Genomic DNA, 72089 nt, shown 5'->3' on the forward strand with positions numbered 1-72089 from the left:
GTAAATTTAATATGAGACAGCATAAGGGGGAAAAAGTAATGTTAACATACCTGTAAAAGTAAAACTAGACCAACAGGTTATAATAGTCATGAACACATACTTTGCCTAACTTTATAACCTCACTACATGTCAATCAACAACTGAAGAAATATGAATACAAATAGAAAAATCAAATGTCATATGTGGTTACATAATTGGATAAATATCTTTCTATAATTTAAAATATAGTTGTCTAAATTTGTTAGATCAAAAAGATAAAAATAAAAATTTGAATAGCATGATTAATAATCTGTGACTACTAATGTGACTGCTCGTTATCTTCAAGCGAGCAAGATACACTCATAAAAAGGAAGTTTTAAGATACCGAAAAGAAAAGCATTCTTTTCTATAAGATAAAATATACCCAAGTTTGTCCTGTATAGTTTCAATCTTTGCTATCTTGACATAATTATTAACGGTACTCTTGTTTCATTTATAACGAGTGTCCTAAGTTTGACAATAAACTGTATGATAACCTACCATGGGTGGTGAACATGATGTAATCTATGCAGAAATAGAAGTATAATGATGTACACCTGAAATTTATACAATGTTATGAACCAATGTTACTGCAATAAACAAAAAATTAAGAAAAAAAAAGAATAATGCAATAAGATTGTAAGGAACAAGGAAACAAAAACGGCTAAAAATCTTCAACTGTTGGAAACTTGAAAATGAAATTCCTCAATGCTAAAACGTTTTCTTGGGTTAAAGTAGAAGCAATAATAGCATTTCCAAAATGCTTAGAAGTAATAGTAATTTAAAAATAAACTTCATCTAAAAATTTGTGGTACAAAGCTAAAACATCTCTTAGAAAGAATTTTATAACTCAAAGTAAGGAAGTATTCATTAAAACAGAGTGACATTAATTTATAGAAAATCATAGAGAGCCCAGAAATAGATTCTCCTATTTATGGGCACATTGCATATGACACAAGACACGTTTAGAAATCAAGGGGAAAGCAAAAAAGATGGACTGTTCAATAAACACTGCTGGACTGTATGGCTATTCATATGGAAAAGTTTAAAATAGACTTCTACCTCCTATCTTGCACAAAATAATATCCATGCTGATGAAAGAACTAAATGTGAGACCTGAACTTAAAATGTTCAGAAGAAGAAAATATTAGGAGTGTATATTTACTACTTAAGGGCTGAGAAAGATTTCTTTAACAAGACGCAACAAGTACTACACAGGAATGAACTTGAATTGAAATTAACTTTGACCAAGATGACCCACTGCTCCAGAATCCCATTCCTTTCCAGAAGTTGTCACTATAGAAAATATCAACTGACTGTAGAAACTGGGGGCTTCCAAATGCTCCCTGACCATCTTAGAAACTTACAATGAAGTATAACATGACCTCAGAAATTCTAAGGATGGATAGACTTGAGAAAATGTGAAGTCCAGGGAAAAGCGTGGCACTGTGTAGTATTGGATTATCCATTAGAACTGACAGCTCTGGACGTTTCATCACAAGGCTGCTCCAAGGCAGGGTGGCAACTTGTGGTTTCATATTTTCTCCTTTTGGCTTCCTTTCTCTCTTCATGCAAGATGGCATTATTCAGTATCTGCTTGCCAATGTAACCATGAAAGAGAGGGATAGTTCTATGGCTATGCTGGCATAGCTGGGTAGCCAACGTTTAGCCTTGCTTAACTTTATTTCCAGGAAAGTATATTGACGGACAGCTAATATTCTCTGTATATCAACATATAAAAACAATGAGATTCTATAAAGAATCCCATATTTCCCTTTTAGCTTGACAAACTGCAAGATCTGGCAACACTGGGCCCACTTTATACACAAAACACAAGGCTAGGGAGGAAGAGTGGCCTTCTGTCTGGGCAGGGCTCTTTTCTTTCCAGATTCACGACAGTGCCTACCATTTATTTAAATTTTCTGTTTGACCTCTGCAGACAATTGAGTCTGAGATATCAAGTAGGCTCATTTCCTCTGATCTGGTTCTCCTGGCACAAAGGAAAAAGTGATGGGCATGCATTAAGAGTTTGCTACTGAGGGGCCGGCCCCGGCCCCGTGGCTTAGCAGGTAAGTGCGTGCGCTCTGCTACTGGCGGCCCGGGTTCGGATCCCGGGCGCACACCGTCCCACCGCTTCTCCGGCCATGCTGAGGTGGCGTCGCACATACAGCAACTAGAAGGATGTGCAACTATGACGTACAACTATCTACTGGGGCTTTGGGAGAAAAAAGGAGGAGGATTGGCAATAGATGTTAGCTCAGAGCCGGTCTTCCTCAGCAAAAAGAGGAGGATTAGCATGGATGTTAGCTCAGGGCTGATCTTCCTCACAAAAAAAATAAAAAAAAGAGTTTGCTATTGAGAGGCAGTGTAGAGTGTAGAGTGAGGATTAAGACCCCACCTCTGGAGCAATACTAAGTAAGGTGAAAACCAGACTCTACCTCTTACAAGCTGTTTAACCCAGTGTCAATGTCTTAACTACTCTGTGCCTTAGTTCACTCATCTGTAAAAGGCATGGACAGTAGTACCTTCTTTATTTAGTTGTTAGCAGGATTAAAATAATCAATACATGAATAGCGATTAGAACAGTACTTGACATCTAGTAACACTTAATAACTATTACTTCTCTCTCAAAATATATACGCTAATCTATTTTAATTTTCTTTATTTGACAGTTTAGTATTTTGTTTGTTCTCTGCCTATGTTATTACCCACTATTGAAAAAAACCTTCAAAGCATATTTTTCCCTAACGTACTGAGTGTATTTCTTTTACATTTATTTAGAATTCATTTTATAATTACCTGTGTGTAGTCTTTCTCCCCCACAGCATTTTGACATTCTTGAGGGTGCATACTCCTCTCATTTTTGTGCCTCTAGTGACCAGACCAGTGATTGATGTATTAGATGTTTGCCAAATGAAGGGGTTTGAGTCAGGGGAAGAGGTCAAGAGACTCAAAGCATGTAACAGCTAGGAAATACCTTGAATCGGAATAATGACAACCAAAAGTGTGTCTCTCTTCTGACATTTCCAAATGCCCTCAGTGCATTCTTTATGGCCCCTGGTTGAGCAGCCACTGCCTTAGATGGAGGTCCTTCAATCCAGAACATCTAAACTACAGCTTTTCACTACTTGTAAAGCCATCAATAAACACTTGTGAATTACACTTAATTGAAATTATTTGTATTTTCTCACAATCAACTACATCATGATATTCCTTTCCTCTTTATTGATACTGATTTTTTCCCCAGATGCTCTCCTAATATGTGAAAGTCGGAAGTCTTATGCAGTTAGGTTTTTGTTAGTTTTCTTGATTTGAAATCTTAACATGAAGGAATTAATATCTACACAGGGAACAGGAATTTCTGTTCGAACATTCAAGAAATGTTGATTGAGCACCCACTATGTCCCAGGTACTGAGGACAGAGCACCGAACTGAAAAATGTCGCTACTCTGATGAAGTAGAATCCTTAGAATTATTAGAATACAGACGTCATGCAAATACTCTCTCCAAAAATCAAATATGTCGTTAGTCGAAGGTGCAAATATATAATGTATTGCTAAAATATACAAATGTGGAAAATATAAAACATTGAAGATTATGTTTACAAACACTAAGCAAATTGTTTGACTGGTTATAGATAGGTCTGTCCAAATCTAACAAAAAGATGGAATAATTTGCAATGTGTTTGTAATTTGTAAAGTAACCAGAAGGAGATTAGCTTAACTGACTGCCTCATATAATTACTTAAACATATATTAGGCATTGAATATTGTAGACTAGTGAAATCATCTACTGTATATTTTTTTACTTTAAATTATACTTTATCTTTATTCAGTACTTTTTGGTGTTCACTCTGTATGTCTGTGTGTGCGTGTGTGTGTGTGTTTATTCTCATTTGCTCCCCATAAAGACAACAGCCTAGGTAGTAAGCCAAATAATGTTTATTTTATTCTGTGTAAGAGCAAGAGGGACCAGAGAAGTTTATTATTTCTAATTTACAGAGTTATATAGAAGATAAAGCATTAGCATTTAGGTCTTTTGCTACAGAGGAGGAAGGGAGGGAGGGAGGATGGAAGGAAGGAAGAAAAAAATATGTATAAATTAGAAAAGATGATACAAATCTTTCCTTATTTATAATTGATTTTTTATTTTCATAATAGAAACCAAAAGAGTATCTGCAGATAAACTGCTAGAAATGATAACAGATTTTTTAACAAATGTGTTGGGTACAACATTATAACACAAATATCAATTCATTGACATATAGAACTAAGAACAGAAATTTCAATTTTTAAAATAAAATGTACTGTAACAACAAAAACGTAAAGTATCTTGGAAAAAACTCACTCAATATCTTCTTAAGCTATATTAATAAAACTCAATAAGGAATTTAATGTCATAGATGAAAATACCTCATGATTCATCAACACAAAACTTTTAAATATAATTGATATTGCTCTTATATTGAAAATTAAATGATGCATTTTTATAAGAAAATACAAATAATTTTGATGTATATACACATATAAATATAAATACTTATATTTATGTATATGTATATATACAGAGAGACAGACACAGAGGCAGAGAATGAGGGAGGCAGTGGAAAAATTAAAACAAATTTCTAGGAAGTGATTATGTCTGGGAAGGGAAGGGGTCAGGGAAAACAGAAGAGGCGTAGTGTTTCAGGGATATCCTATTCTTAAGCTACTTATATTGGCTAATTTTCATAATTTATCAACAACATGCATCTTCTATTTACTTATTTAATGTATTTAAAGAAAATGATTTATTAAGCAAGAAATGTAAAATAACGATCTTGTAACCAAAAGATTCATTTTTTAGGCTCTAGCTTATAAAATCCCTTGGTGGGCTATTGAGAAATCAAATTAGTAAGCTCTTGCACTAAGTAAAGACATTTGGTTATCTAATGAATTAACAAGGATTCCAAGTCAGCCAAGCTCAACTCTGCTTCTTACCTGACATAAGTGCCAGATTTCCTTACATGTTTTTCGTTTAAGAAGAGAGTTGAGAAACCTAACCAGAAGAATTGCTTTATGAAAAAAGTATATCTATACCCATTAATTACCCAAAACTTTATTCAAAATTTATATTTTATAAAATTATAAAAAAGTCATAAAAATGGGTGTTATGTGATTTTCTGTTATCAGAAGATAATGATATGTCAAAATGTTTATTATTATTAATTTAGGAGTAACAACTCATAATTATAGTTCTATAGATTTGTTAATTGTTGCCTATTGGTCCTTCTCTTGGTTGTTTATTCAACAAAAAACAATAAAAACAAACTATAAAAAGGAAAACAAAAATCAGAAGATTTTAGCTTTGAGATCAATTTACTATCTCACTCTTGCAGGAACTTTTTTACAAACTTGAATCAAACAAATCTTTTAACCTTTTAAATCTAAATATCAAATGGATCTTTGTTTATAGTAGAAAAATGTTTTCATTTTAAATTTTTTCTTGCAACAATTTTGGCATTTTATAATTTCCAAAGATTTAATAATTTCATAGATTTTTAAATATGCTAATATATGGTGATTGATGTTTTAGTATTATTTTAAACTAATGTTGTATCTATAAATATTTCCTTTTTAACATGCAGTATTTGCTTATTTGCATCCTTTTGATATGTTTTGTTTCTTGATCAGTCTTAATAGAGACTTATCATTCTTAATATTTTCAAACACCCAGATTTATTTTGTTGGATTTATTCTTGTTATTAATGTTGTTGTCTTTCAATTTGTCTCTTGTTTTATTATTTGTTCTTTTTCAGGTCTTTGCATTTAATCCATCACTTCCTCCCACCTCAATACCTTGTCTATTTTTCTAAGATGACAACGTTATTGTCATAGAGTTGTTAATAATAATAATCCCATATTGCCTTTTACTGTGCAAAGGGACTATAGCCTTTAAACTTTATATTTATTCAGGTAAATAAATTCATTTCCTTCCTGCTCTTGGCAATTTGTTACCTCTCTCTCTTTCAGTCTTAAAGGAGTTTATCCATTCTACTAATCTTTTCTTAATGAAGCATTTTTGGTATTGTTGACTTACTCTACGGTTTGGTTTTTATTCCATTGATTTCTGCTCTTATCTTTACTTCCTTCCTTTAATTCATTTGGGATTAATTGCTCTTCTTGTTCTAATTTCTAAAGTTGGAAGCTTCAATCACTGATATCAAGCCTGGACAGTGCGTTCAGGAGAAAAAGCAGATCAACACAGATCTTAATCAGAGTAGTTTCTGTCTTTGAAGGATGAATCCTCTTCCTTTCCCACTGGCTTTTGGTTGCTCTCCAGCACATTCGAACTGTTGCTTATGTCTGTACTGAGTTTACAAGTATGATCAGCATAAGGTTTAGTCTTGTTTGGGCTACTAAGATATTATCCAGTATTATATTTTTCAATTTTTTGCAACCTGATAAACACAGCCTATAATTTTAGTTTTGTATGTTGTATATCTTTTGTATAAAATTATACTTCTTCATAAAATTAATTTTGAATTTTACTCCCTCCCTAGGTCTCTGGAATAGTTATCTTACTAGGATAGGGATTGTTTGTCAGGAAGGCTTATGAAATTTACTCTAAAATCATTTTGGTCTAGTGTGGGGTGAATGAATTTGCGAGTGAATACTTTTGACAAAGGACCATAATTTTTGAATGAAGATGATCCTTTTCAATAATCCACACAGGATATCTGTTACCACTTGCAACTTAGGATATGGACATTGCTGTCTAAATGCCACAAAACTCCACAGTATTCGGGTATTGAGAAAAACCCCATCACCAAGATTCCAAATGTTAAGTAGTATTACACTCAAGAAGTTTAGGGCTGGCCCGGTGGCATAGCGGGTAACTTCCTGCATTCTGCTTTGGTGTCCTGGGGTTTGCAGGTTTGGATCCTAGGCGCAGACCAACTCACTGCTCAACGAGCCACGCCGAGGCAACATCCCACATAGAAGAACTAGAAGGATCTACAACTAGGATATACAACTATGCGCTAGGGCTTTGGGGAGAAAAAAGAAAAAGAGGAAGATTGACAACAGATGTTAGCACAGGGCCAATCTTCCTCAAAAAAAAAAAGAAGAAGTTTAAAGAATATATTAGTCTTTAATTAATAGAACTGAGGGTCTATGAAAAGGCATTTCTTAATGCTTTCTGAGCCTAGTGCAGTCAGTTCTGATGTGTGGTCTCTTACCAGTAATTAACCTATGACCCTCATAGGCCAATTAAATATTCCTTGGCATAATGTCAGAGCTGAGAGAATCTAAATTCTCATTCAAATACAACCATTAGCCTTCATTGGTTAGTGAAGATAAAAGAATAGCACTGAATGCCATCTACAAATAGTTACAGAACCTCTCTGAATAACAAAATAGATTGTTCATTAGATCGAGTTTTCAAAGGAGATTTTACATGACATTATTTTAAATATGTTATGATATATTAAGAATATTTGGTGTATCCTTGTCAGGAAAGGTATTGACATAATGGAGGAAAAAAGATGAGATATAGTAGGAGCAGTTGAAGAAACTCTCCTTTTTTAGATCCTCCACACAGAGACACCTAAAAATCCTATAATGACTCCCTCAGTTTTTCTGTTTTTTCTTAATATGTGAATTTTCAGTAAATAGCTGATTGGGTTGGCCCTTGTATAATGCTGTGTGCCTAGATCAGAGCCCATAAAACTATAAATGTTTTAAAATTTAAAACAGAAATTAAATAGTATCCATGGAAGCTATCTTTCATAATAAATAAGAATCATATATTGAGATAAGGTGATCAAAGTGCGAAAAAGACTGGAAATCCATCAAAGGCATGGAAGTGGCGGATGGGCATACTTTCTGGCGAACCATGCTCAATGCCATATGTGCTGAGATTCATGGGCCTAAAGATAGATCAGTCTCTATTAAATTCCACCTAGGGATTTTCTGAGGTGTACCAATTATTCTCTGCTTTTAAGAATGGAGGCCAAGCAATAGGGGTGCTTTTCTGAAAGCACTTTGCTTCATGCCTACACGAACAAGCATTATCATTTTCTCCTTCTTTCTCGTCTCTCTCTCCACACAGTGACTCTAGTAGGATGTGCAATATAAGAGTGAGCTACTGTCAGTACTTCCACTAGCTTTTCAACGTATGACTAGAACTTAGCTTTCTGAACCCTTATTTCATGAAGTTTTTCCAACAAAGTGTAATTGTGATAATTGTGTTTATAATGCCGATTATTGGAGCTATTCAATATTTATTCATTTTTTCAAGTATTTGATAATTTGATTTTGTTTTCATGATGCTATCATTTGATGATGCACTGTTACACATCACATAATCTAAAAAATAAAGATTATTTATAAATGCCTTACAGGGACTTTGCAAAGTATCAGTAAAATTATCAGGAAACAAAAGAGTTAATAAACAATTCTTTTGAACAAGAGTTCATTGAACATGCTGCCATGTTCTGTGTTGTCTCTTCTCATTCACCTTCACACTTGCTAAAATTTCCTTTCCTACTTCTATCTTCTGCCCTCCTGTTCCCTGCCCTCCAGAACACTCATAAATTTCTGTTTATATTTCATCTTTCAAACTCCAGCACAGATCATGTCTTTTATCTTCTGTTCATAAATGATATTAAAAAAAAAAAAACTTTTCCCCACTATTACTTCTTTATGACTTTCTGCTTTCTTCACTATCACTAACTCTTGCTGAATATCAGAGAGACATTTTTCTTGTTGTTGAGAAAGATTGGCCCTAAGCTAACATCTGTTGCCAATCTTACTCTTTTCATTTGAGGATGACTGGCCTTGAGGTAACATCTGTGTCAATCTTCCTCTATTTTGTATGTGGGATGCCACCACAATATGGCTTGATGAGCAGTGTATAAGTCCACGCCCAGGATCTGAACTTCAAACCCCAGGCTGCTGAAGCAGAGTGCACAAACTTAACCACTATGTCACCGGGCTGGCCCCTAGATAGACATTTTTACATGAGTCTAAAATGATTACTACTACTGTCTATTTCTAGTGAACATTCTAATTTCAAATATGAAATGTCCAATGTCATTGGAAGAAAATGAGTGATTCCAATAATATCCCTTAGAAATATGCTTGTTCACTGTTAATGAAGAGTACAGGTAAGTTGAAATGAGCTTTCTGAAGGATTTATTATAAATAAGCCCATTATGACAGAGAATAATTTTTTAGTGCCATCAGGTTGATTCCAACTTATAGTGACCCTGTGTACAGCAGAGCAGAACCCTGCCTGGACTTTTTGAGCCATCCTCACACCATCTGGCACTCTATCAGACAATGCTCTGCTGTTATTCATAGGGTTTTCATGGCCAATTTTTCAGAAGTGGGTGGCCAGGTCCTTCTTAGTCAGGAAGCTGCACTGCAACCTGTCCACCGTGGGTGACGCTGCTGATATTTGGAATACTGATGGCACAGCTTTCTGCATCACAGCCACATGCAGATGCCACAGTGTGACAACTGACTGAGAAACGGACTTGGACTGTGGCAGTGAAAGCGCTGAATCTTAACCACTAGATCACCAGGGCTGGTGACAGAGGATTAGTTTGTGCTTTATTTCTTCTCCCTCTAATATTAAGATGATGTCATGTCACGAAATCTCCAGTCTTAAACCATTCCATATAACTATAGCTTTAATTGAACTGTTTCATCAGGCAAGGTAAATCTATGGTTTTTGTTAATTAGTGTTTGAAGGATATATGGGGGAGTGAACCATAGATTGAAATTACTTTATTGCTCAATCACTATTTTCTTTTTAACTACAGTACCTTGTTCTTATCTCCTAATTTATTGCCAACTCTCTAAAACAATATATAGATTAACTCTTAATGAGCATCCTGAAGGTCAGTGCAGAGATAGAAATTGGACTCCAATTTTTTTTTTGAAGTAAGGCTATTAGAGGATCATACGGGAAACCTCTCACCTGAATGTCAAAGACTGGGGCTCTGTCTCAACCAAGGGATGACATAACTCAATTCTTCAGGGCCCCTCTATAGGACAGTTGTGGTCCAAGGTCAAGCTGAAAGAAATATGTGACAGACTGCATATGACTTTGGAGGTTGCAGTGTATTCTTTGTATAACAACCTTCACCACTCACTCCTAGCACGGCCCTGGTGTCTCGCTAGCCGTCCTTATCTTCTCTAGCCCTTGGCTACAGCAGTGCACCCTCTTTCTCACCCAGCTAATGCCTTGTCCTGTGCAATCATAGCTGCTTTCATTCTAAGTTTCCCTAATATTTTGAATATCAATTTTGTACTAGTAAAGAAAATAGGAGCTTTAAATATATATTGTTGTGAAGACATTATAACACCCAATTTTATATAAATTAGTGTAAGTGAATTAACTTGCCCAGTATCAAATACTTGATAAAACTGTTTTTTTGACCCCAAGTCTGGTGCTGTTTCCACAAAAATAGTTACTCTGTGCAAGGTTTTAATCTCATGAAGAGTAACAGATAAAAATGATTGGATAAGCTGGAGCATTTGCATTTTAAACGAGGGGCCTCTGGGAAATTGAGGTTACCTCTCAGATAATGCTTTTATCAAAGATAAAGGTATATTTTTTAGGTAAATATATGATAACTTTGGATCAATAAAACTACAGTTTATATTCATCCAATTATTCTACTCATTCAAGCAATCATATGGCTGAGAGCTTGTAGTTGGAATCCCAACCTTACATATAGTCTTTGGTTTTCATTTTTTCTGGGTTTCCAACACCCATCTGGCTCTATACCTAAGCTTATGAAGCCCACATCAGTTTCCCTTTGCCGACTATCATTATTTCTTAATTTCACCTCGGCACTCCCTAGCATACCCTCCCCTCAACACACATTAATGACTCAGATCTCCACAACCCCTCCATGTACCCTGAGTCATGGCCTGCCCCATGAAGGCATGTACCTAGGGGAGAAGAGTTGAGCATAGCAGGGAGTCATTTATCCTCTTGTTCTTTATGAAAACAGTCTGAACCTCTCAAGAACATCCTTTGCGAGTTTCTGTTCATGCAAGGGAGTAATAAATGCTTTGAAAAAATATTATTCACAAGCCATAAAATCAATTAGAAGCTTGGAGGGAGGAGTGGGAGGCACAGACCAATCTCTGCATGCTTATTGATCAGCCTCCTTCTGCCCAGGACATGCCTTCTTTTCCTCTTCTACAATAAAGACTTAGTATCCAAAAGGATGTAGTTCACTCTTCGGACACTTGCCATAAACCACCTCCTAAAATGTAATCCTAGAAACAGAAATCCTTTTTTAAAAAAAATTATCAAACTAAACAGCTACACTTCCTATAGAGGAAAGAGAGGCTCTGCCAAAGTCACCTACCTGGCATGTAGCTGAGCTGCCAGACTCATGGAGAATCTCTACCCAGAATGACAGACAGAGTTAGTTTGACTTTGTCTCTATTCTGTTGCTTAATGACCTTGGAAATCAGGGAGAACTTTCCTAGGAATTTGCAGCTAAAGAAAAGATCAACGCTTGTCATAAAAAAATAGTTTATTTCATCCATCTCCTGTTTGATTTCTGTCCTTCCATCTGACTATTACACTCACATTTTCAAAGGTCAGAGAGTTTTGCTGCATTTGATCTTCAGTAGGTGGGAGGCATCACTTTTAAAAAGTACCATTTTCAGGACAGGCACAAAACGGTGAATCTAATAAAGTTCTAGAAAGGATGATTACAAAGTCAGACCTCAAAGATGTGATTTACTTGCTAAAGAGCAAAGAGATAATAGTTGTGGAACAGGAACAAAAACAATCACAGAATGAGAATGGCAGGCTTGTTTTAAGTGCCTAATAATTATCATATTTTTGAGACTTAATAGAAGTCAGCATGCAATCCTGATGATTTATATGGCTCTCTCCTACTGCGATGTATTTCCACTCTCCACATCAGTATTCTTCAATTCTTAACCTCCCTGTTTTTGTTTTTATTATTTCTTCCTTTTTGTGGAGAAAATCAAGAATGTGTTGGCCTTAAATTTAATAAACAAATAAGAAATATTTAATCATTTGAGAAAAAATCCTTTGTTAATCATGCACTTTGTGAATAAGACTCTTGAATAGTAAGTAGTAACACAATGGCCCAAGAATCAATTTCTTATCCTCTTAATTCTGAGCCACTTGAGCTTATTTCCATAGAATAAAGGTGCACATAAAAGAACTGGAAAAGATGGGGTAAATGGGGACAACTTCTCTAGGATCATAAAACAATTATATGGTCAGGTACTCAGGTACCTTGAAGAAGTAGATACGATTATTATGTTTTTCAATTTTGAAGGCTATTATATCCATATTCATTATTTCAAATACTTATTGTATCCCAAAGCTGTGCCACTCAGCCTCTCACTACCATATTGTGACTCACTATTCTACTAACCAGAATTATAGTATAACAGCTAACATCTATTTAATTTTCATGATGTGTCAGATACCCTGCTAAGGTCCTAATTAGTACAAAAGTTTATTAGGTACTGTTGTGATTTGTTAAATTAACATTTGTTAAGTAGAGTCCTGGAGTGTCAGATGGTAAGCCTTGGTTCAGGAAAAGACCACAAGGGAATGAAACAAAGAAGTTTATTACTCATGAGTCCCCGAGAAAGTACATGGCATGCCTTGAGGGGCCACACAGGGAGGTCAAGGCAGGGTGTAAGAGAGAGCAGCAGGACCTGGGGCACATGCCTTTATTAGGGTCCATGGGTGGAGAGCTTTGGAATTCCCAGGCTAAGTCCAGATTGGTCAATTCAAACCAAAAAGAGGAGGTTTTAGTAAGCTCCACTAGAGTCCTATGTAAGAGGTGAACAAGGGAAGGTTCTGGGAGGTAGGGGAGACTGTTTGTCACAAGGACTGTTGGGAAGTCATATCAGGAACTTGCATTTGCTAGTATCTCTGTGGGTTGCTATCTAGCACATGCACTAGCATGAGGGGCTATGTCATTTTAAGGCCCTAGAAGGCCACTTGGCCAAACCAGCAATACCATGGAATAGCTTAGCTAAACTCTCAACTAGTAGGTTCTATTATTGTTTCTATTTATAATGGGAGAAATGAGGACCATAGAAATTTTGCAACTTGTCCAGGATCAGACAGTTAACGTGAGGTTGAATAGTTGAATTCAGGCACACATTTATTTTATCTGTTTCTGGATCCCAAACATAACTTTCAATGCCATATCCACAATTTAAAAAAAAAAAGAAAAATTCGTTCTCAAAGAATTCAGAGTCTAATCCAGAGGAGGTGATTTCTAAAGATAATCATCCTTATTCTCAAAGGAAGAGGGATATTTAGAGGTCTTATTGATGGTGTGCATTATATAAGACACACTGGGAAAAGTGTGAAAAATGAATTAGAGAGAATAAGGCTGTAGGTAAGGAGGTCAGGAGTTGGGGTCTATCCAAGAAGTGTGAGAGAAATGATGGTCTGGGCCAGCTTACTGGTAGTAAAATGGAAGAAAAAGGAATGAGTTCGTGAAATCTTTAAAAGAAAATGCTGAAGAAAAGTTGACTGAATGAACTTGAGCATATGAAGAGGCAAAAATCAAGAAAGCATAAGTCACTGTTAATAAGACGTTTATTTAAATTCCTTTCCCAGTATTGGAACTAAGTTTTTGGTGATATATTGATCAAAAATTCTGAGATGAGATTAAAACATATAGTAAAAAATTTTAGATGAAATTGGGCAATTATCAAAACTTTTCTATGCTCATAAGAAACAAAAACTTTAACATCTACTACATGTGTTTGCTATAAGGACTAAATAACATAATGTTTGTAAAGCATCCAATAGACAATGCTGCACAGAAAATGAATTTGCAAAGTTTGTCCCCTTTCCTTTCACATTCAGTGGCCAAAATTAGTCCCTATGTTAGAGTGGGGATTTCAATAAATTGGTGCCTCCCTTTTCATTTTCATCCGATAAATATATTTTGAGTACTAGATATTGTTCCAAACTCTGAAAATATAGAAATGAATGAGATTCAGCTCCCTTCCTTAGCACATGTAAATAAAGAAAAATTAGCTGAGACAGCCCAAAAATCTATGAGTGCTTATTGTCTCAGGTATTTTGTGTAGGGTGGTTCATATTATTCAGGGCTGAGTTTTCCTGATGATTAAAAGAGAAAATCTTACTCTCGCTATTTTGTTAATTGTTTTCTGTCTATCTACCTTGTAGCTCTTTTTTCGCTCTTTTTCTCTCTTGCTGTCTTCCTTTGTGTTTTGTTGATTTTTTGCAGTGGCATGCTTTGTTGCCTTTCTCATTTCCTTTTGTGTATTTCTTTTATAGTTATCAAGGGCCTCATATAAAACATAGTTATGACAATTTATTTTAAGCTGATAACAACTTAACTTCAATAACATGAAAAAACTACACTTTTGCTTCTCTTTCCCACACACACTTTTATGTTATTGATGTCACAAATGACATCTTTTTACATTGTGTATCTATCAACATATTTTATTGTTATTTTTGTACTTTTGTCTTTTTAACTTCTATACCAGAATGAAAATTGATTTATGCACCCCCATTTCAGTATTAGAGTATTCTATATTTGTCTATATATTTATCTTTGACAGCAAGATTTATACTTTCGTATGCTTTCATGTTGCTGGTTAGCATTTTTTCATTTCAACTTGAAGGACTTTTTTGGCATTTCTTGTAAGGCAGGTCTAGTGGTGAAGCACTGCCTCAGCTATTGCTTATCTCAGAAGGTCTTTATCTCTCTTTCATTTTGGAAGGAGAGTTTTTCCAGATATAGTATTCTTGTGTAACTTTTTATCTTTAAGCACTTTGAATATATCATCCAACTCCCTTCCAGCATGCGAGGTTTCTGCTGAGAAATCTGCTGATTGTCTTTATAAGGATTCCTTTTATGTGACTTAGTCATTTTTTTCTTACTGCTTTGAGAATTATTTGTCTTTGATTTTAGAAAATTTGATTCAAACTTCAAAACTTCTTTGTGTGTAATTCTTTGATTCACCTTATTTGGAATCAATTGGGCTTCTTAAATTTAGAAGTGAATTTCCTTCACCAGATTTGGAAAGTTTTCAGTCATTATTTCTTTAAAAAACCTTTCTATCCAGTTCTCTGTCTCTTCTTCTGGGACTCTCATAACGCATATAGTGGTCCTCTTAATGGTATCCTATAAGTCCCTTAGGAATTCTTCACTCTTTTTCATTCTTTTTTCATTTTCCTCCACTACCTGTAAACTTTCAAATTACCTGTACTTAAGTTTGATAATTCTTTATCCTGCTTTATCAAATCTGATATTAAAACTATTTGGTGAATTTTTCACTTCCGTTATTTCATTCTTCAGCTCCAACATTTCTGTTTGGTTCTTTTTTATATTTTCCATCTCTTTGTTGAAATTCTCACTTCATGGTATGCTGCTTTTCTGAGCTTATTCAGCATCTTTATGACTGTTATTTTGAATATTTTATGAGATAATTCATATACCTCCCCTTTTTAGGGTTAGTGTCTGGAGATTTATTTTATTCCTTTGATTGGGCCATTTTTCCCAGTTTCTTCATGTTCCTCATAACTTTGTGTTGTTATCCGCACATTTGAAAAAGTAGCCACCTCTGTCAGTCTTTATGGATTGGCTTTGTCTAGGGAACAACCTTCACTAATCAGCCATGCTAGAGATCCTGGACGCCTCTCAAATACTTTGTGCAGATGTGTCTTCTCTGGATTTGTGCATGTAGATTCCTAATTAGAGGGATTTTCTAGCATCTCTTTCTCAGAAGCTCATCTGCTCTTGGTCTCACTAGCGTCTGTCTGTGCTACCATGGGTCCTCTGAAGGAGCAGCATACCACTCAGCTTTTTTTCTTTCTTCAATAACTTGCAGGGATCTAGATTATTCCAGGCCTTTCATCTCTCTAACAGGTGAGACAGACACTTGTATCTCGGGCATCCCTCTGTAATGCTAGAAGACTGGACATATGTGCTACTCTTCTCTTTCCTCGTGAGGGAGAGGCTGCCCAGTTGTGTTGGCCTCTGTCTTCTGTCCCGCGGGTCCTCTGGAGCGGCAGCATGCTGCTCAGCTCTGCTTTGCTCTCAGGGGCACCCGGGCCTCTAGAGGTCCATACCAGGACCTCTTAACTGGTTTCTGAATTCCCCACACAATGAGTTGGTTTGTGTATTGTTGTTAAATTAGTGTTTCTGATCAAAGAAGGAGGGTCTAAGGCTTCCTATTCTGCTGTATTGCAGACATCATTCCCCCCACAGACACAGCCAGGGCTGTCTTCCTGAATGAGGAGGTAACTTGATCAACAACACAGGATAGTAGAGCACAGTTTCAGGTACATTCTCTGTGACCCTAAAGACTTTGTTCTTTCAATCACATCATGTCTCATGGATTTCCAAAAGGTGAATAACTTAATGGATTTTCCTTGAGAAGATGGTCAAATTATGGGTGTCTTCCCTGCCTCTCTGTTCAGTTCCTTAAGTGAAGCCCAGGCATTTATCCTCCCTAGGCCTTCTAGAGACCAGAAAGCGCTGAATAGGAGGAGTCTGCTTGTCACTGTCTTACTCTGAAGATCAATTCTTATTCAGCCAGCTTTCTTTCTGCCCAGTGATGGTTCCACTCCAAAGCTCAATTTTACCAAGAGGCAACATCAACTAGTCACTAACCACATATTCTGTTTCCTAATAAACCCTCTTTCACCCCTTGCAGTATCCCAGATTGGTGTCTGAAATACTTAGCACTTGGATGATTTTCCTATAGCCTTTATATTTTAGCAGAGAAACAATAACAAATGATCTAAAAAAAAAAGTGAAGTAGTAACTAACCTCTAAAGAGGACACTAAAAATCTAATTATTTGGCTAATACTCAGTTCCTTTGGATATGGGACTTGTCTCAAATGTGACAGATGCTAACAGTGGAGGGTTGCAGAGTGAGGATGGGTATAAAAGAATTTTAACTGTGTCGTTTTATTCAATGTTATTTCATTTACCCCTGTTTTGGTGACAATTAAAACAAGAGTCTTAGGTTACATAACTTGTCCAGTATCACACAACTAGTTATGTGGCTGAGCTAAGATTTGAACACAAGGATTGCAGCTCCACTCTGTGTTAAATAATGTTCTGATAATGTGAATGCCATGAAGAGTACCAGGCAAACTAAAAGGCAGTGAGAGAGAAAGACACACCTTTCAACGAAAGAGAAAGGAATAGAACAGGAAATCAAAATTATTAATCATCTACTATGAATCAAGTGCTCTGCTAGGTACTTTATTTTATTAATCCTAATGTAACTTCTTGAAGTAGGCATTACAGTATTTTTATAAATGAGCAAACTGAAGTTTAAGGTGTAATCAAACTTGCCAAATATGAGATGAGGAACCAGAGGAACCACAAAGGCCAAAGACACGTTCTGAATCTTCTCTACAATTTTCTTCCTTACCTGACATTAACGCATTGCACAAGGGTTATTAATGTTTTACCTTTCCCCTAAAATAGTAGTAATCAGAGATATAGTTTGTTGTAAGATTTAAATAGCCTAAAAAAATGTTTAAATGCAACATCAAAACAGGTTATTATCTTTATTATTGTTAATAATAAGTATTACTTATAGTCTTTTTTAGCTTCCTGGTCCAAAAGGACCATAAAAACTCATGCTGCAGAAGAATTCAACAGTTCATTGCAAGCAATACTTGCCCCTCATCAGGTTATCTCTCTCTCTTCGCCCAGTGGAGTCCACAGGGTTGTATCAATTGATTGCATTCTTATTTCCTGGTCATGATCAAGGTGCTGACCAGCCTATCTGACTTGAATTAATCCTGTTGGATTTCTGCGAAAGTTTGAAGTTCCTTGAATTTCCTCTTGAGCCTCTAGCTTAAAATAATCAGGAAATTATGGGGACTAGTGATGTTCATGCTGCTTGAAATGCAGTTATGACCTTCATTTGTCCAATGTATTCTTGGTGGAAATTAGGAAAACTTACAATATTGCCACATTTACTCCTTTGTCCAAACTTTTCGTTTTAAGAAAATTGGTTTATCTTTTCTATTAATAAAAATTAGTAACATTCTATTCAATCAATAGACAAGTTAACTAATTAATGATTTTTAGCTAATCAACCACTAAAATTTGCTCAAACTAACTAGAATTTTTATCGACTTCAATCTTTAAAACCAGTCAACACTAGATTTGTCAACCTTGATTTTCCTTGTTTTTGAACAGAATTGAACAGTTGTTTTGGCTGTATAAAGATGAAGCCTGAAGAAGTGTGCAGGGAAGAGCAAATACATAAACGCATAACAGAGATGGTTCAGATCAGGATAGAGAGTATTCTGACACACAGTGGGATGGGAGTGGGAATTTAACAGGACTTTTTTTATATTGCTTTAAATGTAGAGCCTTTTTAAAATTTCTTTTATCTTTGGGATTAAATCTAAAAAGGAAACTGCCTCTCTAATTTTAAGATGGATCTGGACTTTGCTGGATAAAACATGATTTATATCCTAAAATGACCCCACTGCTTTATGGAAATAATTGCACTTCAGATACTCCCAACATCAAATTTTGCTGGAAAAGAATGGAAACTAATCCTTTCTGCTGATACAGTTGAGAAATTTTAGGATTTTAAGCTCTAAATCAACTATAGTCTAGTTTCTAAACAGGGAACGTGACAAGTTGGTATGGACAGGGATGTAGCTTTAAAAAGCAGCCTATTAAACAGTCTCATTATTTAGACTGTCCCTAAATATTGTTTATCATTTATTTCAAACAAAATATCCAAAAAATAATGAACCCTTATTTAACACCCATTTATATGCAAGATACATATCTCATTTCACCTTCATTCAGTAGTAACAGGTAGATATTACTATATTCTTTAATTTAAACAATAAAATTTTATCTGCTTTATCTTATGAGGAAACCAAAACATAGAAATTAATCAAATTACCTTGGTTTGCCTGACACCAAAATCATATTATTTTCACTCAATCACTCTGCCACCATAAACTTCTATTTGTGGAAACAAGAGAATTCATATTTATGCATTAACCTTTAACTACTAATTGGTTCCAAGCTTTTCAGAGTAGATTATTTATTAATCTTATAATTTTGTATATCGTTTTAAAAATTCAAAACCCTAGACTTCACCCCAAAAGATGCTGTGTAGGATGGAGTACCCAAATCTGCATTTTCACAATCTCTCCATGTTACACTGTTCAGGATGTCTCGGCATATTTTACTACACAAGAATTTCAAAAGAATTTACCTTGACTATATGACTGATTTTTTTGTGTGTGTGTGAGGAAGATCAGCCCTGAGCTAACATCCATGCCAACCCTCCTCTTTTTGCTGAGGAGGACCGGCCCTGAGCTAACATCTATTGCCAATCCCCCTCCTTTTTCTCCCCAAAGCCCCAGTAGATAGCTCTGTGTCATAGTTGCACATCCTTCTAGTTGCTGTTTGTGGGATGCCACCCCAGCATGGAAGGACAAGCAGTGCGTCGGTGCGGGCCCGAGTCTGAACCCGGGCCACCAGTAGCAGAGTGCACGCACTCAACTGCTAAGCCACAGGGTCGGCCCCTGTATTACTGATATTTACTGAACACTTTCCATGTTCTGGGCATTGTCCTAAGAACTTCATATATCTCTTCCCTGTACTCAATCCCACACCCAAAATCTTCCTTCATAAATTCTCCTTTGCTTGAAAATTATTTCCTTCCCCTTTAATTAACTAATTATTCTTTTCTTATGCTTTAAGCTCTGTTTCACTTCTCACCTCCTCTGGAAAGACTTCTCTGGCCATGCCAGGCTACATCTTTCTTTGTTCTACTACACCAACAGCACATGTAGCTTACTTACACGTTTTATTATTTTAACACACAAACACTATCGTACTTTGAATAATTTACTCTGTGTGTGTGTGTGTGTGTGTGTGTGTGTGTGTGTGAAGAAAGTTAGCTTGAAAAGGATCAGGATTTGGCTCCCCATCACAGGACTCACTCAGAACTGGAACATATTGAGAGGACATAGATCAGAGGAACTTTAGTGAACAGATTCTGTTGAAATTAGCATGCTATTTGTCCTATTGCCTATGGGAATCAGAGACAGGAGGCTGGGGAGCGAGATTAATTTGTGTATCCTTGAAGAGTATTGAAGGTGTCACCCCTTGCAGATCCAACTGAGTCTGTCTACATTAGCATGCTCACCTTGGGATAGTTCACACATTATATAATGCTGCAGGTTTAGATCTTTTCTAAAACAGAAATTGATTCTTATGAATTCCCTTCAAGATGGAACCCAAACTCCTAATCATGACCTGGTCTCTGCCTCCCTTTTGAATTCTTTTATAAACTTATTCTCTTCTCAAGCCACATTAAAATATTTACGTTTTCTGGAAATTGTTATGGTTGTTAAATATCCATGCCTTGAGATTTGTTGTTTACTGTGTTTGTCATATTTTCTTCTTCAAATATTGGGTAAATTTCATCATGAAAGACTTCCTTTTACTCTTCCTATAGGGAACAAAGTGCCATTATTCCTTTTGGGAACACAGCCATGGAAATTTATTTAATTATTTATAATTTAAAAACATAGCTGAGGAACTCTCATTCGTGTCTGGTGGGAATACAAACTGACACAGGGACTTTGAAAGACAGTTAGGTGGTTTCTTATAAAACTAAACATATTGTTACCATACAATCCAACAATCATGTGCTTTGGTATTTACTCACAGGAGTTGAAAACTTATGTCCACACAAAAACCTTCACATAGACTTTTATAGCAGCTTTATTTATAATTACCAATACTTGGAAGCAAATAAGATGTCTCTCAGTAAGTGAATGTATAAATAAACTGGTACATGCAGAAAATGGCACATTATTCAGTGCTAAAAAGTAATGAGCTAACAAGCCATGAAAAGACATGAAGGAATGTTAAATGCATGTTATGAAGTGGAAGAAGTCAAACTGAAAATAGTACATGCTATATGATTCTAGATACATGACATTCTGGAAAAGGCAAAACTATGGAGACAGTAACAAGATCAGTGGTTCTAGAGGTTGCAGGAAGGAAAGGATAAAATAGTCTGAGTACAGAGGATTTTTAGGGCAGTGAATATACTTTGTATGATACTATAACAATATGTACAAGTCATTATACATTTGTCCAAACACATAGAATGTACAACACAAGAGTGGACCCTAGCGTAAAATATGGACTTTGGGTGATCATGGTATGTCAATATAGGTTCATTAATTGCAAAAAATGTACCACTTTCCTGGGGAATGTTGGTAATGGGAGAAGCTGAGCATGTACAGGACAGGGGACATATGAGAAATATCTGTGTCTTTCTCTTAATTTTCCTGTGAACCTAACACTGTTCTGAAGAAATAGTCTTAAAAATAAAACAAAACAAAACCTGGCTGACTTCAACTTCTGGGATGAGAGTGTGAGGAGCTCTGCGGACTTACTCCACAGCAAGCCCAGCTGGTGAAAACTATTAAATAAAACAACCATTTAAAGTCTCTGGAAATTGTCCTAAGTGTATACAGAAAATGAATAAACTTTTATTCACGAAATCTATTAAAACTTGGCAAGAACAGCAAGACTCTTGTATTTGAACCATAACATTCGTTCTCTCTTCCCTCCACCTGCCCATCTCAGCTCAACAGGAGCTCCAGTCCAGACAGGTAGAGCCACGAAGACAGGGTTCCCTTTCCCTTCAGCTCCCAATCAAGGATCACAGTCTGAATACAATCAATTCAGAGCTAGGAGGGGCAGGACACCTACACTTCTCATCCCCTCCAATTCTAAGTTGAAGAGACTAAATTTCTGGTGAGTGTGGCCAAAAGTTCAGGGGCTTTCTTCCTCCACCCAGCCTGAACCCATAGAAAGAAGCCTTTATCCCAAGTGCAGTAGCCTGAGAATATTGGGATACTGACCCCACTTCCTCCCCAGCTCACTCATAGGTCAGAGATTCCACATTGAGAAAGGCAGGCGGAGAAGTTCAGAGGCTACTGGCACGTCTAGATTAATGGCTAAAAGAGTCTTTGAAACAAAGACTTTCCAGGGTCAACAAAATCTAGAACTCATTGTGAGCAAGACCTGCCTTACAAGGAATACTAAAGGAAATGCTATAGTCTGAAAGCAAATAAGCCCAGATGGAAATCTGAATATACACAGAAAAACAAAGAGCATCGGTAAAAGTAATTTAAAGTAATTTTGTAATTATAAGAGATAGTATGACCAGCCCTGGTAGTCTAGTGGTTAAGATTCCTGGTTTCTCGTTCAGGAAACCTCACCACCTGTTTGTCAGTTGTCATACACTGTTGGTTGTGTGTTGTTGTGATGCTAAAATCTACTCCACTGGTATTTCAAATGCCAGCAGGTGTTTCAAATGCTACCCATGCTGGACAGGTTTCAGCAAATCTTCCAGACTAGACAGACTAGGAAAAAGGACCTGGCTACCCACTCCAAAAAGGTTGTTCCTGAAAACCCTATGAATAACAGAAGAGCATTGTCTGATATAGCACCAGAAGGTGAGAAGATGGCGCAAAAAATAATGGGCAGGATTTCACTCTGCTCTACACAGGGTCTCTAGGAGTTAGAATCAACTTGAGGGTACTAACAACAAAAAAGACAGTATAAATGCATTATTTTTCTGCATCAAATAAAGAAAAGTAATTGTATAATCCCCTCATATGTAGTCAAATAATTTGCCACCAGGGTATTGAGGCCATTTAATAGGGAATGGATAGCTTTTCAACAAATGGTGCTGGGAAAACTGGATATTCACATTAAAAATATTAGATTATTATCTTTACACCATATACAAAAATTAACTCAAAATAGATCAAAGACCTAAATGTAACACCTAAACCTATAAAACCGTTAGGAGAAAAGCTTCATAACATTGATTTTGGCAATGATTCATTGGATATAACACCAAAGCACAGAAAATAAAAAGACAATAGATTAATTGGACTACGTCAAAATTAAAAACTTCTGCACATCAAATGATACAATCAACAAAGTGAAAGAGCAACCTATGGAAAGGGAGAGAATATTTTTAAATCATATTTCTGATAAGGGGTTAATCTCCAGAATATTTAAGGAACTCCTACAACTCAACAATAGAATACCCAACAGCCTACTACAAAAAGAACAAATGACTAGAATACACATTTCTCCATAAAAGATATACAAATGGCCAACAAACATATGAAAAGATGCTTAAAATCCCTAATCATTAGGGAAATGCAAATCAAAACTACCATGAGCTACCACTTCATACTGATTAGAATGGCTACTATCCAAAACAAACAAAGGACCCATAAAATAACAAGTGTTGACAAGGATATAAAAAAGTGGAACTTTATGCACTCTTAATGGTAATGTAAAATGAAGCAGCTACTATGGAAAACAGTGTGGAGGTTCCTCAAAAAATTAAAAATAGAGTTATTATATGACCCAGCAATTCTGCTTCTGGGTATATACCCAAAACAATTGAAAGCAGGGTCTTGAAGAAATACTTGTACATTCATGTTCATAGCAGCATCATTCACAATAGCAAAAGGTGGAATCAACCCAAGTGCTCATCAACTGATGAATGGATAAACAAAATGGGGTATATAAATACAATGGGATATTTTTCCGCCTTAAAATCAAAGGAAATTCTGATGCATACAATATGGATGAACCATGAGGTCATCATACTAAGTGAAATAAGCCAATCACAAAAAGAGAACACTATATGATTCCCATTATGCAAAGGTCAAATAGTAGTCAAATTCATAGAGACATAAAATAGAATGGTGGTTGCCAGGTGCTTGAGGGCAAGGGGAATGGAGAGTTGTTGTTTAATGGTATAGACTTTCAATTTTGAAAGATAAAAAGGGTTCTGGAGATTGGTTGCACAATAATGTGAAAATACTTAATACTACTAAACTGCACACTTAAAAATGTTTGAAATACAACCTTTTAAATTGTGTATATTTTACCACAATTAAAAATTAAAGAAATTTTATAAACCAAGATGTACTTAATTGTATCATCAGGTCTATAACTTATATATTTGACAATAATAGCACAAAGGAGATAGATTGGAGCAAAGTTGTATTGGAGTAAGGAAATCATACCATTTCACCACAGAAACAGATAAAGAAATTCAGAAATGATACATAAAAACTAAGTATAATGAACTACATAAATATATACTTACTCTCATTCCTTTGCTCATTTTTAATAGATATAAAATTATATAGCATAATAATTAAATAATGTATTGTTGGGTTTGTCAGACATATAGGTATAATATGTAGAGTGATATTAACAAAAAAAGGGGGGATATAGAGTTACATGCCTTTATCTCATTGTAATTAATTTAATCTAAATGTGAACTTGATGGTGGTAAATTAAGACACATAGGGTAAGACCTGGAACAACTTCTAACAAAATAATTATTAAAAAGTGAAAAAATTATTAAATGAATTAAAATGTTAGACTAAAAAATATTCACTTAATGCAAAAGAAGGCAGTAAAGGAGGAATAGAAAAAAATGTGTGATATAAAGAAAACTTGAAGAAAAATGGAAAATGTAAATCCAACTATATCAATATTAACTTAAATGTGACTGTATTAAACTATTCAATCAAAAGTCAGATATTGTCAGATCGGATTTAAAAAAATACATGCTGTCAACAGGATACACCCTTCGGATCAAAAGAAACCAAAAGGATGATGGTAAACGGATGGAAAGAAATATATATTGCAAACAACAACCATAAGAAAGCTGTAGTGGTTATACAAATATCAGGCAACATAACTGAAGCAAAAAAGAAAAAACCAGTAGTAGTTATAAAGACATATTTTTTAATGATATAAGTGTCAATCAAAGTTGAAAGTTTCAACAAAACTATACCCAACAGACATATAAAGTATACTCCACCTAACAACAACAGACTACACTTTGTTCTTGAGCTCACATGGAACATTCTCAAGCTTAGACCATACACTAGGCCATAAAACAAGCCTTAACACATTTAAAAAGACTGAAATCATACAAAGTATGTTTTCTGATCAAAATAGTGTGAATATTAACAACAACATTAATAATAAGAAAATTTTGGAAATTCACAAATACAGATCTTCCTCAACTTATGATGGAGCTATGTCCTGATAAACCCATTGTAAGTTGAAAATATTGTTAAATTGACAATGCATCTAATACACCTAACCTACCAAACATCATAGCTTAGCTTAGTCTACCTTAAATGTGCTCAGAACACTTACATTAGCCTACAGCTGGGAAAATTCATGTAACACAAAGCATATTTTATAATAAAGTGTTGAATATCTCATGTAATTTATGAATGCTGTACTGAAAGTGAAAAACAGAATGGTTGTAAGTGTATCGGTTGTTTACTCTTGTGATCACGTCGCTGACTGGGAGGTGCAGCTTGTTGCTGCCACCCAGTATCACAAGAGAGTATTCTACCACATGTCCATAGCCTGAGAAAACATCAAAATTCAAAATTCAAAGTATAGTTTCCACAGAATGTGTATTTCTTTTGCATCATCATAAAGTCAGAAAATTGTAAGTTGAACCACCTTAAGTCAGGAACCATCTGAATGTGGAAATTAAACAATACAGTATTAAATAACCAATGGAACAAAAAAGCAATCACGGGAAGATACTGTGAGGTAAATGAAAATGAAGATATAGCATACCAGAATTATGGGGTGTGGCTAAAACAGTGCTTCATGGTAAATGTGTAGATGTAGAAGGCCCACAATTAAAAAAGAAGCAAAATCTCAAATCAACCACCATACCTTCTACCTTATAACCCTTAAAAGGAAGAAAGTAAAATAAACCCAAACAAGCAGGTGGAAAGGAATTATAAGTATTACAGCAGGAATTAATGAAACAGAAAATAGAAAAACAGTAGAGAAAATAAAACAAATCCAAAAGATGATTCTTCAAAATGTCAACAAAATTGACAAACATTTAGCTGCACTAACCCAGAAAAAAAGAGAAAGACTCAAATTACTAAAATCAGAAATTCAATAAGGACGTTACTGCCAATCTTACAGAAATAAGTTCATATGCTAACATATTATATAACATAAAATCAGCAAATTCTTATACGTATACAAACTATCCAAATTGACTCAAGAATAGACGGAAAATCTTAAAATACATATAATGCATAAAGATATTAAATTAGTAATCAAGTAACTTTCCACAAAGAAAAACCTAGGATCAGAGAGCTTCACTGGTGAATTATATTGAATATTTTTAAAAGAGATTGATACCAATTGTTTACAAATTTTTCCAGAAAATTGAAGAGAAGGAATCACTTTCCAACTCCCCCTATAAGGCCAGTATCACTTTGATACCAAAGCCAGAGAAAGATATTACAAGTCAAGAAAACGATGACCCAATGATTTTATGAATATGGGGTCACAAATCCTTAACAAAATACTAACAACTGAATCCAGGACATATATAAAGAATTATACACAATGACCAACTGGGATTTATTTCATGAGTGCAAATTGGCTCAATATCTGAAAATCTACTAAAGCAATACATTATATCTACAGAATAATAACAAAAATTCCATTATTATCTTAATAGATACAGAAGAAGTATTTGACAAAAATATACCATGATGTCATGATAAAAAACACTCAGGAAACCAGAAATAGGTGGTAACTTCCTCAAATCTGATAAAGAATATCTTTGAAAAACCCACAGTTAACATCTTACTTAATTGTGAAAGACTGAATTCTTTCCCCCTAAAATCAGGAAAGAGAGAAGGATGTCTGCTCTTGCTACTTCTAATAAAGATTGCAGTAGAGGTTCTGGTCAGAAAAACTAAACAAGACAATGAAATACAAGTAATCTAGATTGCAAAGGACAAAGTAAAACTATCTCTGTTTGCCAGTGGCATGATCTTTTATATATAAGATATTAAGAAATAGTTAAGAAACTATTAGAACTAATTAATGAGTTTATCAATGCTGCGTGAAGGATAAAAGATTAACATACGAACATAATTGTATTTCTATACAGTAGTAATGAGCAAAATAAAAATAAAATTAAGAAAACAATTCCATTTAAAGCAGTATCAGAAATAATAAAATACTTAAGAATATATTTAACAAAAGAAGTAAAAATCTCATGGGCGTGAGGTGATATCTCATTGTAGTTTTGATTTACATTTCCCTGATAGTTGATGTTGAACATCTTTTCATGTGCTCGTTGGCCATCTGTATATCTTCTTTGGAGAAATGTCTGTTCAGGTCTTTTGCCCATTTTTTAATTGGGTTGTTAGTTTTTTTGTTGTTGAGATGCATGAGTTCTTTATATATTTTGGAAGCAACCTAAGTGCCCATCAAGGGACGAATGGATAAAGAAGATGTGGTATATGTACACAATGGAATACTACTCAGCCATAAGAAACGATGAAATCCAGCCATTTGTGACAACATGGATGGACATTGTGGGTATTGTGCAAAGTGAAATAAGTTAGAGGGAGAAGGTCAAATACTGTTCTTACTTATTAAGTAGTAGATAATAACAACAACAAACAAACACAGAGAGACAGAGATTGGATTGGTGGTTATCAGAAGGGAAGAAGAGAGGGAGGAGGGCGAAAGGGACGATTCGACACATGTGTATGGTGATGGATTGTAATTAGTATTTGGGTGGTGAACATGAAAATATGATGTAATCCATGCAGAAACAGAAGTATAATGATATACATCTGTACTTTATACAATGTTATAAACCAATGTTACCACAATAAACAAAAAACAAAACCAAAACAAACAAACAAAAAAAAGAAGTAAAAATCTTATATTCTGAAAACTACAAAACATTGCTGAAAGAAAGTAAAGACCAAAACAAATGGATTGGAAAACTTCATTATTGTTATTATGGGGATTGTGCCTCAATTGATCAACATTTTCAGTGTAATCAGTATCAAAATATAAGTTGAATTCATTGCAGAAATTTAAAAGCGGACCCTAAAGTTCATATGAAAATTCAGAATTATCAACAAAATCTTGAAAAAAAGAACAACTTAAAGGATTTAAACTTCCCAAATTCAAAATTCACTACCAAGCTATAGTAATCAAAACAACGTAGCACTGGCATTAGAGTAGGCATATAGGTTAATGGAAGAGAGTAGGGAGTACAGAAATAAATCATCTAACTTATTGTCAATTGTGTTTTGACAAGGGTGTCAAGGCAACTAAATGGGAAAAGAATAGTCTTTCCAACAGTTGGTGCTGGAAAACTGGATACACACACACACACACACACACACACACGAAAGTTGGACTCCTATTTATAACATATACAAAAATTAACCCAAAATAGATTAAAGACCTAAATGTATGAGCTAAAATTATAAAACTCTTACAAGAAAACATAGGTATAAATCTTTGTGACCTTGAGTTAGGCAATGGTTTTTCAGATATAGCACCAAAAATACAAGCAACAAATGATAAGATAGATATACTGAGCACTACCAAAATTAAAATCTTTTGTGCTTTAAAGACAGCATCAAGACACAAGGCAAATCACAGAATGGGAGGACATTTCGGAAAATCATGCGACTGACCAGAGACTTGTTTCTAGAATATATGTCTATCTAGAACTATCACAACTCAATAATAAAAAGACAAATAATCCAATTTTTACAATGAACAAAGTAGCTAAAGAGACATTTCTTCAAAGAAATATGCAAATGGAAATAAGGACACAAAATGATGTTCAACATCATTAGTCATCAGGAAATTGCAAATCAAAACTACAATGTGATATCACTTCACATCTACTAGCATGGTTATAATCAAAAGGAGAGAAAATAAGTATTGGCATGTATTTGGAAAAATTGAAACCCTCAGATACTGCTGGTAGGAATACAAAATGGTGCAACCACTTTGGAAAATAGTCTGACAATTCTTCTAATGGTTCAACACAGAGGTATTATATGGTCCAGCTATTCCACTGCTAGGTATGCACTCAAGAGTATTGAAAATATGTGTCCACAGAAAAACTTATACTCAAATGTTCATAGAAGCATTATTCTTAATAGCCAAAAATTGGAACAAACCCAAATGTCCATCATCTGATGAATGGATAAATAAAATGTGATGTATCCATAATATGGAATATATTATTTGACAAAAAGAATGGAGGGCTGATATGTACTATAACGTGGATAAACCTGGAAAACATTATGCTAAGTTAAAGAAGTTAGTCACAAAGTACCACATATTGTATTATTTGATTCATATGAAATGCTCAGAATAGGCAAATCTATAGAGACTAAAAGCAAATTAGTAGTTTCCTAGAGCTGGGTGAAATGGAGTGATTGAGGGAGAATGGCTAAGGGCTGTAAGGTTTCTTTTTGGTATATTGAAAATATAAAATTGAGTATGGTGATGGATGTACAACTCTATGACTATATGAAAACACATTGAATTGTATACTCTGCTGAATTTTATGGTATGTGAAATTTTCTCAATTAAGCTGTTAAAAAACATATGGCTAATATAGTAATAGATTTTGTTGCTCTTTTGGTTGTTTGATTCAATGCTTTTATCATGTTCCAAAGGACGGCATCCCCTCGCCATGGGGTGTTGCTTCTGAGCTAATGCTTCAACTACATTTTTAGCATGCCAGTTCAAAACTTCATCAGCATGGCAGATTTGGGGCAGTGCACTATGTCATATAACCAGTGGGTCCCATGATCACGCACTTGGCTCCCTCTTCTTTTTTCCTGTAAAGTGAATTCCTTCATTAGATCCAATTTTGTATAAGATTCCACTATTATGAATTAAGAATCCTCTATATCGTTGAGGTCAGATCCTGCAGGCAGGAAAAGTAAACCCATATTGGAACAGATCTGATACTCTACAAAATTTTTAAAATTATCATCATAGGTTTTCCCTTGTTTTCAGTAAGAAAGCTGGTGTACTATGTGATAATTTGTCCAAATTGTATACGTAAGTACTTATTTCTTTTTGAGTCCCCTGTGTCTAGCCCAGTGCCTGATACCTTGTTGATTTTCAATAAATAGTAGTTACTAAAAAAATAATGACTGATGTCAGTGTATCATCATGAAGTCTGTGGAGTTTAATTCAGGTCATAAGGGAAAAATGGTACTTGACAAGTTGAAGTAAGAGGAGAAGTCTCTAGGCAGGGGAACACTAAAGCAAAGACACTGTGGTGTAACTATAAAGATGTTCTAGGATAATAAGACTATCCTGATTAAATTGAAAAAAATATATCAGCTTGCTAATAATGTGAGTAAACACTCACCTTTGCAAAGTGAGAGAGAGAGTTTAGTACCACGTTGTGATGTTGAAAGAGAAATAAACAAGGAAGGTAGTAATGTGGAGATTGAAAGTACACATCATTTAAAAGAATGAGAAAGCAGTGTGCGCTATTTTTCATTTTTTGTTGCTGCCCACACAACCCTCCAATCCAGCAAATATATTCTTTGCTGTTTTCTGTTCTGCTCGGAGCCCATGAAGGCTCTACTTTCCAGCTGTATTACCCAGGCTTCCTTGCCCACGGCTTGGAATTTTGGAATATTTTATATAAAATTTAAAATTGCTGACTTTTCCTGAAAGGAAAAGAAAACATCTGAGAATGTCGGCTCACACTCTAGCACGGCAATGATGGACAGAAGCTAAGAACGGAGCAAATCCTGTCCAGTTCCCATGCCTCCCAATGGTCACCCATGGACACCTAAGCACACATTCTTGGATTGCCTAAACCACTTATATTGGTGTGTGGGTCCCTTTGGGCATGCGCAACTTTAGCTGCTGCTATGTGCTCACCAAGGAAGAATTTGTGTTTTAGAACTTTCACTGAAGAAAACTTACCCTTCCTTTATTTTTTTCTCATCATTTCCTCCAAATAATAGCATCATATCCCAGTATATAGAGAAAATATCTGTTATCCATACAAGTACTTCCTCACACCAAATTAATTTTGGGGTTTCCTAAGACCGTTCTTTCTGACACCCTAATCTATCAACTCCAAGTTCTGCAATGAGACATTGCTGGCAAAATGTCACAGAAACGGCTGAACTGGCAGGGGGACATTTCCATTGTACGCTGCATTTTCTATGACTGGGCCTATTTCCATCTGCAAACTCTCCGAACCTTACACTTTTCTGTAGCTGCTCCCCAAATGAACTGCAGGAAAATGAGATTTTCAAACAGGATCGCATTTCTATTTGCCCCTTGCCTTGGTGGAATCAATCAAAGTGAATAATGCTGGAAAGACCGAGAGATAGCAAAGGAGAATTAGTAAATACAGTTTTATTCCAACAAACTGCATAACCTAAGAGGACGATTTGTGGATCTGACAGTAGATACTGCAATTGAATATTATTTTGCAGCCGCAGAATTGCTGCTACTGCTGTCAGCACACAGCAGGTGGTTGGAAGTTGGCAACTTTTATGAAAGCCATTTATATTACAGTACAATTCATGTAAACAGTAGCAATAAAAAGCTAAGCTGTTTCAGGAATAAGATGCAAATATTAGAAATGGATTTTCTTCAATAAGAATTTGGGCAATTGTGTCAGAATAGAATAAAGAATAACTTAAGAATAACTTTACACTATCAACATATTCAATACATTTTTGGCTCTGAGTGCTACTGGCAAACTATTCACCACAATTACCCTGTAGAGAGTCCTGTTAACCTTGGTGAATCCGCTATTTTGGATACCGCTAACAATATTATTCCACTTCTTCTAGGTTCTCAATTGGTTCAGTGTTTTGTGTTTTGGAAGAGATAGTGATATGCATTTTTTCTGTGTATTCTCAATGACAGTCATAATATCACAGTATTAGTCCTAGGAATACTCAAATTCTTTCTCTTTTCATCTTTGAGAGCCTTCAATTTTAGAAGTTACACAACTTTGTAGAGACTAGAATTTTCTTTCAGTTCTCCTATTTTTTTTTTTTTTTGAGTAAGGTAATTCCCTTTACCTAACTAATACCTAGAAACAGATAAAATTGCAATAGTTTGAATTCTCGAGGTTATCCCTAAACTTCTTTTTGTTTCAGTTAGTAAAATTGAGTCAACTAATCTGAATTAAATAAAATTCAAAACACCTAGATAATGGTAGGTTATAAAGTGCACAAAATGTTACATTGAACAACAGAAGAAAGTATGAAATGTGTTCCCTGTATCAAGCCATGTACAATCTTAAAAACACATTAAAATATATTTTTTATTTTTATATGCCATTTTATGTTTGTAAGTTACCACAAAATCTCCTTGAAACAATTGATTTTGTTTGTTAGAATAATGACAGATAAATTACATAGTTATTTAATGTAAGATTTAAACAAACAAAACTAGATATTTTTCAAAAAGTAGAAAATGAGGCTTTGAAAGTTCAAGTAACTAAAAGAATTACATATAACATAGAGCTTAACTAGGATTCAAGCCAGGTGTTTCTCTCTCCTCTCTCTTTCTCCTCTTTCCCACCTGCTCTCCCCCCTCCCCGTCTTTCCCCTTCCTTTCTCTCACTCCCTCCCTCCCTCCTTGCCTCCCCCCCTTCCTCTCTTCCTTTCTTTTCCTTCTTTCCTTTCATTTTTTATTGTCGTAAATATACATAATATAAAATTTACCACTATATCATTTTAAATGTAGAATTCACTGGCATTAAGTGCATTCACAATGTTGTGCAATTGTCACCACTAACCAGTTCTAGAAATTTTTCATCATCACAGTGAAAATACTATACCCATTATTTAATGGGTATTTACTCTCTATTCCTTTTGCACCCCAGCCTCTGGCAACCACCCTTTTACTTTCTCTCTCTATGAATTTGAATACTCTAGGTAGCTCATGTAAGTGGAATCATACAGTATTTGTCTTTTTGTGATTGGCTTACTTCAATTAGCATAGTGTTTTCAATTTTCATCTATATTGTAGCATGTGTCAGAATTTCTATCCTTTTTATAGCTGAATGATATTCCATTGTATGTATATAACACGTTTCTAAAAATCTGTTCATCTGTTCATGGACACTTGGGTTATTTCTACATTTTGGCTATTATGAATAATGCTTCTATAGACTTGAACGTAAAAATATTTCTTTGAGATCCTGCTTTCAAATCTTTTAGGTGTATACACAGAAGTAGAATTGCAAAATCATATGGTAATTCTATTTTTACTTTTTTGAGAAACCGCCACACTGTTTTCATTGGTGGCTGAACCATTTTGTACTCCAAACAACAGTTCACAAAGGATTCCAATTTCACCACATGCTCGCCACTATTTCTTTTCTTTTTTTTCTTTTTTTCTTTCTTGATGGGACCCGTTTTAATGGATGTGAGGTGGTATCTCATTATAGTTTGAGTTACATTTATCTAATGATTAGTGATGTTGAACATTTTTCATGTGCTTTTGGTCACTTGTATGTCTTTTTGGAGAAACATCTATTTAACTGCTTTGCCTATTTTTTAATAGGGTTGTTTGATTTTTTTGTTGATTAAGCATAGAAGTTCTTTATATATTCTAGGTATTAGCCTCTTAATAGACATATGATTTGCAAATACTTCTCCCATTCCTTGGATTGCATATTCACTCTGTCTATTGTGTTCTATAATACACAGAAATTTTAAATTTGGATGTAGTGCAATTTACCTATTTTATTCCTTTTTTTATTATACTTTTTGTGACATATCCAATAAATCACTGCCAAATAAAATGACATGAAGATTTTTGCCTATGATTTTTTTTAAGTTTTTATAGTTTTAGGTCTTACATTTAGGTCTTCGATCCATTTTAGGTTAATTTTGTATATAGGTTAAGGTAAAGGTCCAACTTCATTTTTTTGCACATTGATACCCAGTGTTCCTAACATCATTTGTTCATCCTTTCCCTGGTGAATGGTTTTGCCACCCTTGTTGAAAATCATTTGTGAGGGTTTATTTCCAGATTCTATTCTATTTCATTAGTCTATATGTTTATCTTGATTCTGGTACCACATGGTTTTGATTACTGTAGCTTGTAATAAGTTTTGAAATCAAAAAGTGAGAGACCTTCAACTTTGTTCTTATTTTTCAAGATTGTTTTGACTATTCAGGGTGCCTTGATGAATGGATTGTTTTGGCTATCCAGGGTTTCTTGATGGATGGATCTCTTTAAGATGGCTTTTCTTATTTCTAAAAAATACTTTGAGATATTGATAGGGATTCCATTGAATCTATATATCACTCGGCTGGAACTGATATCTTACCAATATTGTCTTCCATTCTATATACGTGGGAAAACTTTCCATTTATTTGTATCTTCTTTCAACAACATTTTTTAGTTTGTAGTTTACAAATTGTCATCTCCTTGGTTAAATTTATTCCTAAGTATTTTATTCTTTACGATTCTATAGGAAATAGAATTGTTTCCTTAAATCCTTTACAAATGGTACATTGTTAGCGTATAGAATCTTGACTATATTTTGCATGTTGATTTTGTATTCTGTAACTTAGCTACAATTTTTTTTTTAGTTCTGACAGTGTTTTCTGGAATTTTTAGTATTTTCTACATATAAGATCATGTCATTTGTGAACAGATATAATTTTAATTCTTCTTTTCCAATTTGGATGAATTTTATTTATTTTTCTTGTGGATTTGTTTTTGCTAGACTTTCAGTACTATGTTGAATAGAAATGGTGAAAGTGGGGCTGGCCCGGTGGTGCAAGCCGTTAAGTGCGTGCACTCTGCTGCGGTGGCCTGGGTTTCGCCGGTTCGGATCCCGGGCGCGCACCGACACACTGCTTGGCAAGCCATGCTGTGGCAGCGTCCCGTATAAAGTAGAGGAAGATGGGTATGGATGTTAGCCCAGGGCCAGTCTTCCTTAGCAAAAAAAGAGGAGGATTGGGAGATGTTAGCTCAGGGCCGATCTTCCTAACAAAAACAAACAAACAAACAAAAGAAATGGTGAAAGTGTGCATCCTTATCGTATCCCTGATCTTGAGTGTGATATTACCTATGGGCTTTTCACAATGGCCATTATTATGTTGAGGTAATTTCCTTCTATTGTTAGTTTATTGAGTATTTTTTGTCATAAAAAGTTATTTTATTATTTGAAATGCTTTTACTGCATCAACTGAGATAATCATGTTTTTTTTTTCTTCATTCTGTTAATATAGTATTTTATATTGACTGATTTGCTTAGGTTGAACCATCCTTGCACTCCAGGAATACGTCATGCTTTTGTCATGGTGTATAATCCTTTCATGTGCTGTTGAATTCTCTTTGTTAGTATTTTGCTATGAATTTTGTATAAATATTCATAAGATATAATGTTCTATATTTCTATTTTCTTTTAGAAAATGTCTGAAAACAGTGTTGGCTGGCTTTGGCATTAGGCAAATGTTGGCCTCATAGAAAGAATGAGTTTGGAAGTGTTCCCTCCTCTTCAAATTTTTGGAAGAATTTGGAGAGGATTGGTGTTTATTTTCTTTAAATATTTGGTAGAATTCACCAGTAAAGGCTTCTGGTTCTCAGCTTTTCATTATTTGGGAGGTTTTGATTACTGATTCAATCTCCTTACTAGTTATAAGTATGTAGGATTTTCTATGTCTTCCTGCTTCAGTTTTGGTACATTGTATTTTTTCAGGAATTTATTCACTTCATATAGATTATCCAATTTTTCAATGTACACTTGTTCAAAGTAGTCTCTTATAATCCTTTTTATTTCTGTAAAATCAGTTGTAATGCCCCCTTTTTCATTTCTAATTTTACTTATTTTAGTTCTTCTCTCTTTTTATCTTAGTCTAGCTAAAGGTTTGTCAATTTTGTTGATCTTTTTGAAGAACTAACTCTTATTTTTTTCTATTGTTTTATATTCTCCCTTTTGTTTATCTTTGCTCTAATCTTTATTATTTCCTTCCTTCTGCTAACTTTAGATTTAGTTTGTCTTCTTTTCCAGTTCCTTAAAGTGAAAATTTAGATTGTTGGTTTGAGATCTTTGTTCTCTTTTAATGTAAACATTTACAGTTATAAATTTTCCCTATCAGCCCTGCTTTTACTGCATCCCATAAGTTCTGTTAAGTTGTGTTTTCATATTTATTTGTCTCAAGATATTTTCTAATTTTCTTAGGATCTTTTCTTTGAACCATTGGTTGTTTAAAAGTGTGTTGTTTAATTTCCAGACATTTTTGGATTTTCCATTTCTCTTTCTGCTATCAATTTCAAATTTCATCTCAATGCAGTTAGAAAGATGCTGTGTTGTATTTCAGAATTTCTAAAGTTATTAAGAATTGTTTTGTGACCAAACATATGTCTATCATAGAAAATATTTTATGCACATTTGAGAAAAATATTTAATCTGCCATTGTTGTTGAGTCCAGTGTTCCATAAACATACTTTAGGTCTGGTTGATCAATAGTGTTGTTGATGTCCTCTATTTCCTTATTGACCTTCTGTGGTTGTTCATTCCATTATTGAAAGTAGGATATTGAAGTCTTCCACAATTATTGTAGAGATGTCTATATTTACCTTCAATTCTGTCAATGTTTGCTTCATATATTTAGGAACTCTGATGATTGGTGCATATATGTTTATAATTGTCATATCTTTTGATGAAATTACACTTTCATCATTATATAATGTCCCAATTTGTCATTTATAACAGTTTTTTTACTTAAAGTTTATTTGTTAAATATTAATATAGCCACCCCTATTCTCTTTCAGTTGTAATTTGCATGGACTATCTTTTCTCATCCTTTCATTTTCAACCTATGCTCATCCTTAGATTGAAAGTGAGTTTCTTGTAGATAGTATATAGTTGGATACTGTTTTTTTTCTTATCCATTCTGCTAATCTATGTCTATTGATTGGGAATTTTAATCCACTTACTTTTAAAGTAATTGATAATAGGGAAGGACTTACTATTGCCATATTGTTTTTGTTTTCTTTATGTCTCATAGCTTTTTTGTTGCACTTTTCTTCTATTACTGCCTTCCTTTGTGTCCAGATGATTTTTGTGATATAGTCTCTATGTATTTTCTTTGTGGTTACCTAGTGGATTACATGAAACTTTCTAAAGTTATAGCAACCTATTTTAATTAGTAACAACTTAGCTTCAATTGCAAAAAAAAATCTCTACATTTTACAGCCCTTTCACTTCCTCCCTTTTATGTTATTATGTCACAAGTTTCATCTTTATATATTGTGTAGTATCCATTAACATAGATCCAAAATTATTTTGCATTCTTTTGTATTTTAAATTCTATGAAAGAATAAAAAGTATAGTTAAAGAGAAATTTACAATAATAAAATGTTTTACAAGATATAAAATGCTTTAATATTTGCTAAAATACAATAATAAAGTGCTTTTACAATACATAAAATTTACGACAATACAAAATGCTTTTATATTTGTCTATATATTTATCCTTATCAGAGAAGTTTATAATTTCCTATGCTTGCAAGGTGCTGTCTACTATCTTTTTCTTTCAACTTGAAGGACCTCCTTTAACAGAAATTAGGTAATGAATTCTTTCAGGTTTTATTTAACTGGGAAAGTCTTAAATTATGTATCATTTTTGAATGTCAATTTTGCTAAATATAGAATTATTTGTTTTCTGTTACTTTTTTCTATTAGCACCTTAAACATTATATTCCATGGCATTCTGCTCTGCAAGGTTTTTTCTGATAAATCATTTAATAATCTTATAGAGGCTCCCTTGTATATGAAAAGTTGCTTTTCTCTTTCTGCTTTCAAGATTCTCTCTCATTTACTTTGGATTGTTTGATCATAATATGTCTTAGTGTGAGTCTGATTTTTTCCTACTTACACTGTGTTAGCTTCTTGCATTTGTATTTTTGTGTTTGTCTTTCCTGAAATCAGGAAAGCTTTTGGCTATTACATATTCAAATTAACTTTCTGCCACTTTCTCACTCTCTTCTCCTTCTGGGACTCTAATATGTAAATATTGGTCTACAGGAAGGTGTCTCATATAAGTCCCTTAGTCTCTGTTCTCTTTTTTTTTTTTTTTTTTTTTTTTTTTTTTTTTTTTTGCTCCTCAGACTCAATAATTTCAGATGACCTGAGTTTGATTCTCTGATTCTTACTTCTAAGTTCCCTAGTCTGTTGTTGAACCCTCTTAATAAATTTTACCATTCATTTATTGTATTTTTCAGCTCTAGACTTTTGGGTTTGGTTTTTCTTTTTTAATTTTTTGTTTATTGCAGTAACATTGGTTTATGACATTGTATAAATTTTAGGTGTACATCATTGTACTTCTATTTCTGCATAGAGTACACCATGTTCACCACCAAAATACTAATTACAACCCATCACCACACACATGTACCGAATTATCCCTTTCACCCTCCTCCCTCCCCCCTTCTCCTCTGGTAACCACCAATCCAATCTCTGTCCCTATGTGTTTGTTTATTGTTGTTATTATCTACTCCTTAATGAAGGAAATCATACGGTATTTGACCTTCTCCCTCTGACTTATTTCACTTTGCATTATACCCTCAATGTCCATCCATGTTGTCATAAATGGCTGGATTTCATCGTTTCTTATGGCTGAGTAGTATTCCATTGTGTATATATACCACATCTTCTTTATCCATTCGTCCCTTGATGGGCACTTAGGTTGCTTCCAAGTCTTGGCTATTGTGAATAATGGTGCAATGAACACAGGGGTGCATGTACCTTTACAAATTGGTGTTTTCAAGTTCTTTGGATAAATACCCAACAGTGGAATAGCTGGATCATATGGTAGTTCTATCCTTGATTTTTTGAGGAATCTCCATACTGTTTTCCATAGTGGCTGCACCAGTTTGCACTCCCACCAGCAGTGTATGAGAGTTCCCTTCTCTCCACATCCTCTCCAACACATGTTGTTTCCTGTCTTGTCAATTATAGTCATTCTGACGGGCGTGAGATGATATCTCATTGTAGTTTTGATTTGCATTTCCCTGATAGTTAGTGATTTTGAACATCTTTTCATGTGTCTGTTGGCCACCTGTATGTCTTCTTTGGAGAAATGTCTGTTCAGGTCTTTTGCCCATTTTTTAACTGGATTGGTAGTTTTTTTGTTGTTGAGATGCATGAGTTCTTTATATATTTTGGAGATTAAGCCCTTATCAGATGTATGGTTTGCAAATATCTTCTCCCAATTGTTAGGTTGTCTTTTCATTTTGTTGATGGTTTCCTTTGCTGTGCAGAAGCTTTTTAGTTTGATGTAGTCCCATTTGTTTATTTTTTCTATTGTTTCTCTTGCCCAGTCAGATGTGGTGTTTGAAAAGATGTTGCTAAGACCGATGTCGAAGAGCGTACTGCCTATGTTTTCTTCTAGAAGTTTCACAGTTTCAGGTCTTACATTCAAGTCTTTAATCCATTTGGAGTTAATTTTTGTGTATGGTGTAAGGTATGGGTCTACTTTCATTTTTTTGCATATGGCTATCCAGTTTTCCCAACACCATTTGTTGAAGAGACTTTCTTTTCCCCATTGTATGTTCTTGGCTCTTTTGTCAAAGATTAGCTGTCCATAGATGTGTGGGTTTATTTCTGGGCTTTCGATTCTATTCCATTGATCTGTGTGTCTGTTTTTGTGCCAGTACCATGCTGTTTTGGTGACTATAGCTTTGTAGTTTATTTTGAAATCAGGGAGTGTGATACCTCCAGTTTTGTTCTTTTTTCTCAGGATTCCTTTAGCTATTCGGGGTCTTTGGTTGTTCCATATAAATTTTAGGATTCTTTGTTCTATTTCTGTGAAAAATGTTGTTGGAACTTTGATAGGGATTGCATTGAATCTATAGATGGCTTTAGGAAGTATGGACATCTTAACTATGTTAATTCTTCCAATCCAGGAGCACGGAATATCTTTCCATTTCTTTGTGTCTTCTTCAATTTCTTTCAGAAATGTTTAATAGTTTTCGGTGTACAGAAATTTCACCTCTTTGGTTAAGTTTATTCCTAGGTATTTTATTCTTTTGGTTGCAATTGTAAATGGGATGGTATTCTTAATTTCTCTTTCTGCTACTTTGTTGTTAGTGTACAGAAACGCAACTGATTTTTGTATGTTGATTTTGTATCCTGCAACTTTACCATATTTGTTTATTACTTCTAAAAGTTTTCTGGTGAATTCTTTGGGGTTTTCTACATATAAAATCATGTCATCTGCAAATAGTGACAGCTTCACTTCTTCCTTTCCAATTTGGATCCCTTTTATTTCTTTCTCTTGCCTGATTGCTCTGGCTAGGACTTCCAATACTATGTTAAATAGGAGTGGTGACAGTGGGCATCCTTGTCTGGTTCCTGTTCTTAGAGGGATGGCTTTCAGTTTTTCTCCATTGAGGATGATATTAGCTGTGGGTTTCTCATATATGGTGTTTATTATGTTGAGATACTTTCCTTCTATACCCATTTTATTCAGAGTTTATATCATAAATGGATGCTGTATCTTGTCAAATGCTTTCTCTGCATCTATTGAGATGATCATGTGATTTTTGTTCTTCATTTTATTAATGTGGTGTATTACGTTGATTGATTTGCGAATGTTAAACCATCCCTGCATCCCTGGAATAAATCCCACTTGATCATGGTGTATAATCTTTTTAACGTATTGTTGTATGCGATTTGCTAGTATTTTGTTGAGGATTTTTGCATCGATGTTCATCAGTGATATTAGCCTGTAATTTTCTTTTTTTGTGTTGTCCTTGTCTGGTTTTGGTATCAGGGTAATGTCAACTTCGTAGAATGAGTTAGGGAGCTTCCCCCCCTCCTCAATTTATTGGAAGAGTTTGAGAAGAATAGGTATTAAGTCTTCTTTGAATGTTTGGTAGAATTCACCAGGGAAGCCGTCTGGTCCTGGACTTTTATTTTTGGGGAGGTTTGTGATTAATGTTTCGATCTCCTTACTGGTGATTGGCCTATTCAAATTCTCTACTTCTTCTTGATCCAGTTTTGGAAGGTTGTATGATTCTAAGAATTTATCCATTTCTTCCAGATTGTTGAATTGGTTGGCATATAGCTTTTCATAGTATTCTCTTATAATCTTTTGTATTTCTGAGGTGTCTGTTGTAACCTCTCCTCTTTCATTTCTGATTTTACTTATTTGTGCCTTCTCTCTTTTTTCTTGGTGAGTCTAGCTAAAGAGTTGTCAATTTTGTTGACCTTTTCAAAGAACCAGCTCTTGGTTTTATTAATTTTTTCTATTGTTTTTTTGGTCTCTATTTCATTTATTTCTGCTCTGATTTTTATGATTTCCCTTCTTGTACTGATTTTAGGCTTGGTTTGTTCTTCTTTTTCCAGTTCCTTTAGGTGCATTGTTAGATTGTTTATTTGAGATGTTTCTTGTTTGTTGAGATAGGCCTGTATCACTATAAACTTCCCTCTTAGAAGCACTTTTGCTGTATCCCATAAATTCTGGCATGTCGTATTTTCATTTTCATTTGTCTCCAGGTATTTTTTTGATTTCTTCTTTGATTTCTTCGTTAACCCAGTCATTGTTCAGTAGCATTTTGTTTAATCTCCACGTATTTGTGGCTTTTCTGATTTTCTTCCTACAGTTGATTTCTAGTTTCATACCGTTGTGGTCAGAAAAGATGCTTGGTATTATTTCAATCTTCTTAAATTTATGGAGACTTGTTTTGTGGCCTAATATGTGATCAATCCTGGAGAATGTTCCATGTGCATTTGAAAAGAACGTGTATTCTTCGGTTTTTGGATGGAATGCTCTGTATATATCTACTAGGTCCATCTGTTCTAAGGTGTCGTTTAAGGCCAATGTTTCCTTATTGATCTTCTGTTTGGATGATCTATCTGTTGGTGTAAGTGGAGTGTTAAAGTCCCCTATTATTATTGTGTTACTGTCTATTTCTGTTTTTATGTCTGTTAATAATTGCTTTATATATTTAGGTGCACCTACATTGGGTGCATAGATATTTACAAGTGTTATATCCTCTTGTTGGATTGTTCCCTTGATCATTATGTAATGCCCTTCTTTGCCTCTTTTTACAGTTTTTGTTTTAAAGTCTATTTTGTCTGATATGAGTACTGCTACCCCAGCTTTCTTTTCATTGCCATTTGCGTGGAGTATCTTTTTCCATCCCTTCACTTTCAGTTTGTGAGTGACTTTAGGTCTGAAGTGTGTCTCTTGTATGCAGCATATATATGGGTCTTGTTTTTTTATCCAGTCAGCCACCCTATGCCTTTTAATTGGAGAATTTAGTCCATTGACATTTAAAGTAGCTATTGATAAGTATGTACTTACTGCCATTTTTTAACTTTTTTTTTTTTCTCAGTGTTTTAGTAGTCCTCCTCTCTTCCTTTCTTCTTCTATACAGAATTGATGGTCACTTTAGTTTGACCTCTGTCTGAAAGCTGTACTCTTTAACTACCCTCCTCCCTCCTTTTATGTTTTTGATATCATATCTAACCTCTTTTTTGTGCATTTGTATCCATTACGTTCTAATCGTGGAAATAGATAATTTTTCCTATTTGTGGTCTTCTCTTTTCCCCTTAAATCAGTCCCTTTAATATTTCTTGTAGCACTGGTTTCTTGGTGACAAACTCCTTTAATTTTTGCTTATCTAGGAAAATTTTGATCTCTCCTTCCATTTTGAATGATAACCTTGCAGGGTTGAGTATTCTTGGCTCTAAGTTTTTTCCATTTAGCACTTTAAATATATCATGCCATTCTCTTCTAGCCTGTAAGGTTTCTGCTGAGAAGTCAGCTGATAGCCTTATGGGGTTTCCTTTGTATGTAACTTGACATTCTCTTGCGGCTTTTAGGATTCTCTCTTTATCTTTAATTCTGGACATTTTGATTATGATGTGTCTTGCTGTGGTCCTCTTTGGGTTTATCTTGTTTGGGGCTCTCTGTGATTCCTGTACCTGGATGTCTGTTTCCTTCCTTAGGTTAGGGAAGTTTTCATTTATTATTTCTTGAAATAGATTCTCTACCCCCTTGTCTCGCTCCTCTCCTTCCGGGACACCTATAACACGGATGTTAGTGCACTTGATGTTGTCCCAGAGGTCCCTTAGACTGTCCTCACTCTTTTTAATTCTTTTCTCTTTTACCTTTTCAGCTTGGGTAATTTCTTCCAGTCTTTCGTCCAGCTCACACATCCGTTCTTCTGTATCCTCTACTCTGCTTTTGAGTCCCTCTAATGAATTTTTCATTTCCAGTATTGTATCCTTCATTTCTGATTGGTTCTTTTTTATATCTTCCATTTCTTTGTTGACATTCTCACTGAGGTCATCTATTCTTCTCCCCAGATCAGTGAGCATCCTTAACACTCTCAGTTTGAACTCTCTGTTGGGTAGGTTGCTCATTTCTGTTTCACTTAGTTCCTTTTCTGGGGTTTTGTCCTGTTCCCTTGCTTGGAATGTATTCTTTTGCCTCCTCATTTTGCCTCTTTTCCTGTGCTTGTGTCTACCTTTTAGGTAGGTCAGCTCCGTCTCCTGCTCTTGGATAGGTGACCTTATGTAAGTGATGCCTTAGGAGGCTTCCAGTGTGCTTCCCTCAGTTCTCAATGTTCCAGGGGTGACTCCTATGTTGGTTACGTGTGTCCTTCTGTTGTGGCCTGTTTGCTCTCCCTGTAGGCGCCCAAGGAGGATGAGTTATGCTCCTGGCCAGCTGTTGTAATGCTCAGCTGCTTGTAGTTGTTGTGGGCCCTTCAGTCTCTTTATCAGGTGTGGGGAGCCCCAGCACAGTTGGCTGCATGTTCTAATACCACATTTGTGTTGCAGTATTTCTTTTAAGTGAGTAGGCCCCCAGCATGGCAGGTTGTTAGGCTCTGGGCCTTACAATTGCTGTAAGCCTGTAGCCTATTAGGTCTCTTGTCATCTCTCTGAGGATTGCAGTTGGGTGGGGCTGGCCTCAGGCACAGGAGCACCCAATTGTTTCAGGCTTTGGAAGGTGGGGCAAACCCCCTATGTGGGTCTTTGCAAAGCACAAGTCTTCTGCAGCTGACAAGCCCTGCCGCCCACAGGTCCACACACACAGTCAACACAGTCCTGCCCCATGTGGGTGCCCCGACCTCCCCAAGCAGACCCAGTCTCTCCATGGCGGGAGCCCCACACACGCCGCCACTGCCCCACACTCTCCACCTGCTCCTTGTGCACACCCTGCCCCGCTCAAGTCTGCTCAGTTGCCAGGCTGCAGAGAATCCAGTCACCAATCTATGCAGGCCCACAAGTTGCCTGAGGGCTTGTTGTTGGGTGGGGCCAGTCTCTAGGGTGGGCTGCCTGCCCTGGCTGAGCTGGATTAAATCAGTGCTCTAGCAGGTGGGGCAGACCCTGGGCTAGCAGACCCCAGGGAGAACTCCAATGGCGTCTGTGTCAGCACACCCACACCAGGCCACAACAATGGCTGCCGCCAATGTCCCAGTCCCTGGAGAGGTCTCACCCCTCACCGAGATGCACTCAGGGCCTATTAGGTGAGTCTCTTTTCACCACAGCACTGTGTACCTTTCTTTCTGGTGATTTTAGGATGCTTTCTGAAACGGGTGAGTTCTCGCGTGGGCCCTTTAAGAGCCAGTTTTAGTTTCTTTGTGAACCGGGTTTTCTGGGGGTGCTCCCCAATGCTTTAGTAGCAGCCAAAGTCAGATATTATGCCGCTGGTCTTGATTGTGCTGGGTCCACAAAATGCCTACAGCCGGGGCGCTCCCCAGCTCAGGGTCCCGCGCCTCCAGGGAGGCTGCGTACCTGTGGGCTGCTCCCGGGCGGCCGTGAAGCTGGCGGCTTGTGAAGGCGGCGTTTTTCCTCTACAGAAGGGAGTCTCTGCCTCTTCTACCTCAGTTAGGATTGTCCGTTGTGGCAGGAGATCCTCTTATCCAGTTTTCAGTTCTGTCTCAGGGGTAATTTTTCCACGAGTAGTTGTAAATTGGCTGTGTCCACGGGAGGAGGTGAGTTTCGAGTCTGCTTACGCCGCCATCTTGACTCCGCCTCCCGGGTTTGGTTCTTTCTAAAATAATTTCTATCTCTTGTTTATATTCTTGTTTTATTTACATATTATGTTCTTGAATATTGTTAGCTTTTTTTTTCTTTAGCTCATTGAGCATATTTAAGACAGTTATTTCAAATTCCTTTCAAGTAAGTCAGAAGTCTGAATTTCCTTAAGGTCAATTTCTGGAGGTTTATTCATTTGAATGGCTCTTATTTCTCTGTATCATTTTATGACTTTTGACAATTTTTGCAAATTAGTCATTTGTAACAACAATCACTTCCCGCATTCTTTGTGCTCTGGTCTTCATTAGTCAGCCTGGCATAAAAGCTCATGGTCCTCTCAAACATTCTCTGGGGATGTTTCTTCTCTGAATCTGTGCATGTATTTTTGTTCCAGTTCCACTGTATACATTGTTGTGTTTAAATGTCTTAATTTTCCTAACAGTCTTACTCTTGCTTCTTTTCAGAGCCCTAGCTGTTATATTGTATTCCTTTGCCCATAATCTCTTGTCCCCAGGCTCATAGCTATGCAGTCTCCTTGGAGCTCTCTAGTGACTCAGCACTCTTTATTGCTTTATAGTGGCCTCCATCCTGACATTCACACTGCCATCATTTCCATCAGTGCTCTAAGTCAGGCAAGACAGAAACCATTCCCTCTGGCAGCCCTTAAAAAAGCCAGATTGTGCAAGCAAGTTCCATTCCTTTATTTCATCCTGAGGGAGGAGCCAGGAACTGGATGGCTTCTTCCTGACCTTGCCACATAGTTCTGGGTATGGAATCAGGCAAAAGGCAAGCAAAAGTGCCACAAAATTTCCTCCCACATGAAATGTGGCTTTCTCTTGGTTAGGCCTTCACTTGGCTGCTGCAGCTTCTTAGCTGATTTCTAGTGTTCCTAGAAGTTACTTTGGTCTTTATGTTGTTGTTTGTTTCATGTTTTCATGGGGAAATAAAGGTCTAGAGCTTCCTAGTCTACCTTCTTGCTGATGTCCTAGAGTGAAACATTTGGATTCCCTTCTCATCTCCTTTCATGAATAAGAAAATTTTATAAATTTGTTTTGTAATCACCATGGGGATTGCATATAACATCCTAAAATTAAAACTATCTAATTTGGATTGATACTAATTTAAGTTGAACCTCATACACAAACTATACTTCATTACAACTCCATTCACCTTTTTGTGTTATGATGCCACAAATTATTTCTTCATACATTGTGTGCCTGATGTTATAGATATATAAATATTTTTATGTATTTGTCTTTTAAATTCTATAAAAAAGAAAAAGTAGAGTGACAAATCATAATTAAAATAATACTGGATTTTATATTTGCCCATGTATTTACCCTCACTGGAGATTTTATATCTTCATGTATTTTGGAATTACTGTCTAGTATCCTTTTATTTCAACCTAAAGGATTCTCTTTTGTATTTCTTGTAAGGTAGGTCTAGTGGTAATAAACTCTTTCACCTTGTTGTTTATCTTGAAATATTTTAATTTCTCCCTCAATTTTCAAGAGTAGTTTTGCTGGATATGGAATTGTTTGTTTTCTGTTTTTTTTTTTTCTTTCTATACTTTTACGTAGACCTTCATACCACCTTCTTACCGCTAAAGTTTCTCATGAGAAATCGGCTGATAATCTTATTAAGAATCTCTTATATGTGACAAATTGCTCCTCGCTTGCTGCTTTTAAGAAATGTTTCTCTGTCTTTGGTCATTTGATTATAATGTGTCTCCTTGTGGTCTCTGGGTTTTTCCTTCTTAGAGTTCATTGTATGTCTTGGATTTGTATATTCAAATCATTCATCAACTTTTGGTAGGTTTTGTCTATTATTCTTCAAATAATCCTTTGCCTCTTTTTCTCTCTTTTCGCCTTCTTTAATTCCTGTAATGTGTATTTTGGTCTTTTTGACGATGATTCACAAGTACCTTAGGTGCTGTTCATTTTTATTCTTCTCTTTTTCTCCTCAGATTTGAGAATTTCAATTGCTTTATTTTCAAGTTTGCTGATTCTTTCTTCTGTCTGTTGAAATCTGCTGTCAAATGCCCATAATGATATTTTTTGTTTCTGTTATTATGCTTTTTAGCTCCAGAAATTCTGTTTGGATCCTTTTTGTAATTTCTATTTTTCTGTTGACATTCTCATTTTTTATATATATTTTTTTCTTTAGTTCTTTCTTTATTTTCCTTAGGTCTTTAAGCATATTTAACACACTTGTTTGAAAGTATTTGACTCGTAAACTCACTGTCTGGGCTTGCTTAGTAATTTTTTTTTGTCAATTTAGTTGTTCCTTTGAATTAGGCTTTTTTCCCCCTGCTTGTTTGTATGCTTTGTGATATTTTTGGTTGTTATTGTTGAGAATTTGATATTCGACTACTATAACATAATAACTCTGGAAATAAGATTCTCTCTTTTCCCTGGATTTGCTAGTCTATTTTTGTTTGTTTCTTTGTTTTTGGAGGCTGTAGTAGTCCTTTCTTTTTCAGACTTTTCCAAACTTTTTTTTTTTTTTTTTGCTGAAAAAGATTTGCTCTGAGATAACATCCATTGCCAATCTTCCTCTTTTTTGCTTGAGGACGATTAGCCCTGAGGTAACATCTGTGCCAATCTTCCTCTATTTTGTATGTGGGTCGCTGCCATAGCATGGCTGATGAGTGGTGTAGGTCCTCTCCTGAGATCCGAACCCGTGAACCTGGGCTGCCAAAATGGAGTGTGCCCAACCCAATCACTATTCCACAGGGCCTGCCCCTCCAAACTATTTTTACAAAGACTCTCCTTGTCATGTGTGATCACTTAAGTCTCTGTTCCTTTAGTTTTTGATCAGGTAATCTTTTGGCAGTGATTTTATTGAATGCCAAGAGATGAAACAAACAAAAAACACATACAAACAAAATACCCAATATATTTATAAAAGACAGAACAGCCTCTTCTCCTAGTGTTTTCAGACAGCCACTGTGTTGGTTAGTCCTTCACTCAGCTAAGTGTTCTCCGAGCTTATGGGTTGGCCAAGGTGAAAGCTTAAGCTCCTCTCAGGGCCTTTGTGAGCATGCTTCTTCCCTGGGCACGAGGGTGGCTTTCTAATTCCCTCTGTATATACAACTGCTTTCAAATGTTTTACTTGCCCACAGAATCTCAGGCCAGCTTCTCCTCCAGGCCTCTAGATGGTCTATTGTATTTTTTCATCCATAACCTCTTGCTCCAAGCATCTTTGGGTTTGTAGTCTTGCCCCAAGTCTTTGGGTCTTGTATCTTCTAAGATCAGTGCCTGCCACATTTCTCCTCTGCCTTCCAAATTATGAAAAACAGAAACATGTCTTGTACCAGTCATTCAAGTATCCTCCAGAAAGGTTAGAGCAATTGTACACAATAATTTTCAAATAAAGTCTGCTCTGTTATCTCTAGTATGGGGAAGTTGGCAAGGGAGTGGGACTCAGAACTGGGTTGGCACCTGCTCGAGATGAAAACCACTGCTGTGCTGTAGAAAGGATGATGCAAAGGCAAGTAAAAATACCACAATACTTTCCTACCATTTTGAAGAAAAATCTTGATTGGGAATTTGATTGATTGCTCTAAACTTTTAACTGTTTTCCAGAGCTCAGACAAAGTTGGTTTAGACATCTTTTTTTTTTTTTTAATGTTTCTACGGATGAAGAAGAGCAAGGAGCTTCCTAGTTTACCATTTTGCTGGCTAAAAGTGTATTTTTAATGGTCATAAGAATTCAATTGTCTTGTCAGGTAATTATAAGATTGTGGGGATAGATAATTAAATTTTGTATATGAGGTCAAGATCGATATAGATTACGTGGGAACCTTGGACACTTCAAAGTTAACCAAGATCAAAGTCAAATAAAGTCCACTGAATAAGGAAAAAAAAAAAAAACAAAAGATCGATATAGATATGTATGATCATTGTAAGGTAAGCAGTGTGCAATGGATAAGATTTGAAATTGTAACTTAAAGGTTGGTATGTTTGGAGGTCAGTGAGGACATTAAAATTAAATGATTAAAAACTTTAAGAAATTGAGGTAATTATTAGTATACTCAATGATGTGTTGTTATCAAAGAAAGGTGATTTTGTAATATTATGTATCCCAGCTAATGGTTGCAGGCTGAAACATATGCACTGTCCAAGGTTTACTATCTTTAAGTATCAAGATCACTCCAGGAGATGAGAACAGAGTTAGTCCATTACATGCTATAAATCTCTTTTCCTTTCTTTCTGGATGGGTCCAGGAACAATTAGATCCCTTGACACAAAGAAACCTTTCACGTTACAGTTGGGGTGGGAGAAGTGGCACAGAATGTGTATGTAGGCTCACCTGGTCAATTACCTTAGCACCATGATATGAGGGGAATCTACCTTTATGTTCACATAGGTCCATTTAGATCAGGGTTCACAGCAAGGGAAGTTTCCCTGCAGGAATTTGAAGGCCCAAATGAACATAAGTATCTTAGAGATGGTAATATTTTATTTTTGATAGTGGTAGTACTTGATGATATTTGGTACAAGGGCTTGTATACATAACACAAATATAAATCAGGACTTTAGACCAAGGATCACCAAACTTTTTCTATAAAGTGCCAAAGACTAAATATTTTAGGCTTTGTAATCCATAAGGTCTCTGTCCACTACTCAACTCTGACTTATAGCACAAATGAAGCCATAGACAACAAGTTAACAAACAAACTTGGCTGTGTTCCAATAAAACTTTGTTTAACGTAAAGAGCATCAGGCAAGAGTTTTCTTATTGGCCATAGTTTGTCAACTCAGCTTTAGACTATCAATTCAGTGTCCTTCCCATAACCAGTACATGAAATTCATCTGAGTTAAAAGGTCCCTCAGCACCATCCTGAGTATCTGATTCAGAATGTGAGAATGAAGCGCAGGACGATGCATTGTAATCATAGGGTCCATGTGACTTTTATGCACACTGAAGTTTGTGAACCACTGTACTATACCATGCTCCAAAGAGAAGATATATAGGAAAATTTTTTGTTATTCAGAGCATAAGCAGAAAGCATTTCTTGGGAGATCAGAGGTCAGAAGCAGCATTCGGTATCTCAGTCCTACAATTCTGCTACAAGAGAATTAACTAAAAACTGAGAAAGTTAAGAGGAGAAGCAAACAGAGAGAAAAGTATCCCACATCATAAGTGATGCAAACTCTTTGTTCTCTTTCTAAATTTCACCAAATGCACTTGACTTAACAGATGTATAACAGCCTTTATCAACTTTTCAACCAAAAGATTCAGGTGTCAGAATTGCTGGAAGCTCCCTCCTAGCCATTCTCTGGAATTGTTTCATCTCCTTAGAAGAAAATACATAGTGTAAGGTTAACTACAGGTCCATCTCTGAGAGAACGACTTGCCCGTCTACTTGAAATAAATAATAGTGGTATTCCTGTCCAATTGGCTGGGTTGCAACTCCAGCATAACAAACACCCAGCCTAAAAACATGAGGAATCCTTATGGAAATGTAAATGAGTGGCACCATAAAGAATAACATCCAGCACCTACTTCCCAAGTGAATTTCCCTAACCCAAGGAGAAACAACAAACCCATTGAGTGTTTTGCTTTGTTTTAAATGAAACATGTTTAGGTAATGGGAAATACAGAGCCTAAGACCATGGGCCACTTTAGATGACTATATTCTATAGGATACATTGCCCTTCTTTAATGGTATCATCTCTATAATTAATAATTATATTAAGTAGTTAAAAAATTCAATGCACTTGTTTAACCACTGTAGTTTCCACAGCATAAAATATTAATCTTCATTCAATGGACATATAACACTATACTAATTGTTATGCACAAAGTCACAACAGAATTAACACTCCTCTGCCTGTAAATGATTGCTAATGACAGAGGTAATAGAGGTGAACCTACCTATGTGTCATATCATTTCCACATGTGTCATTCACAGACCATAGTGTCAACTCTATCTAGTGAGATTTAAAAGAAGCAACACATATGCAGTCTGTAATTAAGCAGTTGTCTAACAAATGTAGTAACTGTGTTCAAGAATTGGCTATTACTGGCGATACTATATGTATTAATAGGACCCAGGGGCTATGTGAGGTTAGTCAATAAGCACAGAGATGCAAGGTAAAGGAAACTGGAATTGTGCATTAAAACTTATTAGCTCTGTGACTTTGAGCAAATAAATCTTTTGCATATATATCTTTCCAACTTTTTTCAAAAAGGAAATAGAACCTGCTCTGCCATTCTCTGGCTTTGTTATGAGGATCTAGTGAGAAGCTATGAAAAGATTCTTAGACAAAATGTGTTCTTCCACAAATTTAGGTTATTATAAAGATGTTGGACATCAGATAGTGGAGCATAGATATGTTTTGCCAAGGGATTCTAAAAAGATCTAGCAATTTACCCATCTTGTTCTTCTGTCTTTAAGATCTTTTAAAGTTTCTCATCTCAGCTTGGGGGAAACTTATGAAGAAAATGACGAAATGAATCGAAACCACTACAGTGATACATTATTAAAACCCATTTATTTAATTCAACAGGTAAATTTACATCTTCTTTTAGTCTGTTGTATATAAAACTGTATCTTCATTATAGCAAAATGTCTGATTGAAAACATGGAGTCATTTGAATAGAGTGACACTGCCAAACACCTCCAAAACACCATGGACAGCACTCTAGCCTTCAGATACCCAAAAAGAGTAAGCTCTGTTCTCAAAAAACTCAGATTTGTAACAAAAACACTGTTGTCAATAACAAATACATTTTAAACTGTATTATATTAGTCCAAAAGGCAAGTGGCTATTTTTTTATGAGGAAAAAATTTGTACAAAAAACTTTTATCAAAAAGGGAGACAGTTGCAAACAGCATCCAAAAGTATGGGCATGCCTATCAAAGAAAAGATGTGGTGATAATTAGTGTATGGAAATCTCATAAGGTTAGAGTGAACATTAATTGAGAAAATCTTATGTAAATCACTTTAACATAACCCATGACCCATAAAATGGAATCAATATATATGATGATGTTGATGATGATTATGCTTATGACAGTAATGATGGTGCTGACGGCAATGATGTTGCTGCTGCTGCTGATAGTAGTGATGATGATGATTATGAGGATGATGCACATGATAATGATGACAATGGTGAGGATGATGAGCACAAAGATGGCACACTGTCTTTTCCAAATGCTAAAGATGCCTGTCTGATAGGACAAAATTCTTACAAAATCTCTCTAGGAATAAATTATATTGACTTGAGCAGTCAGGGTCCCAAAATGTTTGGATTTAGACATAAGCGGACTCAAAACAACTGGCTTAGAATATACCCAATTGAAGGAAGTAGTATTAACATTGTTTCCGTTTTGGTTATTATTTCCACGTGAAACAAGATTTTTGTCAATAACTACGATCAAAATAAAGTGCCAAAAAAAGTAAGTCATTTGAATTCTTCTCTGTTTCCTGTGAAATATAAATCTCCAATTTAAAAAATTTTACCAAAAGAAAGCAATTTTATTAAATTTTATTTCAATTAAGGAAATATGATAATAAATTGTTTTGAGTTAAAAATATGTTTGTAAATAATTTATTTAATTTTTTGCATTCCAAAATAAAACTTGATAAACATATATTGACCAGGCAATATTTTTTTCTGTTTCATTCTTTTATGAAATCCAAATTTCTGGAAACAACAGTCAGCATTCTATCAACAAACATGTTTAATCTAATTTTGTACTTAAATGATTGATATCATGTTCTTGCATTGTCTAGACAAAGTCATGAATAAATGGTAAGATACCACAGAACAAGTTAGGAACTTTCCGTATACCCTATTCATCCCTGCCCATAATACAATAACAAACATTGTAAATTCTCCTCACCTATAAGTGTGGATGGATGAATGAATGATTGTTTCTCAGACGACTAGAGAAATTAGGGGCAAATACATTTTTTCTTTCTGACTATAGGAGCAATGCACTTTTATTTAGGAAAATTTAGACATTAGAAATGTAAGTGAAGAAAGAAAATATTACCGCAAATTACAGCGTTAACATCGGGTTGTTTTAGTCTGGCTCACTTTGTGTGTGTGTGTGTGTGTGTGTGCGCGCGCGCATGTGTACACATATATATTAATATTGAGTCACAGCTTGTGTTACTTAACCTTCTTGCTTATATATCCACTTTAAGAACAGAATAGGTGGAACACTTAGAATGTTTTAAATTTTTTAATGATAATGTTGGAAAAAATAATTCTATATCTTTTGTATAGATTCTCAGAAGTGGAATTTTGAGGAATAAATATTTCAAATATTTATATTCGTATCTACCTATTTATCATCTATCCGAATTATATAGAAGATATTTGAACCAATTTACACTACCACCAGCAGCCTATGAGAACATTACTTACGCAATAAACACATTAGAATTTTTTAAAGTGTGCATTCCACATGTGAAAAAAAATATCATCTCATATGTGCATTTCTAAGCTCTTAAAAATTGGAGAAAGATTGAGGGAGAGAGAGATACCAAGAGACATAGATTGCAGATTCATTAGGATGGATACATGTTTGCTATTTTTTCACTTTATTTCCCAATTGTTCCTCACCTTGCCCTTCTTCCTCTGTATTTGGGAATCTGTTTCCAAGTATCTTCGTTCATTATGTGACAGTTTGGGCTTCAGATGTGTATTTTTTCATTATGCTGCATTTTGAGGAAGGCTGCATGTTTCTTCCAGGTACACTGCTCTGTTAATTTTGACAAGTAACATTTCAGCCAGTAATGTGACAGTCTTTGTTTCAATTAACTTTATTTGAATCTAAGTAAGCATAGAATTCATCATAGAAACATATAGTTGCACACATTCTTTCAATGCTGTCAACGTTTAATCCATCCTTTTAAACTAGAACTAGCTGAAATGACTGTTTCCAGATGTAAAATCCAGTTGTTATGAATCTTTATCCAACACAGAGTAGTCCCAAGTTTCAGAAACAAGTTCACATGTGACACTTGGTGATTCATCAATCATTTTATTCTCCTTCTTAGTCACAACAATGCTTTGTTTATCCAGCAGTGTTACAGAATGATGTGTTCCATAAAAGTTAATTTCTCAGATAACTGAAGCTTCATATTTTAGGTAACAGAGCTTTTGATATTTTCATAATTTTTGGTGAAAATCTGTATAAATGCATTTCATGTCTCCATGAGTTAATAAGCAGTGCATTTTTTCTAAAAAGGTAGCAAATGATTATTGAAGTCGTAAGGATTTAGAGTTAATTACACATGAATATTGACTCCAAATTTATATTTACCAACTTTAAATATTTGGTAAGATATTTAACCACTTTAAGGCCTCATTTTCTTCATCTGTTAAAAGAATAAACAATAATTATTTTTAAGAGTATTGTGAATATTAAGTGAGATAGTAAGTGTAAGGGACTTAATGTGGTCGTTGGCTCAGTAAATATCATTTACTCTACATTTGATTCATCCCCTCTTAACTCCCAGTGTTAAAAATGTGCTGCCTATCTAACACACACAATGAATTTTGCCTGGCATTGTGAAAATGAAGAATAAGACAATTCACTACCCCTTAACCAGAGAGCAAGGGCAATATAGTAGCAGAAGTAGAAACGTAATTTCAACTCTGAGGAACTATTCGAGGGGAGGCAAAAACTTTATCTCTACCCTTTTTTGGCTTCTGACTGGGCCTGAAAATTAAATTGACATAGATAGATTGGCACCACATAAATATATAAATTTATTTAATGTAAGTTTTACATGACACGAGAACCCTCATAAGGAAACGAATATCCAAAGAAGTGGCAAAACCTAAATGCTTTTATACTAGGTTAAACGAAGAGTGGAAAAGTAACAAAAATATATGGAGAGGTGAAAGGAAAATAAAAATTATTTTAACAAGTTCTATTTGTACAGAATTTTCTTGGTTTTGACTCTCTGTCAAAGAATGTTTACTTTCCCCTGGTACAGGAAGAGCACATTTCACATAGGTGTTTTATCTCCCAGTTTCAGGAAGAAGAGGGGAGATTAGAACACTTTTCTGCATCTGCTATTTTTCAAGTGCCTTTCACTCAAAATTCATTCTCTTTTAAGTCTGAATAATATTCCATTGTGTCTGTATACCACATCTTCTTTATCCATTTGCCCATCAATGGACACTTAAGTTGTTTTCATATCTTCACTGTTGTAAATAATGCTTCAATGAACATGGGCATGCATATATCTTTTTGACTTAGTGTTTTCATTTTCTTCAGATAAATATCCAGAATTGGAATAGCTGAATCATGTGATAGTTCTATTTTTAATTTTTTGAGGAATCTCCGTATTGTTTTCCATAAAGGTTGCACCAATTTACATTCCCTCTAACAGTTCACAAGGGTTCCCTTTTCTCCACATTCTCACGAACACTTGTTATTTCTTGTCTTTTTGATAATAGCCATTCTAAAGTTATTACGTGATATCTCATTGTGGTTTTGATTTGCCTTTCCCTGAAAATTAATGATGTTGAGCATCTATTCATGTACCTATTGGCCCTCTGTGTGTCTTCTTTGGAAAAAAATATCTATTCAGATCTTCTGCTCATTTTTTAATTGTGTGTTTTGTGTGTGTGTGCTATTGAGTTATATGAGTTCTTTATATATTTCAGATATTAGCATCTTATCAGATATATGATTTGCAAACATTTTCTCCCATTCAGTAGGTTGTGTTTGCATTTTCTTGATAGATTCCTTTGCTGTGCTGAAACTTTTTAGTATGATTTAGTTTTCCTTATTTATTTTTGCTTTTGTTGCTTTTGCTTTTGGTGTCAGATTCAAAAAAACATTGCCAAAAGATATCGTGTATATGGGAACTCTACCATTTTCACAACTTTTTTGTATTTCTAAAATAAAATTATTTTTAAAAAGTCAAAAAAAAAAACATGTCAAGGAGTTTATCTCCTATGTTTTTTTTAGGAGTTTGTAGTTTCAGGTCTTACATTCAAGTCTTTAACCCATTTTGAGTTATTTTTTGTGTATGGTGTAAGTCAGTAGTTGAGTTTCATCCTTATGCATGTGGCTGTCCAGCTTCCCAACACCATTTACTGAAGAGACTGTCCTTACCCCATTGTATATTCTTGGCTCCTTTGTCATAAATTAATTGACAAAAATTGTCATAAATTAATTTTTGTAAATTAATTTAAATTAAATTTTATAAATTGAATTACACACGTCTGGTGCTCTGATCTTTGTGGCTGCCACCCAGGGGATGACTCTTGACTGGCTGGCCATGGAGGCCAGAGGAGCTTGAATTTCTGGCCCCATGGGACTGTATTAATCAGTATCACTCAGAAAAGAGCTCATACCCAGCTGCTGTCCCGATTTTTCTGGCTTCTACCAGGAGTCATCTCTACATTTCCTGGCTCTGGTGGCCAGTAGGGCTTACACACAGAATAGAACCTGGGTCCCATAGGACTAGAACCAACTGAAAAAGAGTTCTTAAATAGCTACCATCCCCAGGGCATAGCAAGAGGCAACAGACCCAGGAGCTGAGTCTTTCTGTGAAACAGGACTATTAGCTAATCATCATGGCTATGGCCTGAGAGGCAGGCTTCTAATTAAACAGATGTCTAGGGGCTGACTGCAATACTTTCCAGAGACCTCAGAGGGCAGGCATTATTTTCACATGCTCCCTCTGCCACAACCTAGTGTGCCAGTGTCTCCCAGAGGGGAACTTTACACATCTTGCACCCCAGTTAATTACAGCTGCTTCCCAACGAATGCCCCTTGATTGCTTGCCTCTGGTGGCCAGAGGGGCTCGCAATCCTGGGTCCTACAGGACTGTGGCAATTGGAGAGATGTTTTTTGGCAGGCTGCCATCCTCAGGGCACTGCACAGACAGCCGACTGAGGCACACCCACCCAGTCTTTCTATGAAGGAGACCTCTTGGCTTCTCTGGAGCTTTGGCTTGAGGGGCAGCCTTCAGGTTTGGCATATATCTCATGGACTATGGAGCTGCTTTCAAGGACTGTAGGCTGTAGACACCATCTTGGTGGTCTTCCTTTGTCTTGCTCCAGCTCACAGGTATCTCCCAGAAAAGAGCTTATATACTCAACTGGATCCCCAGTTTTTGCAACTGCCATACAGGGGATGTTGCCAGATGACCTGCCCAGTGGAGCTTAGGCTTCTGGTCTCACAAGACTATATTTATTTGCATACTTGTAAAAGCTGTTGCCTGAGGGTCTGGTTTCTAAACAGCCTGAATACAGGTGCAGAGATCCTCCTGTTAAGGACACTGACAGATTTTGGCACATCCTCAATTACTGGGAGTTATTAAAAATATAATAAGCTACTTGGACAAGCACAAAGGTTCAGAGACAACCAAGAGCTGGGACAGAGTTGAACAAGAAGTTTCACTCCCTCACAAGGCCACTCCTTCGAGACTGGGAGACTTGGCTGTTTCATCTACTATGTAGAAATCAACGCAGAGAGTCAAGCAAAATGAAGAAATAAAGGAACATGTTCCAAATGAAAGAAAAGATAAAACCTCAGGAAACAAATCTTAATGAAACAGAGAAAAGTAATCTACCTTATAAAGAGTTGAATGTAACAGTCATAAAGATGCTCAAAGAATAGGGGAGAAGAAAGGATAAACAGGAGAACTTTAAAAAACAGATGGAAAATATAAGAAAGTACCAAGTAGAAGTCACAGAGCTGAAGAATACAATAAGTAAACTGAAAAATACACTAGAGGAGTTCAACAGCAAACTAGATGAAGCAGAAGAAAGGATCAGTCAACTTAAAGACAAGGCAGTGGAACTAACCAACTCAAATGAGCCAAAAGAAGAAAGAATAAAAGAAATTGAAGATAACTTAAGGGATTTATGGGACAACATCAACCTTATGGGACTAACATTAGCATTATAGGGGTCCAGAAGGAGAAGAGAGAATGGGGCAGAAATCTTGTTTGAAGAAATAATGGCTGAAAACTTCCTTAACCTGGGGAAGAAAACAAACATCCAGATCCAGGAATCCAAGAAAGTTCCAAATAAGAAGAACCAAAAGAAACCCACACCAAGACATATTATAATTAAAATGTCAAAAATTAAAGACGAGGAAATAATCTTAAAAGCAGTAACAGAAAAACAACTTGTTACATGCAAGGGAACCCCTGTAAGACTATCAGTAGATTTTTTGGCAGAAACTTTGCAGCCCAGAAGAGAGTGGCACAATATATTCAAACTACTGAAAGAAAAAAACTTTCAACCAAGAAGTCAGAAAAGTTATCATTCAGAATTGAAAGAGAGAGAAAGAGTATTCCAGATAAGCAAAAGCTAAAGGAGTTCGTCATCACTAAACTGGCATTATAAGAAATGTTAAAGAGACTTCTTTAAGCTGAAAAGAAAGGGCACTAACTGGTAACAAGAAAAGATATGAAATAATAAGTCTCCCTGGAAGCATAAATATATAGTAAAGGTAACAGATTAATCACTTATAAAGGTAGTATGAAGGTTAAAAGACAAAACTAGTAAAAATAACTATAATTACAATATTTAGCTAAGGGATACACAAGTAAAATGTGACAGCAAAAACATAAAGTGTGGGGATAGGAGAGTAAAAATATTGAGCTTTGGAATGGGATCCGTCTTAAGTTAATATTAATTTAAAATAGACTGTTATAGATATAAGTTGTTACATGTAAGCCTCATGGTAAACACAACACAAAACCTATAGTAAATGCACAAAATATAAAGAGAAAAGACTATAAGTATACCACTAAAGAGAGCCATCAAACCACAAAAGAAGAGAGCAAGAGAGGAAGAAAGAAATAGAGAGGAACTGCAAAAACAGCCAGTAAACAATCAACAAAATGGCAAAAAGTACATACTTATCAGTAATTACTTTCAATGTAAATGGACTAAATTCTCCAATCAAAAGACAAGGTAAATGGGAAAAAAAAATAAAACAAAACAGAAAGAAAACTCATCTATATGCTGCCTACAAGAGACTCACATTAGAAGTAAGGACACACACAGGCTGAAAGTGAAGAGATGAAGAAAGATATTCCTTGAAAATGAATACCCAAAGAAAGCTATAGTAACTATATTTATATCAGATAAAATAGGCTTTAAATCAGAGACTGTGATAAAAGACAAAGATGGGCATTACATAATGATAAAGAGGTAAATCCAATAAGAGGATATAACATTTGTAAATATTTATGCACCTAACATAGAAGCACCTAAATATATAAAAGAAATATTAACAGACCTGAAGGGAAAGAGACAGCAGTACAATAATAGCAGGGTATTTTAATACCCAACATAATCAATGAATAGATCATACAGATAGAAAATCAGTAAGGAAACATCAGCCTTAAATGACACATTAGAACAGAAGGACTTAACAGATTAGAACAGATGGACTTAACAGATATTTATAGAACATTCCATCCAAAAGCAACAGAAAACACATTCTTCTCAAGTGCACATGAAACATTCTCTAGGATAGATCATATGTTAGGCCACAAAACAAGCCTTCATCAATTTAAAAACGTTAAAATCAAATCAAGTATCTTTTCCAAACACAATGGTATGAAACTAGAAATTAATTACATGAAGAAAATTATAAAATTCAGAAATATGTGGACAAGAAACAACAGGCTACTAAATACCCAGTGGCTCAAAGAAGAAATCAAAAGAGAAATCAAAAAATACCTTGAGACAAATGAAAATGGAAATAGAAGATATCAAAATTTGTGGGAGTAGCAAAAGCAATTTTAAGAAGGTTGTTTGTAACCATAAATACCTGAGTCAAGAAACAAGAAAAGTATCAAATAAACAACCTAAGGTTACATCTCATTGAACTAGAAAAAGTAGAACAAACGAAGCCCAAAGTTAGTAGAAAAAGGAAATAATAAAGATTAGAGCAGAAATAAATGAAATAGAGACAAAAAGACAATCAAGAAGATCAGGGAAACTAAGAGCTGGTCCTTTGAAAAGATAACATTGACAAGTCTTAGCTAGACTCACCAAAAAGAAAAAGAGAGAGATGCAAATGAATAAAATCAGAAATGAAAGAGGAGATGTTACATCACAGATGATGATACCACAGAAATATAAATGATCAAAAAAGATTATAATGGAAAATTATACACCAACAAATTGGACAGCCTAGAAAAAATGGATAAATTTCTAGAAACGTACAACTTACCAAGACTGAATCATGATGAAATAGAAAATCTGAACAGATCAAAATCTGATCAGATAAGGAGATTGAATCAGTAATCAAAAACCTCCCACAAACAAAAGTCAAGGACCGGAATGTGTCACTGGTGAATTCTACTGAACCTTCAAAGAAGAATTACTTTTGATCTGTCTCAAACTCTTCCAAAAAAATAGTAGAGAAGAGAACTCCTCCAAACTCATTTTATGAGGCTACCACTACCCTAATACCAAAATCAGACAAAGATGCCCCTAGAAAAGAAAATTACAGGCCAATATCCCTGATGAACATAGATGCAAAAATTCTCAACACAATATTGGTAAAATGAATTCAACAATACATTAAAAGGATCATACACCACAGTCAAGTGGGATTTGCTCAGAGATTGCAAGGATGGCTCAACATCTGCAAATCAACATGACACACTACAATAACAAAATGAAGAATAAATATAATATGATCATCTCAATAGATGCAGAAAAATCATCTGACAAAATTGAACATCCATTTATGATAAAAGCTCTCAATGAAGTGGGTATAGAGTGAACATACTTTAGCATAATAAAGTTCATATATGGCTAACTCAAAGCTAACATCATACTCAACGGTGAAACGCTGAAATCCTTTCCTCTAAGATAAGGGACATGACAAGGGTGTTAACTCTCACTACTTTTATTCAACATAGTATTAGAAGTCTTAGCTAGAGCAATTAGGCAAGAAAAAAAATGCATCCACATAGGAAAGGAAGAATTAAAACTGTCATTATTTGCAGATGACATGATTATATATATGAAAGACCATAAAGACTCCATCAAAAACCTGTTAGAACTAATAAACAAATTCAGTAAAGTTGCAGGATACAAAATCAATGCACAAAAATCTGTTGCATTTCTATACACTAAAAATGAGCTATCATAAAGAGAAATAAAGAAAACAATCCCACTTATAATTGCATCAAAAAGAATAAAATACCTAGGACTAAATTTAACCAAGGAGGTGAAAGAATTGTATATTAAAAACTATAAGTCATTAATGAAAGAAATTAAAAATACAAATAAATGGAAAGATTTTCCATGTTTATTGATTGGAAGAATCAATATTGTCATAATGTTCATATTAATCAAAGTAAACTACAGATTCAATTCAAGCTCTATCAAAATTTCAATGGCACTTTTCAAAGAAATAGGACAAACAATTGTAAAATTTATACAGAATCACACACACAAAAATTGAATAGCCAAAGCAATATTGAGAAAGAAGAACAAAACTCGAGGCATCATGCTCCCTGATTTCAGACTATATTAAAAATCTATAGTAATTAAAACAATATGGTACTTGCATAAAAACAGACACATAGACCAATGCAAAAGAATAGAGAGCCCAGAAATAAACCCCTGCATATATGGTTTCATCGAATCTTTTTCTGAATTTTTCCGTATTTTCTCAGGATAACATGGCAAATGGACTGATAAATTCTTTAAAACTACTGATCAATTTACCAAAAAGAACTTTATTTAAAGATACATTGCCTTAAGACATTTAATCAAACAGTCTTATTTTTAGGAGATTTTAGACAGATCCACCCAATTTGAGGAATCAGATTCTTTCCATCTACTTCCCATACCCCCAATGATGATGGCAGAAATCTAAATCTGTGAAGATTTAGATGAAAAAAAATTAAAAACTTGGTCTTGTGAAATATCTGTAATTTATATTTTCTACAAGAAACACACAAAGAGGTCTTGGACACAGAAAAGAAAAAAATATAGAAAATTTAACAAGAGAATAATTTTTAAAAGTCGGATGATACTTTTATTATTCAGATAGACAGAAAAGAGGAAATAAATTGGGTTGTATGAATAATATTTTTATGCAACATTGTCATTGAATATTGAGCTAGACCTATCTGGATTTCTTCTGAACTTGACCTTTTAAAGGTAACATACAAAGAAATACAGATTATTTAAAGAAACCATGTTTTGAAAATTTTGCCTGGTTATAGTTAGACTATGAAAGAGAGACCTTATGGGGCACATGATAACCATATTCATATATTAGGAGGACTATCAGGTGTTAAAAAATATATTACAAGCTGTTGCTCTAAACTGGAAGGAGTGGAACAACATTACTGAAAAGAAAGGCAGGGCTGAGCTCAGCATAAGCAAGTGAGAATCATTGAGAGGTTTCTAGCCTTGGATATGATGTCCCAATGAAGTTAGCTCCCCATGTCTGGGTGGGTTTGAGTCAAGGCAATATAATCAACTCTGAATAATATTGAGAAAGAGATTGGATGAATGCTGAATGAATAATTATGGAAAAAATAAATTTCAGGTTCTCTTCTATTTCCAATATTCTATGAATTTTATGAGGAGACTTTCTGATAAATCTTTTTTGAGTAGGCAATGAGGAAGGGAAAGGAATATTTGGAAAATCACATTCTTACTGAAAATTTAAATTATTGCCCTGACTGACATGCTAGTTGACAAAGGTAATTAATGCCAGGGTAGGTAGAGTGACACTCTAGTCAGGGGAAGCCTTCAACCTTGATAATTTGTCTATTCAAAATATGACTTTTCCCTTGAGCTGTACTATTTTAATCGAGAATTCTACTTATCCAAAATTATTAACCAAATTAAATCAATACCACCTTTCATTAAATGAGCTAAAGAAGCAAAATAATAGATTTGCATATGAATCCATTTTTTATTTCCCTCTCAAACATCAGTTTGCCACCTGCTCATCAAGAAGTGATTCTTGAGTTTAATCTTTAATATTACGTTAGTCCTATCATTATTCCTTTACTCCTCTTCTAGTGGTAAGGAATGGGATTTGGATTTAAAGGCCACAAAAAATAAAGGCATATGGAAGGGGTTAGTTTTCATGTGGGAAGTGGCTTTAAGAAGGAATATTTCTGGCATCAGCTTAATTAGAGAAAGACAAAGAAAGAATCTGGAGATGAAACATTAAAATAGGTTGTCATTTATAGTGGTGTAAGAGATTTATGAGGTTAGTTTTTATTCAGTTGTTCAACAAATATTTACCGAACATATGAAGCACATGACAATCACTCTGCTCAGTTCTTGAAATACACTGCCCTACAGGAGGATACAGTCTAGCACAATTAAGAAAGAAACACAGAATTGTATCTACTATGCTATACTAAAGGTCCTTAGCAGAATATAAGAGAATAGAGATATTTAATTTAGACCTAGGGAAGCTGATGAGCGAAAAAAGGAATTATTTTGGTAAAAAAAGAAGAAGAAAAAAGGAGGGGATAAGAAGAGCAGAGTTGAATTATATAAGATAAGAAAAGTTTATTTGAATTGTAAAGACTGTGAAAATTCAGACTCTTGAGATGATGTGCCACGAATATACTCATCTACAAAGTGGCAAAGTACGAGAGATTCTTGCCTAATACAGCATCACAACTGAACTTCAGTGCTTCTGTCATTGAGAGTCAAAAGATTATCTAAACAAAAGCATCGTATGGACACAGATTTATAGAGGGTTTTTTTTTTTTGGGGTTAGAATGAAAAAATATGATCCATCTTTCAGTCTCTCAACTCCGTTTGGTCTTTTTGTTTGTCTACAACACACAAACTGCTCTCCTGCAATAAATCTATGATAGCGGTTTGTGGGTTGCCTGTTCAAAGCATTGCTGATACCAGCTATTGCATTCATTTCACTGGCAGCTGAGGGAAAGACACTGTGAATGTCAAGCCAGAGTGTGAGGGTGGTCAGGAAGAAAATATGGCACATATCTGGGAGAAAAGAGTGAATGATCAAGAAGGATATAGGCTATACTGCAGAAAAGTAAAACACAACCAGCGAGTAACCTGCCAGTCAATAACACATTGCTAAGTAAAACTCAGGGGGTAGCAAAAGAACGGGCATTGGAATTTGAGTCCAATTTTTATGTACCTGCGGGGCACTGGTATAAGTTCTGGCATGCTTTGTCACATGTATTTCTTCATCTAACAGAAAAATGTCAAATGTTTCTTGAAGTCCAATTCTAGACTCTGACTGATGTGTTATTATTATTATTATTACCACTCAACCTGTTTCAAAGCCTAATTTAATGGGATGCATTGGACAGTAGTACTCTCACCTCCCACCTCCCAGAAGAGAAATGATGGGATTAATAATGGTATCCAACACCTCGTCCAACCCTCGCTAGTTGGAGATGCTAATAGGATAGTGCAGCATGTTGGAATAGGCTGGATAAAGTGTGTGAAGTTTACACTGCATTTGTCTTCTGGAAATTTCATGGTATGTATCTTTATTTCTATGTACCCAGCTTGTTTCCCAGTTTCAGTGACTGATATTTGTATAAAAAGCAATAAATGGTTATGATAGCTGTACAAATTCAGAAGTTGAGACACAAAGATAACTGACCTGCTAATAGGAGAATCGTAGTTTAGTGAAAATTCCTGTTATTTAACTTCTAAGATTTCTAGGTTTCTCTTTGTAGTTACAATTGTATTTCTAATAAAACCCCAAATAAGAGACATTTGAAGATTAAAGACAATGTTGGTGGTAACAGGTGGAAGATACATATGCATGAGCTTTGACACATATTGACCCATCTTTGCACCATTAATAATCTAAATAAAAATTAGATATTAATATATAAATATACACATACAGATTAAATTTGTCTCAATATTTATTAAATGCTTATTTTATGTCTTCTGGACACTAAATTAAATATAAATATGATTATATTATATTTTCTACATTTGAAAGAGATATAATCCTATTGATTTAATTACTCTGTGAGTAGTTATTTAATTACACTATGATTCAGACACTGAGGGCATTTTTTAAAAAAAATTACCTGTCCCTTTTCTAAAGCAGCTTGAAGTCTGAGACATTAAGCTTATATACATGAAACATGGAAATATCAATACAATTATTAACGTGTGTATTGATAGAGAGAAGAACCCAGGAACCTGTATTCAGTTGTCTAGGAAAGGCTTCCTCTGAGACTGAATGCCACACTTCACAGGGCATATTCATATATTAGCATGAACAAGAGCACCACATTCTACTTCCAGCCTGAAAAGTGACATTAACATGGCGTTTGTTGGGATGGTATTTACATACCCAGATCTGAACTGGAAAGCTCTAGGAATTCAGAAAAGTAAAAGTTCACTATGTACCCAAGTCATCTTATACAGGGAATAAGCTATATGATGGGGTGCAAAGGATGGATAAGGACTGGATAGGCAGAGTGAAGTAATTTTTTTGATCCAAAAAACATATAGGCAAACTATAGAGGTAAGAGTGATTGTAAAATAGGAGAAAGCTGGAGAGGAGAGCAGCCTCCACCAGTAGATGTTTCCTACTGGAAAACGGAGCTGACAAGGTAGACTGGCTTTGTAATAGAGAAGATCTTAAATAATAGTCAGAGACTACAAGGTTGTCTCCAGAAAGAGTACCCTAATTTGAGGTTTCCTTCAATGCTTGAATGCTTTCCTTGAATGCTTTCCTTGAATGCTTTAATCATAAATGTCACCAATGGAGAATTGTCATATAGAAAAGGGAACAATGTGAACTACAAGAAACATGGACCAAATATTATGTTGCAATTTCTAGATAGATGACAGATAGATAGATAGATAGATAGATGATATATAGATAGGTAGGTAGATAGATAGATAGATAGATAGATAGATAGATAGACAGACAGATAGATAGATAGATAGATAGATATAGGTATAAACGTAAAATTTAGACTGACAAAACCACAACAATCTTATGCTTCTTGCTGGCAGTAAATAACTGGTGGCTCAATTGAAATTAAGGTGTGCTTCTGGAGGACTTTCTAGTCTGTGTTCTACTAGTGTGATTTAGACCTATTTCTTAAATATTTAACTGTGCAATATTTTCATGATTATACAGCAGAACCCTTCTAACATTGATAGCTTCCCGCTTATGCAAAAGCTTATTTGGGGGAGTTGAAGTTAAGCAGTGAACATGTAACAAGGGTCAGGGGTGCACATCTTAACATCATCCATCCATTTTCTAAGAGGGGGAGGTATAATCTGAGAGCCAAAAGTACATCAAGCCAACTACATAAGTTATAAAATAGGATCCCAATATATAATTTATTTTTATGTGAAATGTATACATTTTAAATAAAGAGAAAAAATGGACACCTCAGCAGTCTGTTCCCATCCCATCTTAGTCTGTTTCTAGTCCCTCCACCTCTGCTCTAACACATGCCTTTGATTGACAAGGAATAATATTAGAGTGGGGAGGATGCAGTGCAAACTAGCCTGTGCTTTGGAAAAACACCATTAAGTACATTTTGATCTGATTTATTCTTGTCCCAACTATGATTATTAACTGAAAAAAAAAAAGACTTAAAAAAAGAAATGCAGGATAACTCTAGAAATTCTAAGTCTTTATCAAATCACTTTCTTCTTTACTTTGTTATCTCCCTAGGTGACATGCTATTATTCTGTAAAATTTGATCAAGTCAAAACATTACAATTAGTACTTATATAAATATCAAGCTCTTTATCAATGTCATCAATAAAATTAGCCAGTTTTCTTTACTCCTTCCAGACAGTACAGGGATCCACAAATTATAATTTGCATTGTACAGAACTCAATAGAACTTTGATCCCCTCCTAAATAGTGCATGCAGTGCCCAAAATGTGTTATTTTGTCCTGAATGAGATAATTTGACATGGTGGCTTGGGTGTGATGTAAGCCTACGTGTGAATTCGTAATCAATCCTTGACCTGCTTAAGCCCCAGCTTGTCCCATTTCTAAAATGGAGATAGAATTTACCCCACAAGGTTGTGGTAATGTTTAAAGGAGATGCATAGACAGAGAGAATAGTATAGTCCTTGGCACAGAGCAGCCTTTTTATAAATGTTAGTCCTTCCACAAAGAGTGCTGCATAGTTACTAAATTGTCCAAAATACATAGTGTTTTAATAATTTCCATATCTTGATCTCTACACTATTATCATCTAGGGCTTGAGCTAAGACTATAATTCCAGCGCATTTCAAACTTCCATTTAGGACCTGCAGTGGTCAGTTTAAACAGTCATTTTGATCTGTTTAGAGCCATAAATCATTTTGTACCAGAAACCACCTGTGTTTCACTGAAATGGTAATCACCACTGAACTTTACCAAAGTGAGACAAAGTGTACAATGAACACTTCTTACCAGCTAGCTTTCAGCCTGACTTGAACAAGGCGTGTCACATTTACCCTGTCAATAATCTTGACAAGAGTTGATTGTGCCAAATTGTAACTTATAATGGTAAAATTTCAGTCATTGTGACAGGCAGTAGTGAAATATTTTTTGAGCAGCAGGAATTTCCTGGTGGCTCGGAAATCATACCCTGTACATGTTATGGGAACAGCCTAAGAGATGAAGCTGACTTGCTCTAGGTCTCCTACGACAGCAGTTCTTAGATGGATATAATTTGTTTGAGGTCTACAAACCACGATGCATCTAGAAAAGACCAGATTTGCCAAAAAATCTCCAACAACTGGATTTACATGAGAGTCTTATTAGTTAAACCAGAACACTTCTTCAGAAATGCTGGATAGGTCTGTTATTTCCAGTGAATGCTCCACTGGGGCACCCTCTCCAAGCATCACTCCCACTGCTGAATTTATGATACCTCTAGAGCAAATTTAGTAATAAGAAAGCTGCTTGGCATTCTTGGGAAATTAGGCAAAAGATGGTGAATGGTTTCAAGGAATATTTCTCTCCTGCTATGGAGAGGTCAAGTGAACATCTTTTAGGGATGTGTAGCTGCTCAAAATACACATGCCTCTCAGATTCAAATTCTCCAACCCTCCATTTTAGTAATTGGTGCCCCAGTCAAAGTTAATTTCTGTTTCTAGGGGTTCTCCTAGACCGTGTTCTATTAGAGACCATCCTCTTCTCTGATGATGTCGATTTCATTAGTAGATTTAAGTAACTGCCGCTGGCCGAGAAAAGATCAAGTTAGGAGACACCATTTTTATACCCATCAACTTTCGACTTATCAAACTTGACTCATAGAAGCAATCTTATTTTCCAGTTTCTCTTGAAACTGCATTGCATAGCAAACACAGCATTTTAAATAATATTTTAATTTGGGATAGCATCTGGGGACTAATGCAGATTATGAGAGATCTAAAGTCAGTCCTTGGAACAGCCTGGTGCTCTTAACTCATACTGGCAGGAGACATTAGGCCTGAGTGTGCTTCCTGCTTATTGGTGCTTAAGTGGAATAAAGGTGGGCCCATGGAGAAGCTGCTCATATCTGGTATCTATGGCATCTGATCTGGATCTAGACAGTTCCATGTGCCAAGTCCCACCTCAGCTACTTAGAACAGTTATGGACTCAGGGCTGAGACCTAAACTGCTTATAAAAACTGTTTGTAAAAAGAACAACCCATCCAGAATAACCTTTGAACACGTGTCCCTGATGCCAAAGGGAAGGAGTGGGTTGACAAATTTTTGAGATGATATAAGTTAATTAGAAGTGGTGGTGAAAGTATTTTACATTAGAAGACTTTGAGCAAAAATTAAGACTCATGAACATCTCCATCAAAATATTTTCTAAATGAGTTACTTTGAAATAATAGCTAAATACCTTATTATTTGAAAAAAATAAATACCTTATTTTTTTCCCTTTTGGGAAAGCTGGGGGTTAGGGGAAGCAGTTGTTTCTTTTTCTCTCCTTCCCCTTCCCTGACGTTATACCAATACCTTTCAAACTCAAAGAAAGATAGAGAATGGCTCTGCAGGGAGTTAGTATTAACAACATGAGATTGTGGTTCACTTTATATGGCTAACACTGAAGAGCATCAACAAAGTTATTTATAATGTAGTGTTCATTACTTCTGTAGTCCAAACAGCACAGAAACTGCTCTGAGCTATTCCTTGGCTTTTGCTAGGGTAAAGCAGTGCAATAGGGCAGCGCAGGGAACCCACAGAACCCTGCAATGGAGGATGTGTTTTTAGCTCAGACTCTAATTAGAACATGACCTTTCCAATATGAATGCCTTCCCATTGTGTCTGAATGGGGTGACAGAAGAAGTATATCAGTACCCGCTCTAATACCTAGCATCTGTTATCACCAATGCAAAATGATTTGCATGTTATAACACCATTAATAGTCACAAAATCACACAAAGAAGGCATCATTGTTATTCTTGCCATCAGACGGATGAGAAAACTGAGGCTTTGAAAGCTAAATAAATTAATAGGCAACTAGTCTAGAGCAAGAACACGATGACGTTTTGCAGCCACATTTTGAGTTACCAAGTGAAGCAAGCAGATGGCTTTTCAAGATCCAGTGGAAGAACCTTACTTCCTCGGCACTTGTGTGTGAACAGTAAGCAGGATAGGGAAACTGTCTAGGCCAGGTGAAGAAGTGGACATTCCAGTAAATACACTGTGAGTCTCAGGTACCTGGACTGGACACTGATATAGGAAGACATTCAAGACACTTAATGTCGCTTACATACAATTACATAAAAAGCATATTATATTTTCTTCCAGAGTATGAGAGTCACAACTCTTATTTTATCTTGTTTTTAATACCCCACATTAAGTTGGGGGTGGGAACATTTAGGAGGTGCTATGCATCAATCCATGATCTGGGTGAAAATGACTGTACTATTCAAAAGATAGCACATAACACAGTAATTAAAAGTGTGGGTTTTGGAAATAAACAACCAGGGTATTGGCTGTTTGATTTTAGGCAAATTACTTAAACTTGCCATGTCTCATTTTCCTCATCTATAACATAAGGACAACAGTACCTACCTTTTAAGATAGTTGTGTATACTCTATGAGTCAATATATATAAAACCCTTAGAACAGTGACCCGCACAGACTAAGCACAATAAATAAAGCTAGTGACACTCTATGATTTTGCTGTCCAGAATGGATAAGTAATACTCCTCCAACTGCCCCAGAGAAATATGTCTTAATCAGTTCATTCTTGTAGATACCACATGTCATAGTAGCTCCTTAAGGAAATCTTCTCAGATAGCCAAAGCTTTCAGGTTAATTAACCTCTGGGTGCTGGAGATTGACACCGCACAGTTTCACAGGTACTTGCCTCATCTAAAGCAAATATGTTTGTGGGAAGGAGATTCTCCAACTCTGTTTTAATATTTTCAGATACTTTCTATGTTTTGGCAAGACGATTTCCAGCTACGACATAGACTGGCTTCAGTAACTCTGCTCAGGGTGAATGCACCAAAATGAAGAGGGATTTATTGAACAGCAATACAATCTGTTGTCTTGGGAATATTAATATTTGTGGCTTCCAAGCAAGGTGTTTGGTGAAAACATTACTTAACCTCTCTCAACCATAGCTTCCCCCCCTCCAAAGATTTAGAGTTGTATATGTGTCTTCAACTCCAAAACACACACGTGTGCATGTGTGTGTGCACACACAGAAACACACACACACACATACTCCTTGCTGATATTGATTTAACATTTTTCTAAAAACGAAAATTCAATTTCAATAGTCACATTGTTCAATATAAATTAAGAACCTTCTGGAAACTGTAACACTAGATGTATTTTGGACTAAACCATGAAAAAGTCCAAGCCCTTCTTCATGTGATAAAACTATTGAACTTACATTTATTATGGTTCAGCTGAAGCAAAAGTAACCCTAGGGGATGGCAGAAATGGTAAATTAACATATAGAACCAGATAGAGTGTAAAGTGGAAATCAACAGGGAGCTAAAAGGTAACCAACAAAAACTGAATTATCTTGGCACACGGGCAAGTTTGAGGCACAGAAATAAAATGTGTAATGGGGCTTATTGAAGTCCATCCTAAACTCAGGAGACAGTATTTGCTGAGTTCTTTCATGTAACCCAAATTGAAGCATAATGATTAGCTTAGCTGAGATTTAAGTAGCTTAAAACAGAATAGAATAAACATATCCATTCTCAATTGTAATTCAAAATTCTTCCTCTGCCTGCAGATTGAGGCCTGACTTATATCAAATGACAAGAGAAGTATACTTATTTCATTCCTTTTATTGCAAGTACAGCTCCCTGGGGCAGGGCCCCACTGGTGAAAATTTGTGTAAGCTGGTACATTGTGAGTCCTTATTTATAAGGCATTAATAATACATCAGGAAGACAAAGGAATACTCCAAACAATACACTCTAACAGCCCTGAATCCTGTTGTAATGCAGCTTTTTCCCTACTCCAAGTCACACCATAGCTTCCTCTTGTCCTTGAACTTCCTTTCACATATTCTTAGTGACCTTCCTCTGTGGGCTCCCTCCCAGTGTCTGGATTGTGTTTCAAAACTTGAATTGTCTTGATGTGGGCACCTAGAGAAAGTATGATATTGTTTACTGTGGAACCATTTACTATGGACCACTCTTGTCTCTTTTCATAGACATGTGACTGGAGGGTTTCAAGATGACTTAAGAGACCACTGGCTAAATCATCCTAATTTTTTTTGTTCTGGGAGGTTTTCCATCTTTTGGGGATTGATTTGTTAACCAAATAATATGTAAATTTGCAAAGAAAATGAGAAAAGGCAAAAAGCTAGATCTGAAATGACCTTATTGGCAGAAATAAACATTTTGAGGAAGCAATGGGGCTTTTTATATGCAGATGAACATCTTTATTTTTTTAAGTCAGCATTTTAAAAACACAGCTGCCTTACGGATCATAAAAATGCCTATGTGATAAGCACCTATGAAAACGTTTATAGAGCATTGCATAGTGTTTGTTTACCAGAACTCCTAGTTTCAAATCACAACTCCAACTAAATTAACTTCTCTGTGCCTGTTTCCTTATATATAAAACAAGAATATCTATCTTATAGTTGTGTTTTGCTTGGCAAATTGTCTGTATCCAATAAATGTTGGATACTGTTATTGTTGTATGCTTTTATTTTGCT

The sequence above is a fragment of the Ceratotherium simum genome, chromosome 9, assembly GCF_057802395.1.
Source record: "Ceratotherium simum simum isolate JZ-2026a chromosome 9, ASM5780239v1, whole genome shotgun sequence".
Classification (NCBI taxonomy): Eukaryota; Metazoa; Chordata; class Mammalia; order Perissodactyla; family Rhinocerotidae; genus Ceratotherium; species Ceratotherium simum.